Consider the following 71,894-nt stretch of genomic DNA (forward strand, 5'->3'; position numbering starts at 1 on the left):
GCCCCCAGGATGCACTGTTGACTTGCTTGCCACTCCCCCGTGGGCCCGGGGTGGGGGGAGGGTGCTGGCGACCGCTTGTTACTGCCTCGTGGGCCCGGGGCGGGGGGGGTGAGTCCCGGGGGGTGGAGGTCCACCCAAGTCGCGGGCTTGGGGGGGCCCTTTCCCTTGGGGCACGGTAGGCGGGGGGGGCCCGCGGGGGAGGGGTTATGCAGGTGACGGTTTGCTAGCCTTGGTTTTGGCTTGTCGGGGTATGCCCGGTGAAAAGCCCGGGTCAGGTCAGGCGCGTTAACGTTGTGCGCCGCCACCCATTCTGGGTGGGGGAAGTGTTTCCACCTGACCAAATAGTGTAAAGTCCCCCGTTGCCTGCGAGAGTCGAGTATGTCCCTTACGTCAAAGTGATGTTGCCCGTCGATCATCACCGGTGAGGGCAGTGGCGTGCTTGGGTGCCATCGAGAGGTGGTTGCCGGTTTCAGGAGGCTGGTGTGGAACACCGGGTGGAGTCTCCGTAGGTTGTGTGGCAGGTCCAAGCATATTGCCACCGGGTTCACCATCTGCGTGACTCGGAACGGCCCGATGTACTTAGGCCCCAGTTTTTTTGAGGGTTGGGGCGACTTTAGGAATTTGGTGGATAGGTAGACCATATCCCCCGCTTGGAACGTCGGTTGTTGGCGCCGGTGCTTGTCGGCCTGCTCTTTGTAGGCCGCCTGTGCATCCTTCAGCGCTGCCGTGATTATTGGCCACGATTCCGCAATCTTCCGTCCCCAGTCGCTAGCGTCCACTTGGGGTTCCGGGGGTTGTGGTAGCTCTGGTATGGGGACGAAGTCGTGCCCCGAGACTACCTCGAACGGAGTTTTCCCCGTGCTCATGTGGACGGCGTTGTTGTATGCGACTTCGGCGAACGGGAGCAGTTCGGCCCAGTCGTCTTGATGATAGTTGGTGTATGAGCGTATGAATTGCTCTAGGGTGGCATTAAGGACCTCTGTGGCTCTGTCCGTCTGGGGGTGCCAGGCAGTGGATAGGGCCTGTTGGGTCCCCGTCAGCTTTAGAAAGGCCCGCCAGAACTTAGAAGTGAACTGTGTGCCCCTGTCGGTCACCACACGTGCGGGACATCCGTGTAACCTGTACACGTGGATGAGGAAGAGTTTGGCTAGTTGTTGTGCGGACGGGACCGACGTGCAGGGGATGAAGTGGGCCTGTTTCGAGAAATAATCCTTCACCACCCAAATGGCCGTTTTCTTCTGGCTGGGTGGGAGGTCCACTATAAAATCCATGGAGATTTCCTCCCATGGGCGGGAGGGTTCTGCCACCTGTTGTAAAAGCCCCGCGGGTTTGCCTGGTGCCCGTTTGGCCCTAGCGCACGTTGGGCAGGATGCTACGTATGCTTTCATGTCTCGTCTTAGCGCGGGCCACCAGAATTGACGCCTTGTTAGGTGTAGGGTCTTAAGGAACCCAAAGTGTCCCGCTTGCTTGGCGTCGTGTGATCTATGCAAGATCGCTTGGCGTTGCGCGTCCGGGACATAGATTCTGCCTTCCCCCCATGCCAGGTCCTGTGCCATCGTTACCTTGTCGGGGTTTGCCAGGAACCAGGGGTCGGTTTTGAGGGCGGCGGCGAGGTCCGTGCATATCCCCCCTGGTAGTTGCGGTTGGCGTCGTCTGGTCACAGGTTGTCCCGCCGTCGGTTGCGCCGTAGAGTCGAGCTGCCTCCGAGCGCCGCTTCGGGTGGTCACGGCCATCCCCAGTTGCGAGGCGGATAGGACCGTCCCAATGGTGTCTGGGGCGGGTTCTTCGTCTTGGGGCAGTCGGGAAAGGGCGTCGGCCAGGAAGTTCTTTTTACCCGGCATGAACTTCAGCTGGAAGTTGAAGCGGCTGAAGAATTGGGCCCATCGGACCTGTTTTGGGCTGAGGCGTCTGGGCGTTCGGAGGGCCTCGAGGTTCCGGTGGTCGGTCCAGACCTCGAATGGTTGGGTGGCTCCCTCGAGTAGGTGTCGCCATGTTTCTAGCGCCGATTTTACCGCGAAGGCTTCTTTCTCCCAGACGTGCCATCGCCTTTCTGTCTCGGAAAATTTCCTCGACAGGTAGGCGCATGGTTTCAGGAGTCCTGTGGGGTCCTTTTGGAGTAGGATGGCCCCCAGGGAGAAGTCTGAGGCGTCGGCTTGGACCACGAACGGCCGTTCTGGGTCCGGGTGCGCGAGGATTGGCTCCGTGGTGAACAGCGCTTTCAGCTTGTTGAATGCGGTCTGGCACGCAGGAGTCCAATTCAGTACTGTGCCCGGGTTCTTGGTGCGACGGGTGTCCCCCACCCCTTTGGTTTTGAGGAGGTCCGTTAGGGGGAGGGCTATCTCTGCGAACCCCCGGGCGAATGACCTGTAAAAATTCGCGAAGCCGAGGAAGCTCTGGAATTGGCGTCTGTTGCGGGGGCGTTCCCAGTTCAGCACCGCCTCGACTTTTGCGGGGTCCATTTCTATGCCATCTCCGGAGATTCGGTACCCCAGGTAGTCTAGGCGCGCTTTATGGAACTCGCACTTTGTGGGTTTGGCATAGAGCTGCGCCCTTCTGAGTTTGTCGAGGACTTGCCTGACTAGGGTCACATGTTCCTTGTGCGTTTTAGTGTAGATAAGGACGTCGTCTATGTAGACAAGGACCCCTTTGAACAGGTGTTCATGCAGGACCTCATTGATGAGCTGCATAAACACCCCGGGGGCCCCCGCGAGTCCGAACGGCAGCACTTTGTACTGGAAGGCGCCTAGGGGGCAGTTGAACGCAGTCTTCCATTCGTCCCCCTCCCTAATTCGGATGCGGTAGTACGCCTCGCGAAGGTCCAGTTTGGAGAAGACTTTGCCCGTGGACAGATGGGCGAGCATGTCTTTCACCAGGGGTAAGGGGTATTTGTTGGACAGGGAAGCCGCGTTTAGGCCCCGGTAATCGGTGCAGAGCCGTAGGGTGCCGTCTTTCTTCTCCCGGAATAAGACGGGGGCTCCGACCGGTGAGCATGCTGGCTCTATGAATCCCCTCTCTAGGTTTTTATCGATGAACTCCCGGAGGGTTGCCATCTCCTTCAGGGTCATCGAGTAGATCTTCGGTCTAGGTAAGGGGACGTCGGGCAGCAGGTCGATCTGGCAGTCCATCTTGCGGTGGGGGGGTAGTTGGTCAGCTTCCGCCTCTCTGAAGACCTCGGAGAAGTCGGCGTATTGTTCCGGTAGGTCTGCTGTGGTAGCGGCGTTGTCCTGTGTAGTCGCCTCTGCTCGTCCCACAGTGGGGTTGGTTCTGCCCGCCGGAACTGGTGCCCGATACTCGCCGTCGCCAAATGTGAAGGTGCGGGTCTCCCAGTCGATGCGCGGGTTGTTTGTCGCGAGCCATGGCATTCCCAGGACTGCAATGGGTTGTCCGATGTGGGTGACGACGAACGATGTGCGTTCGGTGTGAGTGCCCATTTGCAGGGTGACCGGCTCGGTTTGCATCGTGGCTGGTTTCCCTTCCGCTGTAGAGCCGTCCAGCTGGTGGAATGCCAACGGCGTGGGGAGGGGGAAGCAGCGGAGGTCGAGTTTGGCGACTAAGTCGGGGTGGATGAGGTTTTTTGAGCACCCCGAGTCCACTAGTGCTGCGGCCATGGTGGCTCCGTTGCCGGCAGAGAGTTTGATTGCCGCCATTATCACGGAGCTTTCGCCGTTCCGTCGAGATGGTCCGCGCTGCTGTCCCACCGCCTGCCTCGCAACGCGTTTCAGGGCAGGCGGGGAGCGTTTCCCGCCGGCTGGTCTGGGTCTACGTCGTCCTCTTCCCCCCAGTAGGCGTCCCAGCCTTCCTCTGGTGTCGCTGTGGCTCCGGTCATTCGGCAGTGAGGGGGCGGCGGCGGGTTAGGTGGTTTGGGGCTAGTTTTCGGGGTGGGTTTAGGCACACTGGTCGGCGGTCGGTTGGCGAAGCAATCTGCCGTCTTGTGCCCTAGTTTCCCACACCTCCCGCAGGGCCCCCGATTAAATTTCTTCTTTGGGTATGTGGGGCCGGCTGTCCCCACGTGTGATGCGGGTACCTTTTTGCAGGTGTTGTTCGTGTCTTCCGTAGTTGTCATGAGGAAGGTGCGGTGCGCGTGTTCTGCTTTCCCCGCGAGGTGGATCCATCCGTGTAGAGTTTCTGGGTCGTCGCGGTAGAGGGCCCATTGAAGTACGTCGCGGTTGAGCCCCCTTTTGAACATTTCCAGCAGGGTGGTCTCGGACCAGTCGTTGACCTTCCCCGCGAGGGCTTTGAACTCGAGGGCGTAGTCTGGGACAGTGCATGTGCCCTGTTTAAGTCTTTGGAGTGCGCTTTTCGCCCTCACTTTGGCTAGTGGGTCCTCGAAGTAGCTTTTCATCTCATTGATGAAGGCGGGGAAGTTGGCGAGGGCGGGAGAGCTGGACTCGTACAGTTGGATGTACCAGTCCGCCGCCCGGTCTTGTAGTTTGATCGCCACGGCAGCGATCTTGTCCGCTTCGGAGTCGTAGGAGTGTCCGTGCCTCCCCATGAACTCCCTGGCGTTCGTGATAAAGAACGACAGTTTCGCGGGGTTCCCATCAAAGAAGATGGGGAAGTCCTTTGGGGCCCGGGCATTTTGTGCGCCCCTTCCTCTCGCTTCCCAGCCTGTGGTGTCGTCCGCCTGGGCTGTCTGTTGACCTTCATTTGGCCCGTGGGGGTTCGGCGCTTCGCTCAGGGTGTGGACCTGTGCGGGTACGTCGTTGGGCAGCGCGGGGGGCATGAGCGACTGCAGCATGGTCCGGAGTTCCTTCAGTTGGGTCTCCATGGCCGCGAGTCTAGCTTGTGCGTCCTCGTCCGCGATCCGCGCCGCCGCTGGGGCCGGTTCCGTCGGTGTGTCGGCGGGGGTGAGTTGCCGGTGGGGTTCAGTCTCTCTCGGCCGTTGGTCCGCTTCCTCCGCCGTCTGCTGGGTTGCTTCATCGTCCTCCCCCGTGCTTACCGCCGTTGGGCTGCCGCTCCACGCCCGTTGCTGGGGTGCGATGTGGGGCGCGGGGTTCTCCGCTGGTCTCGGGAGGTATGTTGCTCCCTCCCGTGGTCGGGTTGCCTCCGTCGCCATCTCCCCTTGGGGTTGGAGCTGAGGCTCAGGTTGGGTCGGGTGGGCGTCCATGGCTCCAGGAGTCCGCGGTGCCTCTGGCCTCGATCGGTCCTCCTCTGCTTCTTGCCGTGCTGCTCGCCCCCCTTGTCCGCGTCGCGCCGGCCTCATCTTCCTGGTCTTCTCGCCGTCTACTCCTCCCGCGGCTCGTTGTCGTCCGGTGGGGCTCGGCGAGGCTGAGTTTATGACTCTCAGCTTTATGTCATGCGCTGCCTACCTCCGAGTAATACTCAGACGCTGATTCTGTGAAACAGGCTCTGGTTTATTCGCAGTGTAGGTACAGTATAGGAAAAAAGCTGAGAGTGACAGGAGCGCGCCGGTGCGGGGTTTAAATACCCCGCGCCGGTCAGCGCCCCCTCACTCGCGGTTACGTCACCCCCCCTTTGTCCAACACGCTGTCCTGCCGGTAGGTGAGGGGTTGCGAGGCCCCGCTGGCGTTCCGGGATCGCCCATCATCGGTTTCCCTATTCCTCCAGTGATTGCTGTCAGCTGGGCGATCTCCGTTGCGTTAGCGCTAACAGCTTGGGTGTGCCTCGCGATCCGTTTAGCCATTGTCTCTTGTCCTTCAGTCTTTGTAAGTTGATGGCTACTTATCTTGAGCCCCTTCCCCTGTTTCCTTGTTATTGTCATGTGTGCCATTGCGCTGATGTCTTCAGCTCAACGGCACTCATGACAGAGGCATGATTCCACTGGTTAATAACTCTGACCATCAGGGAGTTCTTCCTAATATCTGCCCTGAATCTATTTCCCTGTCTGCTAATATTTAACCCGATGATTGATTTGACTTAATTATGTACCACCAACTCAGTGTCAACTCTTAGCAATCTCCTATATGGACCTACTCCAACTTGGACTATCCCCAGCTTGGCCTTTCAGGTACTCAAAGGTGCACCCATCACCACTGTAACCAAAAAACTGAATGCTCCTATCTACTAATATCTGATCTGAAGCTACTGCATTACAATCATCCACATTTTCATCTTGGTAACACAGAAATCTCTCACGGTATAGGTACTCCTCGACTTATGACCGTTCATTTTACAACAGTTCAAAGTTACGACAGCCTGAGAATGGGTGATTTACAGCCTGTAAAGCACTTCAGAACATCACAAAACATCGCACCACCTCCCTGTGGTCACATGATTGCATTTTGAGCACTTGGCAACCAGCTCGTATATAAGACTGGTCGCAGCATCCTGTGGTCACGTGATCACTTTTTGCGACTTTTTTGCTGTTTTCCGGCAAAAAACGCCCATTGGGGAAGCTGGATTCACTTAATGACTGTGGTAATTTGCATAACAACCCATGATTCACTTAACAACCACCATAAAAAAGGTTGTAAAATCAGGTCCGGTCACATGGTGACTGGAACAACTTATGACCACAACGACTTACAATGGAAGTTCCGGTCCCAACTGTGATCATAAGTCGAGGACTACCTGTAGCTGGTTAATATTACCAGTACCTCACTGAGAAGGGCTTTTACATCCCTTTGTTGGCAGACCACACCTTCAGCATATCTTGAAGGGAGATTTGTCAAGTGCTCTGTTGAACAACATCTCCGTCCTTGTGGTGTTGGTCAAGTGGAAGATGTTACTCATTATGTCCTCCATTGCCCCATGTAGAATGAGATTAGGGCCAATCTCATGGTAGGTGAACTCAGGGGCCTGGATCTCAAAACAACTGAACTATCTTCTTGCAGACGTGTTTCCAGCTGTTAGCAACCAGGTTGCTACTTTGCTCTTCTGTCATTTAAACCTAGAAAGAAATATTTAAGACTTTAGTTGTAGCTCTGGTTTAATCTTGTTTTAACCTTCTTACATCTAATACACTTTCTTCTTAATTATTTCATTTCACTATTCTACTTTTCTGCTGTTTATTTTATTGTATTTTATGGTACGTTACATGTTATACAACAATAAACTGAACATACTAATCTGAAGTTACTTTCCTTCCCTGGGTAGGTTAGGATCACATTACACGCTAGACTAAATTTATAGACCACCCAGAATCAGGATGGAGTTGGGCAGACTATAAATTTAATTTAAGTCTAGGCTAAAGTGGTTTGTAATTTGAGTTTCAGTCTATTGTGGAAATCCAATCCTTGCCTTAGCATGTTATGTGAAACCAGGCCATCACATGCACCCTTAATAGGCTTTATTTATTTGGCATAACCATAACTGCCAGTAAGTCAGGAGAAATGAAAAATTGGGACAGAGGTATTTAACATGCTCCACACAGTACATCTTGCAAAATTGTATTTATTTATGCTCCCTCAACGGCCTTTCTCAACTTTTTGACCCTGGAAGAACCCTTGAAATATTTACAAATATTTCAAATTACAAATACAAAATTATTATATTCATTTCATGTGTAGGCCTGTACATATGCGTTAACAGTGTTCTTAAACTGAAAATAAAGAATGAAACTTAACCTCTTTAACGTGAAGCTGCTCAAATTTGAAATAATTTTTTAAATAAATCATGATCTCCTAGGAAACCCCTAATGACCTCTTGAGGAACCTGAGGGTGCCAGGGAACCCTGGTTGAGATGCCCCACTGTACAAGCAGAGCACAAACAGAATGGGATTGAGGAGCCAGGCTGAAGCAGAGCTTGCCACTGTGGGAGCAGATTTCTGAGAAGGCAAACCAAATAATAGGTCCATATAACAAGAGAGAGCAAAGCGCCTCTCTATTTTATTGAAACAGTCACTTGGTGCAAATGGCAAATTCAGCTCTGTGGGAACAATCCCCAGGAGAAAATCTATGCGGTCACTCAGAGTCGATGCCAACTTGATGGCACATAATCCAACCACCTTGAGAAAGTGGTCTGGCATTGTTTTGCTGCGCTGCGGATCAAGATCTTGTCAGCACTGAAAAGGCTTTTCCATTGTGCAGGTTCCACAAAAGTACATGCGTTCCCATTTTTGGATGTCTTTCTAAGAATATGTGGGGATGCTTTTACTTGCATTTATGCTTAGGCATGGCGTAACAATAAGATTTTGAAAATAAGAAGTCTGATTTGTGCCAGAAAAGCCACTGACCAGAACAATAACCAGTTTGTGACCATTATAATCTTGATCTGTATCAGAAAATGCTGGTCTGGTGCAACACACAGCCAGGGCCACAACTAAGGGGGGCAAGCAGGGCATGTGCCCCGGGTGCCACGCTGGGGGGGGCACCAAAATGAGCACTGGGGGGGGCGCCAAAATGGGTGCGGAATCCATGTTTGCCCCAGGTGACACAGACCCTAGCTGTGGCCCTGCACACAGCTCCTGGAGATAAAATCCCATCTCTGCTCACCCAACAGGCTCATCCAGCTGAGATCCAGACCCAACAGAGGTATTTCTACAACATGCTAAACTTAGTCAGGTTTAACCTTGGTGGCTTGTTGTGGCATAGCGTGTTGAGCAAACCCAGCCCATTTATGGTCCAGTGTGTTGTGCAGACCCAGAAATGGCGTTAATTTGGCAACCAGGTTCAGGTGCAGCTGTGGTACAGAGCAGGGATGCTTTTGAACTTTAATGTTGAAGAAGACTCCCAAGATTTAAACCGAAGATTTAACAAACAAACCAATCGTCAAACAAATCAACCCAGAGTTCTCACTCAAGGCACAAATGACCAGGCTCAAATTATCCTACGGGTAGTCCTTACTTAACAACCACAATAGGGACCATAAAATTGGTTGCTAAGCGCTGTGGTTGTTAAGTGAGTCCCCAGGTGACTGGACCCAATTTTACAACCATTTTTATGATGGTCATTAAGTGAATCCAGCTTCCCCAATGGATGTTTTTTGCCGGAAACTGGCAAAAAGGGTCACCAATTGCAACCACATGATCGCAGAATGCTGCAACTGGTTGTAAATGCAAGCTGGCTGCCAAGTGCCCAAATTGCGATCACGTGACTGCAGGGGAGGTGCAATGGTTTGCGATGGTCATAAGGAGTACAGGTTGTAAAGCACTCTTCCCAAGGCTGTCGTAACTTCAGACCGTCGTTAAACAAATGGTTGTTAAGTGAGGACTACCTGTACTTCGGACACATTATGTGAAGACCCAGCTCCTTGGAGAAGTCTATAATGCTGGGAAAGGTGGAAGGAAAGAGAAGAGGACGACCAGCAGCAAGGACTCAGTTGCAGTGGCGATGGGGGCACAGTTGGAAGACCTGAAGGACCAGGTTAGGGACAGATCATCATGGAGAAAATCCATCTATGTGGTTGCTGAGAGTCGACACTGACTTGATGACGCATAATCAATCACTGTTTTGTTAGTAATCTGGGTAGGCTATTCTGAGCGCCTGTAACTGTGTGCACATATTTTCTTACCTACATAGCAAATTCTTCTCATAGCTTCTGTTGCAAACACAAAATGCCTCCCCCGCCTGCCACACAAACATACCCTCCCTGCTTTATTCATTACACTGCAAATACGGGATTGGTAGCTCTGCATTGGTGTCATAATGTGCTGGCGTCAAAGTGAGTGTAAAAACAAGGCAGTCACATGAATTCCCATCTGACAGCAAACAAATGCCAGAAAGGGGGGGGGCGAGGGAGATCTCCCTCGTCTGCTTTGTTTTGTTGTCCTTCATCCCTGATGGTGTTTGGATAACACAGTTGCTTTTGTGTGGGGGGGTGCTCCTTCCACTAGACTGAAGCTAATACACCCCACCTACTGGAGCAGGTTTTCTCTGTGGCTCGTTTTTGCAACAGAGAGCCAGCGTGGTGTAGTCGGGAAGGTGCTGGACTAGAAGGTGGGAGACCCGGGTTCTAGTCCCCCCTCAGCCACAGAAGCTCATTGGCTGACTTTGGGCAGTCCCTCCCTCTCAGCCCAAGAGCCAATCAGATCTAGAAGGGAAGGTGCTGGACTAGGAGGGGGGAGACCCGGGTTCTAGTCCCCCCTCAGCCACAGAAGCTCATTGGCTGACTTTGGGCAGTCCCTCCCTCTCAGCCCAAGAGCCAATCAGATCTAGAAGGGAAGGTGCTGGACTAGGAGGGGGGAGACCCGAGTTCTAGTCCCCACTCAGCCACAGAAGCTCATTGGCTGACTTTGGGCAGTCCCTCCCTCTCAGCCCAAGAGCCAATCAGATCTAGAAGGGAAAGTGCTGGACTAGGAGCGGGGAGACCCGGGTTCTAGTCCCCCCTCAGCCACAGAAGCTCATTGGCTGACTTTGGGCCAGTCCCTCCCTCTCAGCCCAAGAGCCAATCAGAACTAGAAGGGAAGGTGCTGGACTAGGAGGGGGGAGACCTGGGTTCTAGTCCCCCCTCAGCCACAGCTCATTGGCTGACTTTGGACCAATCAGGTGTAGTGAGGAAGGTGCTGGACTAGGAGGTTCTAGTCCCCAGTCAGCCAGGGATGCTCCCTGGAGGACTTTCTCAGCCCAACCTACTTCAAAGTTGTTGGGAAAGCCAAGAGGGGGGAGCACCTGGAGCTCCTGAACAAAAGGCAGGATATCCATCGAAAGAACAGCAGCAACACAACCTATGAAAATGTTTGTCTTCTGGAAGAATTTCCAATGCCAGATTTAAGCTGGGAAAAGTTGTGTGGTTGGGTAAATAATTTCCCCACTTGGAAACTGAGAGTTCATTTTTAACACAGCACCCAAACATCCTAATGTTACTTTTCTTTTGTTTAAATGGGGGCTCTATCTTGAGCTTTCAAGTCATTTGGGATGACAATTCCTGCTTATTCACCATAGACATGGGGGGGGGGGGTGTATTTGCATGAGGGTGGGTGTGGTGTCACAACTGAAGCCTCACCACCTTGCAGATTTTGATGCCCCCTATGGATGCCAGTGCTATTAGATATGATGATTGGGTCCAAAAGATCTAAAGTAAGATTTCTCAACCCGGGTCTGGTGGCACCCTCGGGTTCCACAAGAGGTCACTAGGGGTTCCCTGGGAGATCACGATTTATTTTAAAAAATATTTCAAATTTGGGCAACTTGTCATGAGTAATGATGGCGAGCAGGAGGGGCCTCCATCCAGGGTGGAAAACGCATGCGTAGTACTGAGGAATTAAGCAGCCATTCAAAGAGACACAGATCAGACCCGCCTTAACTTTTGGGGTTTATCTGTCTGGGTTTTTCCCACGCTTCTTCAGTTTGTTAGGATTCTGTTTAACGTAGCAGTAATAAACACTAGAGACCTACTCCTCGTCTCAGTGTGATTTCTGACTGTTAGGACACAACTTCACATTAAAGAGGGTTATGTTTCCTTCTTTATTTTTAGTTAATGCATATATACAGGCCTACCCATGAAACGAATAGAATAATTTTGTAACATCTGGCCTGTATTTGAGCCTGAATGTTCAGGGGTTCTCCGAAGCCTGGAAAATATTTCAAGGGTTCCTCCGGGGTCAAAAGGTAAAGAAAGGCTGATCTAAAGGGATGCCTGGACTAGGGCCTGGTTCAATTCTCCATTCAAGACATGGCTATGTCCGCGTGAGCCATTGAACCACAAATTATATAAATAGCCAGTTTGGCCTAGTGGTTAAGGTGCTGGGCTAGAAACCAGGAGACTATGAGTTCTAGTCCCGCCTTAGGGCTGAAAGCCAGCTGGGTGACCTTGGGCCAGTCCCTCCCTCTTGGCCCAACTCACCTCACAGGGTTGTTGTTGTGGGGAAAAGAGGAGGAGGAAGGAGTATGAGGTATGTTCGCCACCTTGAGTTATTTATTAGAATAATAAAGCCAACCTACCAGCCCTTTGAGGTAGACCAGGTCAGGAAACAGACCACAAGAAATACTAGAATACTTTATTGGCATAGGCTGTAATAACAAAATCTTGAAAGCCTGACAGCATTTCTTTTTCCTTCCTTCTTACGTTACAGAGAATCAAGGTGAGGCGATTTTTCTTCCTCACCCCCTCCTGTCTTTCCAGGTGAAGCTGATGATTTTGTAATGGCTGTTGCGTTCTTTCTTCAAGGCTATCTCCTTGCTGCTCTGCGCAGTAATATTTTAAGTATTTGTGCAAAGTGAGCCTATATTTGGATTAACAAAATATACTGAACTAAATTACCCAACCCCATTGCAGTCAGACCTAGCATGTTTTAAACCTAGTCAAATGTCATGTAAACCAAGAAAATTGAGTTTTACCACTGCTAGGTACATCACATAAATACAGCCAGAGTAAGGACTTGGCCAGACATTCTTGTTGGGCCTGACCCACCTGAGTGCAGAAAACAGTGCTGTCTGCTGACCCTGTCCTGATGGGAAACATGTTAATAAATTTTTAAAAAATGTGTTTTTCCAAAGTACAAGGATAAAAAAAAATTCTCTGCTCTACAGAATATTAGCATCTCTCCTCTGCAAGCCAGAGGCAAAGGATCTCTGTATGAAGGACACCGCATTTGTAATCTTCATTTTAAAAATCACCCATGGAACATTCTCTTTGTAGGCCTTCAGGTGAAAGGAATTTTCTTGACCTTTCAGCATTCAGCTAGGCCAGTGTTTCTGAACCTTGGCCACTTTAAAATGTGTGGACTTCAACTCCCAGAATTCCCCAGTCAGCCATGCTGGCTGGAGAATTCTGGGCGTTAAAGTCCACACATCTTACAGTTGCTGAGGTTGAGAAACACTGGTCTGGGCTGTCCATCTGATGTAATGTTTTTAGCTGTTTTTATGTTTTTTCTAGTTTTGTACACTACCCAGAGTCCATTGGAGTTGGGCAGCTGATAAATTTAAAATAGTAACAATAACAACAACTTTCCTTCTGTTTAATCTTTCCATTGTTATGAACTCAGTCCTGCATTGTTACCTTAGCTTTTTGTATTTTATAACCCACTGACCAAACCTCATTTGCCCTTTCTTCTATCCAAAAACTCCCTCCCTCCCTCCCTCCATTCCTCCCTCCCTCCATTTACATCTGCATCTGGAATACTGTGTACAGTTCTGGTTGGGAAAACAAAATGATATACCCCTTTCCTACAAGAAAAAGACTAGATAGGGATTCTTTAGCTTTCAACAAAGTGCCTGACGGAGGACATGACTGAGGACTATAAAATCATACAGCATGGAGAAAATGGATGGGGAAAAATATTTCTTCCTCTCTTCAAATACTAGGTTCACAGATCATCCAGTGGAGATGATTGGAAGGAGTTTTAGTAAAGCAAAAGAACACATCTTTATAATTAAACAATGGAAGCATTACCAGAAGACAGAGTGATGGCCATTGCATGATATGGCTTTAAATGGGGACTAAATAAATGTTGGAATTATCAGGGGTCAACTCAGCATTGTCTCATAAGCATAAGGGGGTCTTTCTAGTAAACACATCTCTATTGTGCTTGTGGGATGTCACATGGGTCACCTGATTTCCACTTCCTCCTTCTTCTTGGGTTTGGGGATTAACTATCTCCATTTTACCTCTTGGGTACACCTGCAAGCAGGAGGTGCTGCAGAATGCAGCTCTCATCCTTTTATCTCGCTTCCATGCAGACATTTCTATTCCACATAGAAATGTGTCTGCAAAGAACCAGGGATGAATAAGTGCTTTCTCCTATGAATCTACTTGTATCCAGATCTACTGAATAAATGTAAGCTACCTTTTTTTCTCTTCATCTAACTACAGTGTGAAGACTGAATTTATTTTCTGAACATAATTAAGCTTAATGTGCAAGTTTCTTTTTTGATTCATGCTTCTACTTTGCAAGATTGTTGTTAGCTGCTTGGAGTTCTTTTATTAACCTTTAAAAACGCTATCAATAAATTCACCCAGGACAGGTGTATCAGTTTTCAAGACTTGGGGTTATCACAGGAGGTAGCACGCCTCCTAATACCAGCTGCAGGGAAACAACAGTGTGTGGAGGGATAGGTACTCACAATTTCCCACTTGTGAGTATCCTAGAGGCATTTCAGAATCAGCTGGGCTATAGATGATGTGAATAAAATCAAGATACAAATCTGGTTGGCTACTATGGGAAAGATGCTGGACTAAGATGGTCCTTGACTTGATCTATTAGGGCTAGTCTTGTTTTCCAGAAAGCTTTTAGAATAAGCCTTTCCTCATGTCCAGGGGTCAATAATCCACTCCTCAAATTGCAACTTTTCCCCAGATGTCTTGGAGTGGCAAGACATAGTCGAATGTAGTTAAATAAAGTCAGCTAATAGAATGCCCAGGTATTAAATCATTTTCTTATCTGTCCCATTAAAAATATTTCATGGCAAGGTTTTAAAAATATTATTTCATGACAATGCAAGGTTTTGCATCCCATACATCCAGGAAGCTCAGAATGTGCACCTCTGATTAAGAAGAGGCATTATCATTTTTCTTTCACAGACAATGGAATGCCTCTTCTAACACTGTATGATGCATAAATCAATCCTCTATAGACATAGGAAATATGCCTTATTTTCCATTCTACTTTATTTGTATGCAAACATATGCAAAATTATGCAAATATATGCAGAGTGCATCAACTATAATGCTTCACACAATCTTGTAAATGAGATTTCTTTAATCAGGTGAGAGTCCAGAAACATTTCTGCAAAGATGTTATCTGTAATATATGTGAAGTTACTCAGGCCTGAATCTCCCAATCTTTTTCTTGCAATGAGCAAACAGCACTGGTTGTTGGTAGGAAGTCTTAAAAAGAAAAAAAATCACTTTCAAACTAAAAAAAAAAATAATTAAAATACCAGTTCCTTTTCACAGCTTTGATTTTATTGTATCTTTTTTTAAATTTAAATTAATAAACCAAATAAACAACTTCTCTGGATTTCTGGGACAGACAGAAAGGGTTATTAAAGATACAGATATAGTTAGACAGATACAGGTCTTCAACAAGTCTCACCTCAGTTCAACCGAGGTCTTACGCTTTTTAACTCTCCCCAGAAAAGGAAAAAAAAAAAGTGTGGGAAGAGGGGGAGAAAGGACAATTTTTAGGGAATTAAAACAAGCCAGGCAGAACAAAGGTGCCATGAAGATAGCTTATTTTTTCACATAAATAATCAGATGCAGAAACCTTGATGAAAGGTGAATGCTCAAAGATACATAAAATATATATAACCTCCCCAATGCTCTTCCCATAACAAGTATGTCAGAATATATTTAAGAGTTAAGGGTTTCAAAGATAAAAAAAGTTACTGAACACAAAGCAAGCTCCTTTTAGCCAAACTAAGGGCTATGGATTGGCTTTGCCCAGCCTCCCCAACCTGGTGCCCTCCAGCTATGTTGCTGACTTCCCATTCCTGCATTTACAGCCCTGATAAACCTAGAGCAGTGTGTATCAGGCTGGCTAGGGAATTCTGGGAGTTGAAGTCCACCCGTCTTAAAGTTGCCAAGGTTGAGAAATACTGACTTAGAGGGCACCAGGTTGGGGAAAGCTGTGCTACCTCTTCCTCCAAACATTTTAAACAGTATTTTCAACTATGAATATGCAGCAGGGGTGTCTGCCAAGGGGGTGCCAAAAAAGCCAAGATGGCGGCCACAACATGATCAAAGACCCACCCCATTTTTATGTGCAAGGTTTTGTTTGCATCTTCACAGATGCCACCTTTTTTCACACACACACGAACGCAGACACCCTGATACATGGGAAAGGGAGTCAGAGAGCCAAACGTGAGCGAGGAAATAAGTTAAATCTATGTACAGAGAAACAATTGTTAGGCCGAACGTACAAGCAAGCGAAAAAAATTACGCCAGTTTGAGAGGGAAGAAGCTTTTGCACTTTTGTACAGGATGAGATGCCAGAGGGGACAAAAGTTGAAGGATGGGCATTTCTCACAAACACACACTGGGATCGCGAGGTGCCCTGCATTCACCAAGGGCATAATAATAGTCATAATAATAATAGTAACAACAACAGCAACAACTACAGCAATGCATCCCTGTTAGGCTCAGAGGTGTTTCTGAGTCAAATCAGGGCAGTCGATAGGTTGATAATTATTTTAGAGCAAACTTTTCTTTGCTTAATTGACCCTGAGGAAGAAAGCCCTGCATCCCTTCGCTCCTAAATTGATGCTTTCCTCAACGTTTCCCAACCACATTGGACTTGTGAGATATGAAAGATAGTGCTGCTTGGTGGGAGAACCTCAGACTCTGACTCTCAGTGTTTACACCAGTGATTCACAACCTCATGCCGGGTGGGGAATCCTGGGAGTTGAAGTCCATATATCTTAAAATTGCTGAGGTTGAGAAACACTAATTTAGACACGCTGCACACAGGCTGCCTCCCACAAGACACTTAACACGATTACTGAGTTAAGCCATCGTTCTGGATTTGCAGAATGAAACCGAATAACTAAACCAGAGAACTGAACCAAGGCTAATCCTCACCAAGCTGAGCATGTTGTGTGAATGCAGCTGATGGGTCTTTATCTGACCTGGGGGGCAGGAACCCTGGCACTGCAGTGCCCAAGAAAGAAATGCCCAGCCCCGGAGACCAGGCCCTTGCTGCGGGCCTACAGGGGTCCGGCATACTCTCAGACCAGGAGACGCACATCCTACTAGGAAGCTGGGGCCCATTCGTGCTTGTGACCCGATTCTGCCCCAGGCCTGAAAATCACAGAACCAGAGGAAGAGGCTTTCTGTCACAGGAGAAAAAGAGAACAGGGAGCGCCGGAAAAGAACAGCTTCTGGGATTCTTTCCAAGCAGTAGCCATAGGGGCCTAGTTTCTTTGATGTATTGAAGTAAAGTGTTGTGTGTTGCTTCTCTTTGTTCAGGTTGCACCTATTTGTGTCTGAGCGCATTGGGAAACATAGGAGAAGCTGCATAAGATCCATTCTGGGTCACGTGATGAGGGGCAGGGCCTAGAATGGAGGACGCAGCAGCATCCTGAGCCGATGCTCACTGTCTCTCCATTGGGTGAAATGGGGGGGGGGGTTCTTCCCCCCCCAGCCCCCATCCAGATCCAGCCCCTTTTCAAACTCAATCCTCCTTCAGCTGGCTTCTCCCCCTATACCAAATTTGGTCCCATTCTGTTCAGTTTTTGCTGGCGGTCAGGCAAAGTCCCGACTCTTTTAATATAATCTTTTTCCGTGTTCTGTGGGGTTGGAAACAACAGAAAGAGGCCCTCCTCTCAAGCAAGCATAAAATGCATTAAAAAAAAAAAAAGCCCCAAAGCATCAGATTCCCCTTCTCTGTCTTGGGAGGAAGAAAGATTCCTCTGCTGCACCATTTTCATGACCTTATGCGTTTGTGGATGCCTGTGTCCCCCACCCACCCACCCATATGTGGGGTTCTGTAAATTTTGGGGTGGCAGGCAGTGGAAGCAATTGAAAAAAAAAAAGACATTTCAAATTGCTTCTCCTGCTCCGGTTTGGCCTCAAAAATGTGCCCAAATGTGCCTTTCTTGAAGAAATTAGCAAATACCCATCCAGAGGTTTCCCTGAACTTTAGGTGGCAAGACCCAAGTCCTTGATCGGTCCTTTAGCTGCTCTTCCTCCCTCTGAAGCCATAAAACAGCCCAGTCCTGGGCCTGACCATTGGGCCTTCTGCATCAATGTGCAGAAGCACTGCACAGATCTTCCCAGTCTGGCCACCCAGGATCTTTTTACCTGCAGATACCAATAATGGAAACTGGCACCTCCTTCCTCCAAAGGACGAGATCAGTTGCTGGCGGCCCACCCACCACGGACAAGTATGAAGCTGCCAGGTGCTGGTCTACCTCCCCCAGTGGCTATTCCAATTTCTCTAGGGTCAGGCAGGGCCAAGTCTGGATTCACACATCACACTTAAGCCATCATGTGGTTGCCTTGGTTTTTGTTTAACTACTGGGGTTTGTAAACCACTCTTTAAAGCTGAGCAACTTCTGTAAGCCCAGCCAAGTGTACTTGTTCAACAAACCATGGTTAAGCATCTTTCCAAGGTCCAAATCCTGAAGGTAGATGAGGTGCTCTATGGGGGACAGGAAGTTCTCACTTGACAGAGGAAGCACACTGCTATTGAGCTGGCTAGATTGTGGCCAGAAGCCAAACCAGGGGATTGACATGCTAGATGTTATTCAGTCATCCAGAGGACACTCCCCTTTGTACACACTTTTTCTGTAAGCGGCAGAACAGAAAGAAGGGAATATAGGCTGGATCACACTGCAAGCTAAGCCATAAGGTGGTTTGTCTGTCTGTGGCTTAGCATACTGCATGAACAGAAAAGGTGTGCCTTTTTTGCTGCGGCTCCTGCCCTCTGGAACATCATCCCCACCCAGGTGAGGTTAGCTCCATCCCTGTTAGGCTTTCAGAAGGCCCTGAAAATGCAGCTTTTTCAGCAGCCTTGGGGATCCCCTGGGGAGCCTGCACGATGATTATATTGTGTTTAGATGGATGTTCTCTCCTGCAATCATGCTTTTATTTATATTTTTAAGGTTTTTTTTAACAGCTATGATATTATTTTAAATGTTGGTTGTATGCTGCCCAGAGTCACATTCACTGAGATGGGCGGCCATTTAAATTTATAAATATTAAATTAATAACTCAGCCATTCAAATGTGCAAATCATGGCTTCATGCAGTGTGTCAACCTAGGCAACTGTGGCTTACTCAGTAAATCATGGTTAAGTGAACCATGTCCTAGTCTGTCAGGCAAACAAGGCCACAGAGTAACAACAGAATTATTCTGATTGGGAACCCTTGGCTTTCCTGCCTGGAAGCACCTTGCAGTCGTCCTGCCAAGGCTCAGATAAAAAGCAGGCATTGCACTGCTTGCTCCCCAATTCTTTAAGACAAAAGAAGACCAGGATAAGCAGTAGCTCCCTCAAATGGCCATGAGGCAGAGGGGCAGAGAATCCCCCCAGCCTTGTTCAGCAAAGTGAACAAATTCCCCGAAATCCCCTTGGCCATCTTCAGGATCTTACGCTGGGGACAGCCAGGGCGCACTCGTTTCTAAGTTCACAAAAGCAATGGCAGCATTTGAAAGCATCTGAAAGCAAGGGTCTCGCTACCCCACTCTTCCTCAACAACCAAAGGGTCACTGCTGGTGAAAAGTAGAAACCTGGGTGTTCCAGCATAGCCTTGCAGAAAAGTGCTGGGCTCCTCCATGCCTTCCTGGATGAAAGAGCGGTGACAAAACGTGCTATGGGAAGGGCTGGGAAGAACCATGGAAAGATTGTGGTGGTGGTTCAAAGGAACTCAGGAGGAGGGGAGAGGCCGATGGGCATTAAAAGGGCTGGGGGCAGGGGCGGGGTCAGGCTCTTAGAGGGCAGTCTTGTCTAAATCCACCTTGACTGGCAGGAGGCCTGCTTCTTTGTTCTCATCAGCTGGGCAGATGGCAACCGCAATGACGGGGCGTAAGGAATATGGCATAGGTCCATCTAGGTCATCGAGGTACTCCTTGTCTCCATTAATGCTCAGCGGCTAGAAGGAAGGATACAGAATATTACAAACATGCTGTGCTATCATGGAAGTCAGCACAGAGTTCTCCATCTTTGACGGTTTTAGTAGAGGCTGGACAGCCACCTCTCAAGAGTGGTTTAATTGGTTTTCCTCCATGTGGCAGAGGGTTGGACTACATGATCCTGGCAGTCCCTTCCAACTCCATAATTGTGTGAGAGAGGAGCTAGAGCATCCTTCCCCAATATGGTACCTCCCAGCGGCATTCTGTCTACAGCAGTGTTTCTCAACCTTGGCGGCTTGAAGATGGGTGGACTTCAACTCCCAGAATCCCCCAGCCAGCCATGGCTGGCTAGGGGATTCTGGGAGTTGAAGTCCACCCATCTTCAAGCCGCCAAAGTTGAGAAACACGGTGTTAGCCTGTTGCCAAAGGAAACAACAGAGAAACTTTGGGTTCTTGAAGATTGACAAATGTATTTTGGAAAAATCAGGGGCTGAAACAATCTTCCTGCTGTCCAGAACCCCCAGTTACACATGAAGTTCATGCAATCCAAGTTCCTCAACAGTCCTGAAAAAAAAGCCCCCACATACGGTAACGGACGGACCCCACCTCTTATCCGTTTCTCCCTACCTGAGTCTTGACGTGTTGATCCGGTGCAGTCACCAAACTGGCGCAGCTGAGCCAGAGCATCACCATGATGGAAAGGAAGAGACAAGCCGCCAGAATCCAGCGAGGCAGCCCCGAACGCCTGTAACACCCAGAAGCAGCCCCCCCACCCGCCAAGGAGAGGCCACAAGATTACCATGGACGTGAGGGGAGGGGGCTTCAAAGCATCCACATCTACACGAAGATTTTTGCTCTGCTTCTGATTGCAGGTTAACTGTTGATTTCTAATTTATTCTTCCTGTCGATGTTTTGTTCTTTATTGTCTAACGTTCCATAGAGGTTTTTATTGTTTAATTGGGGATCTGACCGGGGGTATCTGAAGGGGATGGTCAAAAAAGTGAATATGGTGGCTGCAACAGTGCAGCCAAAGCTCCGCCTGTTTTTTTAATCTGCGCTGATGCACATTAGAAAAAAAAAGAGTTGGAGCTTTGGTCACACTGTCGCAGCTATCAACTTTTAATTTTCTTTAAACAGTATTTTATAACAAGACTACAAAAGATGAACAGAATCGCAAAGGATAAACAAACAATGGAAATACAGAGAACTAATAAATAAAAAATCTAAACAGAAAAAAAGAAAAAAAAAACCCACAAATTTATTTATTTATTTATTTATTTAATTTTATTTTTATCCCGCCTTTTCTCAGGTTACCGTTCTGCCGTGCACTCAGGTTTCTCTTATCTGAACACTGTCTTGGAAGTGGCTCTTCCTCCTGTCCCTCAAGGCCATTCCCTTGTCCCACTGGGAACAAGGGAATTACGACCCTTACGTTTCATATATTACACATCATATATAAATCACTAGTTTACAAAAATACCTTATACTACTCTGTTATCATTAAATAGGAAAAAAATAACACGATGACACTATTCCATTATTGTAAAATCTCATGGAATCTATGCCAAACATATTGCTGCTTTTTCATGACAATGAAAATGACTTTTTTGACCGTACCCTGTGGACACCCCTGGATGTGACACAGTTAACTGCCAGATTTCCATGGAACTCACCAGTATACAACCTGAATGAATGAATGAATGAACGAACAAACAAACAAACAAACAAACAAACAAACAAACAAACTAAGTGGCTATGGGGAGATCAAGAGGAAGTGAAGGCCAGGGCAGATGAAGGGGCTAGAGATGGAAGCCAGGACACAGGAGGAAGTAGGCTGGCCCGATGTGTGTGTTCTGCAACATGGGTCTTTAGAGAACTAATTTTTCTTCCTCTTTGAAGGCCCCACCTCTAACCTGGTTAGTCCCTCCTATTATTCCAGGCAGCTCCCCCAACCCCCTGCCCCACAAAAGGCCTCTCCCAATCTTCAAATTAGCTCAGTTTCTCATTTTTTGGAAAGCCTCTTAGAGGCTTCATCCAGATTGCTTCCCCAGGACATCACCTTGTTTGTTCTGTGCCCCTGTCTAGCCTTCTAGACCATCTCTTATTTTCATGCTATGTACAGTTAAAAGAAACCAGAAATCACATCCTGCTTGTTTCCCACTGCCTTTTCTAGCCAGAAGAGTGTGTAGGCCACTCTAAGAAATTTTTTCCCCCTCAAATTTTGCACTTAAGCAATCTAAATGCTCTATGAAGAAAAGCTGGATTCTGGAGCTTCAGCAAATTATGCTAACTAAACAAAAACAAACAAACAAATTGTGCACTCATTCCTGCTACTTCTAATGTGCAGATATGAGCCACAAGACTTACATAGTCAAAATACCACATGGATCAGAGCAGTATCAGCAGTAGCCCCAAGGCTGGTAGAATCTTTTTCCCTTAAGGGGAAAAAAACCAAGCAGAACAATTACTTCTGCTATGTTTTCAGCATTGTTGGAAATTTTATTCTGTATACCCCATCTGATTTCTGAGCTGCCTATAACTATTGCTCATCTATGTTCAGGATCCCCCCCACCTCGCCCGTCAGCCTGATACAGTGGCTCCATCAGAGCTAAAAACGTGTAGTTAAAAATCAACATTAAAAATTTAAATGGGAGCTAGGATGCTCAGGAAACCAAATTCCAAGTAAAAGCAAAACAAATTAGCTTGTACATAGCTCAGTTTCATTAATAGCTGCTTACCTAACTACCTGCCGATATTATTCAACCACACTCCTGGCTTCAGAGATTTAAAGGGGCAGTTGCACAGTTTTGAGCACACTGGTGCACTCCTGAGGGCTATGAACTTAACTTAGAAAAAAAAAGGGAAGGGAAGAAGGGAAGGGAAGCCAGCATTTTCCTCAAGCCAAATGCAGATGTTTAGATTATCCTGCCACCAAGAGCTGCTTCACCCCCAGTTTGTCTTGCATCTGATCCAATCCAAATATAGTCTCATTCCCACTTTCTCCAACATCCTCAATTTCCCTCTCTTCCTAATCTCTAAACCGCAAGATAAAAACCCAGAGCTGTATTACTTGGACATGCAGCCCAGGAAATCATGTTCCAGAGGCATCTGAGACTCCACCACAGGCTCGGCTGGGGCTGGACTCTTTGGCTCTTCGATGGGTGGTTTCTCCAACTTCTCCTGAAGGCCTGAAAAGACAAAGAAGAGGCTGTGTGAGACAGAAACACTGAACATATGAGTCAAGAAAGAAGCAGGTTTAAGGAGCTCAGGCTGAGCGCCGGCAAGTTCCTCCGAACACCCAAGATCGTTTAAGAATGGGAAGTGCTGTGCTGAATTGTCCCAGCACGCTGCATCATACCATGGCCAACTGGAGAAATTTAGGAAGCAAACAGCCTTGGACTGGACAGTGATCATCGCTCCTGCTGTTGCTCCCCAGCAGCAAGTATCTAATGGATGCTGGCCTGGATTCTAGAGAGAGCCAATAACCACCAAGACTAATAGGAAGTACTGAGAACCCAGACCTCCATAACTCTGCCCAGTCTGCTTTTAGAAGAGTTTAAATTGGTGCCCATCATCATATTTGATGGCAGCACACGCCAGGGTTTAAATCTGCCTTTGCCAAGAACTCTCTCCTATCAGTCCTCAGTTCCCCCCCCCTCTTTTTCTTTCTTTCTTTCTTTCCTTTTCTTTTCTTTAATTTATCCACCGCCCAATCTCGTTCAACGACGACTCTGGGCAGTTTACAATAAACAAAAGAATAAAAATTCATTATACAATATAAATATGAATAAATAGAAAATACAAAATGTAAAGTACAAAATATAAAATGTGAAGTCCAAGGTGGTCTTAATAGAATTAAGTTAGTTTAGTTTTAACGCAAGGCCTTGAGTCCTACCTAACGCTGTGTGCAAGAAGACTCTCTAGCCATGTCTCCATTACTCTGTATACCTCCTAAGGCCCTAAAACTAGCCTGCCTGGATCAGACTAAGGTCCAGCATTTGGCTTCTTCCAGTGGCCAACCAGATGCAAGCAGGAGATGGAAACATACCCCTCTCTCATCACTGTTGTCCTGCAACTGGTATTTGGAGGCCTGCTGTCCGCCCTTTGAGGTGCGCCAAGTAGGAAGCCGGCATCACAAGGAATGCTGGAACTCTACAGATAGTCTTTGCTGAGCGACTACAGTGGGGACTGGCAACCTGGTTGTTAAGCAAAGAGGTTGCTAAGTGAAAAGTAAAAAGTAAAAATCATGTGACTGCGACTGTGCTAAGGAAGAGTGAAATCACTCTTGCCAGAGAGCTGAAGAGGCTAGGTTCACACAACACGCTTAACCAGATCAAGTAATGTTGTGTGAATGCCTGCATTTGTGCAACAAACTCAGCTTGGTTGGTGTTGATCTTGAGTCAGTTTTTTTCTTCCTGGCTTAACATGTTGCAGAAATCAAGACCATTCAGTTAGTTAGCTTATCGTTCAATGTTCTGTGCTAGCTCATAACGTGGGTTAAATCAGTAACTAAATATAAATTTTACACAGGATGACACATACTACTGACTGTAATATATATGACCGCCATAAAAAATGGTCGTAAAATCAGATCCCATCATGTGATGACTCAACTTATGACCGCAACAACTTATGATGGAAATTCCGGTCCCAACTTTGGTTGTTAAGTCGAGGACTACCTGTAGCTTCTCTTGCCTATACTGTGCTAACTAAATAAAAATTCCTCCTCCTCCTATTCTGTTTTTTATAAAAGGAAAGCCCATCGCCTGCAGAGCTGCCTGAGAAAGCTTCTCCAGATTTTTAGTCGAAATCAGCAACTTTCATCTGATGCTTCAGGTAGCCTCAGCCTCAGCCCCATCCTGAATCCTCACGTTACCTGTGTGTGGCTTCAAGGTGTTGGAGGCGGAGACCGCCCAGGCTTTCTCCGAAACCTCTGACTTGGGTGCCTGGGCCTCTGGGACTGAATACTCAACCTCCGGTTGTGACTGTCAAAAAAAGATAAAAGAAGCTGTTGAGCATTCAGGAAGGTTCTGAAGATCTTCCGGATCTGCTGCATCCTGTTTAAGGAGAGCTGGCTTTCTGACAAGCATGGCTGGCTGGGGAATTCTGGGATTTTAAGAGTCCACATGTCATGAGTACTGATGGTGAATGGGAGGAGGCCACTATCCAGGGGCAAAAACACATGCATAGTTTAGTGACTTTGAGCAGTCATTCAAAGAGACACAGAACAGGCCCGCCTTGACTTTTGGGGTTTATCTGTCTGGGTTTTCCCACGCTTCTTCAGTTTGGTAGGATTGTCTGTCTACTATAGCAATAATAAAGCACTAGAGACTTCTTCCTCATCTCTGCGTGGTTCTTGCTTAGTCAGGACACCACATATTTTAAAGTTGCCAAGGTTGAGAAACACTGGATTAAGGTGTTGTACTAAGACTAAGTTCACCCACAGCCATAGAAGCTCTCTGGGGGACTTGGGGCCACTAACCTTCAGTCCAACCTACTTCACAGGGGTGTTGTGGGAGAAACTGGAAGGACAGGTACTACATATCCCACCTTGAGCTTGTGGAGGAAGTATGTGAAGGACGGGAAGGCAGGCAGGCAGGCAAGCTTTCAAAATATGCCTCCATATGGTTTTATGGCTTGCATTTTTACATAAATATGCTTCACTACGTTGAGTTGTAACTACTGTGAGTTAAAGTTTTAATTATCATTTATTTATTCAAATAGTGGGTTGGAGGGTGGGTGGAGTTCAGTTTCCTTATCCAAAATAGATTCTGCTCAGTGTGAAAATACAGATAGACTAACGCAACTTGTGCTGAGGAAGGGTGAAATCTCTATTGCCAGAGATCTGAAGAGGCTAGGTTCACACAACACGCTTAACCAGATCAAGTAATGTTGTGTGAATGCCTGCATTTGTGCAACAAACTCAGCTTGGTTGGTGTTGATCTTGAGTCAGTTTTTTTCTTCCTGGCTTAACATGTTGCAGAAATCAAGACCATTCAGTTAGTTAGCTTATCGTTCAATGTTCTGTGCTAGCTCATAATGTGGGTTAAATCAAATGCAAATGCAGAATAGAATTCCAATCATTTAGAAATAGCCCCCTTAATTTATTTCAGACTTAAGTTTCTCATTTACTGCAGGTACTCCTCGACTTATGACCATTTGTTTAACGATGGTCCAATGATGGCCTTAGAATGGGTGCTTTACAGTCTGTAAAGCAGTTCCAAGCGTCGCAAAACATCACACCACCACCCCTGCAGTCACATGATCGGATTTCAAGCACTTGGCAACTGGCTTGCATTTATGTGATCGCGTTTTGCGACTTTTTTGCTGTTTTCTGGCAAAAAACGCCCATTGAGGAAGCTGGATGCACTTAACCACCACCCTAAAAATGGTAGTAAAATCAGGTCTGGTTACCGAGTGGTGACTTGCCTTACAGCTGCAATGACTTAAGATGGAAATTCTGGTCCCAACTGTGGTCGTAAGTCGAGGACTGCCTGTATTCTTTTCCTAAATCTCCCCCACCCTACTTTTGCCCTTACTTACTTGAAACACTACTACTTTTCCATCATCTGCCTGCAGATAGAAGGTCCACGTGGAAGAAATAAAACTCTGAGCAGAGCTGACAATATCGTTGCAAAAACTGGAGACTAGGTCAAAGACGGAGAACGAGGCCGGTTTTTGATCTTGAATCTATTGAATTACAAAATGAAATTAGCGCTCTTGAACTCATTCCTTCCTTCCCACTTGGGCCAATTAAATTGAAAACAGCCACTTAAATGGTTGCCTTTGGTGAGCCTAAAGAGGATCCAGATGACCAGATTTGGAAAATGCAGCCCCGGCAGGTAGGAAAAGTTAATTCAGCTTCTATCTGTGCCATGATGTTCTCGGACAAATTTGCAAGTGAGGCGCAGGAGTGAGACTATCCTTAGTTGGCACAACACATTTAACTGGCTCAATAGGAAGAACATCGAAAAGGAGGGGTCAACAGACCGGGTCAACTGTCCCTAGGGGGTTAGATCTAATTTGCTCCATCCATGTAGCTACGTTACAAGAATAGGTACCCCTCATCAACAGATCCATGTTTCTTACCAGATTTAGAAGGAAAAGAACTGGAGAGAAAGTAGCTAACAAACAATGCCATTTGAAAGCTCTCTGGCACACTCTGGCACACGAGGCATACCTCTGAACAGCTGATAGGCTTCAGCAGCCAAGCCATGACCTCACAAAGCCATGCCAGTTCTCTTCTGGTGCATGGCTCAGAGGGTAACAGGCATTTCCCGGAGAAAGTGGGCAGGGAATCTGTATTCCCAAAATAGTGTCTTCTAATGTTAATGTTATTAACATAACATTAGCTCTTTTGGGGGAGATGGGCAGTAACAAAATTTGAACAACAAACAAACAAACAGTTTGTTGTCAGAACCATTGGTAAAAGACTTGACCGGGATAGTAGCTCACTGGGTTAAGAGAGTTGTGGGAACAGGTTTAAAGCTTGCTGTGTCTAATCTAAAGAGGTAGGGACAAGTGCAGAACTCGGGGCCAAACCAAGCCCCATCATCCTTGCTCCGCTGATTCTGAACCACAATCCTGATGAAATTACATGCCCTCTAAGAACACCTGGTTGAGTTACAAAAAGATGGGGGAACAGCAGATTTCAAGGAAGGGTCTGCACCCAGAGAAGAACGCTCTCTCCGGGTGCTGCCCAAACGGTCTTGCACTGTGCTTCGAGATAATTAGCATGAGGGTTTGGTTGGGACTAGGAAGCTGGAATGAGAGCAGCATCAACCTGGCCTCTTAACCTAGGGGCTTGAACCCCAACATCTGAGTTCCTTTATAGGTGCATCCATGGGGAGGGGGGTCAAAAAAGTCAGGATGCCAACCACAACAGCACAATCTAAATCCCCTAACATTTTACATGTGATGGACCTAAAAAAGAGGCTGGGTTTCGACTCCATGGCTGCAGCCGTCATCTTGACTTTTGACCCTCCCTGCAGATGCCTCTGAATGCTTGGCCAAATCTTGCCTCCCAACTCCCTGAATGTGCTCTGTGCCCACTGCCTCTGTATCTTGAGTTCTGGGCTGCTTTGTGACCAGATTGCTTCCTGCTCTTCCTATTGGGAATGAAGTTCAGAAATTCCTGTCCCCTGGCATGCATGAAGGGGGGAAAGCGGTCAAAAAAGGCAAGATGTGGCAGTGCAGCTGAAGCCATGCCCCTTTATATGTGTGAATATGTACAAAGGGACAGGGTTTCAATCATGCTGCTGTGACCATCATCTTTCTTGTTATTCCCGCCCGGTAGCTGCTGGAGCTATTTCATCATGTTTCAGTTTGCAAGTTTGTTCTCAATGCTTAGAACAGGACTCTTCTCTGGGAAAAGTTGACCCCGCAGTCCTGCAGGCTGGGAGAAAGAGGTCCAAACGGCATTCAAAGACCCCGCTTTAATTACTTCACTAGCAAATGGGTGCTAGAATGTTGGCTTTTTCCTGTATGCCCAAAAGGCAGACCACATGAAGAGATCACCCACCAAGCTGCCTACTGCTCCTGCTGAAAGCTAGTCTGCGGGATCCCAATCCTCCATTTCACTGCCTCTGTGTTTGGATTTGCTCCTGAGTAACCACAAGCTAGCACATAAAGCTCCCTCCCTCCCTCCGTTTTCCTCTCCTCTCCTCTCCCTTCCTTCCCTTCCCACCCTAGATCTCCTGCCATATATTTTGATAGATGCAGGACTGAAACACTTTCTGAATATTTTTGTTCTGAACACAATTTTCCACCACTTCACCCTCTCCCTGCTCCATCCACCCCTGGAGAATCTGGCTTCTCTGCTTAAAAGAAATCCTTGGGCTCCTCTGCCCCCTGAAACACTGGCCCGCCTGTGACTTTGTCCAGATACCACACAGCTAGAAAGAAGGCTGAGCCAAAAAGCAGGGAGCTTACAGCCTCTGAACTGACAAGCCCGACATTTCACGCACGGGGGTGCCATGCTGCGAGGGCGGCCTGCTTTGGAGCAGACCACCTGGGTCTTTGGGTAATTCTTCCCTCTCCTGGTTTTCTTGTCCCCGAGGAAAAGGCCAATTATAAATGACAATCATATTTTAAAAGAGAGAAAGCAGCAGCTTTAGAGAGCTTTTTCCCCCCTATTCAGACATTTACCCTTCAACGGAATTCTGCACCTGGGAAGCAAATTCTCTGTCTCTCTGCACAACTCTTCTTCCAAGCCTGGGCCGTGAAAAAACAGTTCCATGTGTCAGGACTTCCCCATCCTTCCTATTGGGAGGCTCAGCTATTCCAGCTGCTTCTCTTCCGGAGCTTGAAATCACAGACTTGCAAGATTCTGTTACTGCAACCTCACAACAAAGGTAGAGTTAACATTGGTGCTTCTTGTCTGGACTACCTTGAAGGGTTGACATCAGTCTTTCAAGTCTGGAAGTACATCCCCCCTTCCTTCCCTTTACAGTCCAATAGACCAGGGAGGGCCCCTTCTGAGATGTTTGCCACGTCCCCTTTCCTTCTGTGGGCCCAGCCGCCTCTTATCTGACCCTTGCCCAGTCTGTGGCTGGGCTGCTGCTGCTGCTCCTGTCTCTTAAGAATCTTCTCACAGACCGTTACAACAAATGATCAGAGGGGTATCTTTGCACCACAACGATATGGACGAGTCCTGTATCAGCTGAAAAAGGAAAAAGTGAACCCCTAATGGGAGAAGATGGTAGGATGGTCCTACTTTGCTCTGGTCTTCTTCCCAAAGGGGAACGATGTCTAAGCAAAACAACTGGCATGTCAACCCAAGGTAAATAAAGAGATGGTCAGGCAGCACTTAGCTACTGTGAATGAGTTTAAACCTCCAGAGCCAGACCAATTCCATCTGAGAAGCTTGAAGCTCCTCTCTGGAGGACACAGTTCCCAAGAATAGCAAAAGGGTAAATGTTGTTCTTTGCTTCGAAAGGAAAAGAAAAATAGACCTAAATAATTAACCAACTGAATGGTGATACCAGGCAAAAGTCTGGAACAGCTTATTCAGCAGTTGGTTTATGAACAATTAGAAACTAATGCCTTCCTAGGCGGAAGCCATCATGGGTCTATTAAAACAAGCCATGCCAAACCATCCTGATCTTCTTTTCTGTCAGATAGTTTTGTTGACTGTGAGAATGTGGTGAACACAGAGTACCTTGACTTCATCAAAGCATTCCACAAAATATTTCATGAAATCCTAATACAGAGTACAGCATGGCCAAACATTAGCTGAATTATGCTACAGGTAGTCCTCGCTTAACAACTACAATTGGGACCAGAATTTCAGTTGTTAAGCGAAACAGCCGTTAAGTGAATCCGACCCAATTTTATGACCTTTTTAGCAGTGGTCATTAAGCAAATCACCATGGTCATTAAGCAAATCATGTGGTTCTCTATTTTGATTGCTGGAAGCTGGCTGGGAAGGTAGAAAATAGTGATCACATGACCATGGGACGCTGTGACAGTTGTAAATGAGAACTGGATGCCAAGCACCCTAATTGTGATCGTGTGACTGTGGGGGCACTGCAACGGTTGTAAGTGTGAGAACCAGTCGTAAGTCAGTTTTTTCGGCACTGTTGTAAGTCCGAACCGTAGCTAAACGAACAGCTGTTAAGCGAGGACTACCTGTACTTTTAGACAGTCACAAAACTGGTTGGATATTCATGCCTAGCAAGTATACGTCAATAACTCTGCATCAAGGTGGAAGGAAGTGTTGAATGGCATATGCAGGGCTCCATTCTAGGCCTTCTGCTAAATGACTTGAATAAGGGGATAGAAAATGCATTTATCCAGTTTGCAGACCAGACAAAGACAGGGAGGATAAGAAGCCCCTCATAGGGCAGTATCGAGGTTCAGGAGGATCTTGATAAACTGAAGCAATGGGCAGAAGCTCACAAGATGCATTTCAGCAGGGAAAACGGCAAAGGCCTCCATCTGAGTACTGCAGTCAGTCAGTTGATTTAAACAGATTACACAGCCAAACAAAATAACAATATTATTTTAAAATATCCCAAACTATAGAACTTTCTTAATCATATCCCTCAGTGTCCTTATAAACATCAAATCGCTTCCTTATTCTGATAGCACCAGTTAGAAACATTGCCACTGCTAAAGTCACCTTGGGAATTTGATCACAGAGAAGCTATTTAATTTAACATTGATTTGAATGTCCAGGAAAAGAAGTTAGAATAGGATTAACCAGATCATTACATGAACTAAGATAAAAGCCAAAACAGAGTACATGCTCCACTGCCTCTATATCATGGTTATTACAGGGACACACTCTTTTGGAGGGCCTAAGCTCCTCTGTATTCTCCACATAACATCTGCACATTTTACTAGGAAAAATCAAAGGCGTGAGCATGAGATGGTGGGTTGGGGGAACCATACTAGACATCAGTACATACAAAAAGGATCTGGGTGTCTTGGTGTATTAAAACCTGAACAGGAACCAACAGTGGGATGTACAGGTAGTCCTTGTTTAGCAACCACAGCTGGAACCGGCAACTCAGTCATTAAACGAAGCAGTCACTAAGTGAAAGTGCAGCTCTGCTTATGAACTTACTTCAGCTTTCCTTTGCTGTACTGACCTGCAAAGGTCATAAACGCAAGGAATGGTGGCAAAGTTACTTTTTCATCACCATCCTAACTGCAAACAGTCGCTAATTGAGGCAGTCACTAAACGAGGACTAACTATCCACAAAAGAAGAGAGGAAATGCAATTGTAGGTGATATCTGCAGAAGTATAGTATCTAAATCAAAGGAAATCCTTGTTCGTCTCTATTCTGTGTTGATCAGACCACATCCAGTTCTGGGGATTGTATTTGAGGAGGGACACTGATAAACCAGAAGAGGAAGCAAGATGATAAGGGGCTTGTTAGCAAAAACTTATGAGGCACTGATAGAGGCTTTAAATACAGGTAGTCCTTGCTTAACAACCACAACTGAGACCAGAATTCTGGTTGCTAAGCGAAGCAGTCATTAAGTGAAATCTGACCCAATTTTACCTTTTTTGCAGTGGTCATTAAGCAAATCACCGTGATAGTTAAGTGAATCATGTGGTCATTAAGCAAATCATGTGGTTTCACATCGATTTTGCTTTCCAGAAGCTGGCCAGGAAGGTCGAAAATGGTGATCATGTAAGCACAGGATGTTGCAACAGTCATAAATGTCAACCGGTTGCCAAGTGCCCAAATCGTGATCATGTGACCATGGGGACGCTATGATGGTCTAAGTGTGAGCACTGGTTGTAAGTTGGCTTCTCCAGCACTGTCATAAGTCTGAACCATCACTAAACAAATGCTCATTAAGTGAGGACTACCTATATGTTTAGTTTGGAAAAGAGAAGATTGTGAAGACTTGATCACCTGTCTTCAAGAGTCTGAAGGGCTGCAGAAAGTAGACCAGAATTGCTCAGAGTTGTCCCAAAAGACAAGACAAGAAATAACAGGTTTACATTACTGGGAACTGGACTTTGGTTTTATTTATTTATTGTATTTAAAAGATTTGTATGGCCACCCACCTTAAAGCACAACTCTGGGCAGCTCACAACAACAATAAAACCCCCAAACTATAAAAACCATAAAACTGCAAAACACAACCCACACCCAGCGCTTCAGTCATCCCGCTGGGATGCCCCAACAACCAACCCAAAGCATCCTCACTCCACCTCAGTGCCTGGGTGAAAAGCCCGGTCTTGATGGCCTTCTGGAAGGCTCAAAGATCGCCAGTGGCTGATGCCGGGTGGGGGAGGGAGCGAGGGGGGTTGCGAGTGGCAGGGAGGCCCAACGCAAGTGGGGTGGGGCTTGGGGCGGCTGCTGCCAGGCATGGGAGGTGCGCGAGTGGCCAGGGAGGGTACGCAGGCACGGGACGCTTACCCGAGCAACTTGCGACCTTCCCTGCTGGCTTCCCCATTGACTTTGCTTGTGGAAAGCTGGCAGGGAAGGTTGCAAATTGTGATCACGTGACTGTGAGACGCTGCTACTGTCTAAGTGTGAGTTGGTTTCCAAGCGCCCAGATCATGATCACGTGACCGTGGGGGTGCTGGGATGGCCAGAACTCTGAGGACCGGTCATAACCACCACTCATTCAGTGCCGTCGTAACTTCAAACGGTCACTGAACGAGGGGTCGGTAACTGAGGACTACATGTATTTACCGTATTAAAAATTAAAATGGACTAATTTGCTGCTGCTACCGCTTCTCATGATTGTTTGATGGGATGTTGTATTATTTTTCAACATAGGCTGGCCAATGATTTTGTTGGACCACACTTTAAGAAACCCTGGACTAGATAATCTCCAAGTTCCCCTCCCAGTAGTAGTAAATTTCTGGATAATAGTTACTTAGGATAAAGGTCAGGGGTAGTTGATAAAATCTTTGTCGCTTTTCTGCAAATCACAGACAGACTGATTTAGATTCTACCCTACCTCATATCTTCTTTTTCTTTTAACCTCTTTTTAAAAAATTGTGAAGGAACTTTCTATCATATATGGTATCCTACCCCATATCTTGAATGGAATGGATCACAGATTGCCCAGCTTCTCAGACAAAACACAACAAGCCCATGACTAGCCTGGCAGCAGTGATGCTGTGAGTATTTATGTGCTTTAGCCTCCCCCCGCCTTTGTCCTCCCCCGGCTGCCTCTGGATAGCAGTTATAATCCGAGAGATTCTAGCAGCCCGTTTCCACCCACTTTGTCCGCAGCAACAGGTGCAAAATGAGTCACAGGCAGGCCAAATTCTCCTAATCCCAGCCAGTTATTTGCTCCCTTCCTGCCTGCAAGGCATTTAACTTCTGCTTGTGGGATTCCTGGAGGCCACTGTAGAAAAAAAAAATGCTGGGCTAAAGGCCTGTGGCTGTCCAGCAAAGCTTTCTAGATCTTCTTCAGCACCAGAGGTCAAAGCCAGACCCCTGAGGCAGGCAGGCAGGCAGACCTTAGCATGTCTTTTGTCCTAACAGCCAGGAACCACGCTGAGACAAGGAATAGGTCTCTAGTGTTTATTTACTGCTACATAACAGAGAATCCTAACAAACTGAAGAAGCGTGGGAAAAACCCAGACATATAAACCCCAAAGACTAAGGCGGGCCCGATCTGTGTCTCTTTGAATGGCCACCTAATTCCTCAGTACTACGCTTACAGCCTGGATGGGAGCCCCTTCCTGCTCGCCATCCTCACTCATGACATCTTTGGGGATCAGCTTAATACAACGGCTGTTTCCTCCCCAGCCCAGCAAACAGCAATACCAAATTTTGAAACCAGGCCTGACAGCTGCCGGCTTAGTAATGTGTATCCACCAGGCTGAATAATCACAGTGTAAACAGAAAGGTCTGCAGGGCCTGCATCCAGATAACAAAAAAGCCTTATTATTTTACTTGGTCTGAGTTAGATTGTAATGATGCTTTTCATCCACCCAATAACCGCTTTGGCAGATTACAATAGCAACAGTAAAAAAAAATGTTTTTAAAAACCCAATAAATTAATAAGCCAAACAGGAAAGATCACACCCAGAAGCCACTTCTCCAGCCTAAGGTCACCATTTAAATAAGTCAGTAAACGAAGGAACAGGAATGTTGTTGCTGAAAAGATATCAAGGGAGTCACCCAGTGGCCTATCTTAGGGAAGGCATTGCTATGAATGAGGCCCCACAGGGAAGGCCTTCTCCAGGGCATCTGTGTGGGGCCAAAACCTGCACAATAGCAAGGATGGCATTGTGACTAAAGCCCCACCTTTGTGGTATACACGTGCAACACTCGTTCGTGTTCAGAAGGGTTCAGGGCTTCTGCTCTGCGTGTGGAAGGCACCAGGTTCACTACCTATGTGCTCTGTTTATGGATGGATTTAGGGTGGTTTTTTTTTAATTTGAAGTATCACTTAAAATGTACCTGGCAAAAACATCTAAGAGGCATTCCTCCTTTTCCCAAAACAGAAATGCCAATTCTTAAATGGTGTCTACCGTAAAATAGGGGGAAAAAGCATATTCTCGGTGTTTGGAATGATCCTAAGCCTACAGCATATAAATTTAATGTATTCAGTACCCCTGTTTCTTCAACATACAGTATTTAACTCAGTCATAAATCCAGATTTCTTTGTTGGTAATTCACACTCACTGGGACAAAAATACAGGTAGTCCTTGACTTACGACCACAATTGGGATTGGAACTTCCGTTGCTAAGCAATGTGGTTAAGTGAGTCGCGTCCAATTTTACGACCCCTTTTGCCACGGCCATTAGGTGGATCACCATGGTCATTAAGTGAATCATGCCGTTCCCTATTGATTTTGCCTGTCGTAAGCAAAATCATGTGACCCTTGGGATGCTGCAATGGTCGTAAACACATGCTGGTTGCCAAGCAGCCGAATTTTGATCACGTGATTGTGGGGACGCTGCAACGGTCATAAGTGCTAGGACTGGTTGCAAGTCACTTTTCCCAGCTCTGTCATAACTTCAAACGGTTGTTAAATGAATGGTCATAAGTCAAGGACTACCTGTAACCATTTGGGGAATAGACCCCAATCACGTCTCCAGGACATGCCTGCTGTCCCATAAGCCCTTGCACCAGAAGAGTATTAGCAAAGCTTTGTTAGGCCACTAGCCCTTCCCACTGGCCAGCCAACCAGCCAGTGGTAGACTCGGCTTGCCCACTGTAGCCTATCAGTGCTTGGGAGGTGTGTTCTGTGCTGCCAAGCCTTGGCAGCAAGTTCTGTACTAGAGAGCCTTTCTTGTGGCCACTCGTTCTCTCCAGCTTGTTTTCTCAGAGGACTATAGCTTTGAAAGGGGTGGATTGATAATCTTATGGCACCAGCGACTGTATGAAGCTAGTTTCAACCCTAAATGATGGAGTCTATTTTGAATTAAATTTAATCCTCCAGCATTTGCTTGACTGGGTCAATTGGTATTGCTGCAACATATGAACTCCTTACTGATGCAGTTAAGATGTTGCAGGAACAAGACTAATGTATACATCAAAACCATAAAATTAATTGACTGAGGCATCAGTGTTAGCCCTGCGAGGTAGTCCAGACAAGAATCACACCCAGGAGTTCTAGCTCTATCTTTATTGTAAGGTTACATTAACAGAATCTTTCAAGTCTGAAAGTACATCTCTCCCCCCTCACCTTTACATCCCAAGAAACCAGGTAGGGTCCCTTCTGAGATGTTTGCCATGCTCCCATTACTTCTGTGGGCTCAGCTGCCTCTTATCTGACCCTTGCCTAGTCTGGGGCTCTCCCTCCTGTCTCCCAAGGTCATTTCCACATAACATTACAATCAGCAATCTAAACCACATATGCTGATGTCCCTGACACTGTTTTTTTCAACCCATACATGTCCCTCACCCTCTTTGCATAAATCTATCTACCTTCATGCCTGAATTTAGATTGTTCTTCTACTGAAGTTTTCTCCTAATTTAATTCCTGGTTTTAGGGCAGCTTTACCATTACAACCTTGCTAATTTTTTTTCAGGCCTTGTTCCTACCACAAACCTATCCCAGTTTACACTCATCTAGTCATAGAACCTTACTGGTGATTTTGGCTGCACAGAATGACACTTACTGGGACATAAATCACTATTTGGGGAATACGGAGTCACCCCCATATTTCTAGGAAATATCTAGTTTCCATGAGCCTTGTTTGGGAAAGATGTTCTGTGGGGTCACACTTTGGCAGTGAGGACACTGACTGAGAAATCTGCTTTTCCGTAAGTTCATCCTCTCCAACTCTTTTTACTGGAACAGGAGGGAGATAAGTGGCTTTGCACAGCTAGCCCCTATTTCTCTTCTGATCCACTAAAGTGTGTTATAGTGAGACGGCCACCAAGAGAGGAAGCTGTGACAAGAACAGCATCCCTGCTCATGTGCAGAGTACATTTCCTTCATCAGCATCAGAACCCTATTCAACCCCCCCCCAACTCTCAGTTAGAAAGAGGAGCTTTTTAAGCTGATTAAAACCCTGTCATTAGATGATGGCATAATATTTAATAATAATCTCTCTCTCTCTCTCTCTGGTCATCCTCTGCATTCTGGGTTTAAAAGCCAGCGTTACCATTTTTTCTTCTCTCCTTTCCATTTCTGGCAGCTGTGTCTTGCATCCGGTCGTACAGCCAAACTGCTCCTCCCCGCCGATGTAGGCTTCCATACAGGCTATGGAATCCGAGAGAGAGGGAAAAAGGAACAATTCAGCACAGGTGGGACAAAATTCAGGCTTTGGAAATCAATTGTGTTCCTACCTGAAACCTCAAATCTGGTCCAGAAATGCCAACCAAATGCAAAATTGTGGCTCCAGCATCAGCCATAATTGCTTTCTTCAGCCTAATGCACTGGATTTCAACTCCTATAAGCCGTATCTAGCATGCAGCACATTCCTTCATCCTGTAATCTATTTTACTTATTTAAGTAATTATTTGTTAGATTTAAATCCTGCTTTTCCTCCAGGAGCTTAAGGTGGTTCACATGGGGTCCTCTCTTCATTTTAGTCCACAACAGCCCTGTGAAGTAGGTTAGGTTGAGAGAGGGACTGGCCCAGAGTCTTCCAGGGACTTTATGCGGCTGAGCGGGGACTTGAACCTGGGCCTCCCTACTCCTACCTTCACCCTACTGCCTCTCTAGTTACATTTACGGAACTCACTGTCACAAGAGGAGGCAATGCTCACTTAGCTTTGATGACATTAAAAGGGAATTCAGCAAGTTCATGGAATCTATGTTTATATCAAGCAATGGGCTGGAATGGTTAATGGAGCCTCCATGTTTAGAGGCAGCAGCCTACATCTGGAAAGAAGATGGTAGAGACAAGTAATAATTATTTCCTTTACGCTCTGCTTCCCAGAGACACAGTATTGGAGGCAGACAAGTTGACAGGCCTTCAGTCCGATAGCGGAAGATGATTTCCTGGGTTCTCTAATAAATATATCAGCACCTCGTGACAGCTAGATGGTGCTCAGTTTTCAAAGGCCGTCTACATCCGAATAACCAGCTGCTGGAACTCCAGAAGAATGCGGCTGGCCTCTGTTGGAAACAGGTTGCAGGGCAGATGGGCAGACAGTCCTGTCCAGCAGCTCCTATTAATCTAGCCCCCCTTGGGAACATAGGAACTGGAGGTCCCACAGGCCTCACTTTCCAGATCGGATGGAATTTGTCCCATTTTAAAGAAAGGGCATCCCACTTTTCAACCAGGCCCCCGGAAGAGTTATCAAAACCATTCGTGTATGCAAAGCAAGCCTTTTGAAATAACCTCTCTTCTTTCAGCTTTGACAGGTTTAGGCTGCGGGAAGAAACTGCTTCATTCCTCCTGCATTTTCCATTATCCTAGGCTGTTGGTGGGAATTTGTGGCAGCAGCTCAAAAAGAAGAGAGAGAGATGACCCTTCTAAGTGGGGGAAAGGGTCTGGATAATGTAAAAGAGGGGAGGGGGAGGAGAGGGGTGTGGATAAAGGAGGGGAGGGGGAGGAAGGAAAGCAGGAGGAGGGACACACAATCACCGCCTTACCCGATTCGCACTCGGCTCTGGTTGCATTCAGCTCAGCAGTGGCATCCACAAAATGACAGATGGAAAACAGCCGGCAGCCCCGGTAACAGGCGTTGAGAATAGCATCCTGGGGGAGGCAAAGGAAATTGAAGGGAGGAAGGGAGAATTGAGATGACACAACTGCAATCGTATTTCTCCAAAATACAGTTTACTTAACACAAAACAAGGGTTCACAAAACACGCTCTCCAGAGGCTCTATTTTTTGACACCAGTGCACAGAATCATAGAACCAGGAGGTTATTTGGACTGACCCCTCTGCTTAGGGCAGGATCTACAGGGCAGGTTGCAACTGCAGCATTCCTAATAGGGGGTTGTGCACTCATTTCTTTAACAGTAAAGGAGACCCTGTCCCTTTCAGAGGCAGCTCTTCCATTGCCAAAGAGTGCTTATTTTATCTATCTATCTATCTATCTATCTATCTATCTATCTATCTATCTATCTATCTATCTAATTTCTATCCCGCCTTTATTTTTTTTATAAATCACTCAAGGCGGCAAACATACCTAATGCTCCTTCCTTCTCCTATTTTCCCCACAACAACAACCCTGTGAGGTGGGTTGGGCTGAGAGGGAGGGACTGGCCCAAGGCCGCCCAGCTGGCTTTCATGCCTAAGGCGGGACTAGAACTCTCCTACCACGCCTGATTGGCTCTTGGGCTGAGAGAGAGGGACTGGCCCAAGGCCGCCCAGCTGGCTTTCATGCCTAAGGCGGGACTAGAACTCTCCTACCACGCCAGATTGGCTCTTGGGCTGAGAGAGAGGGACTGGCCCAAGGTCACTCAGCCTGCTTTCATGCCTGAGGCGGGACTAGAACTCTCCTACCATGCCTGATTGGCTCTTGGGCTGAGAGGGAGTGACTGGCCCAAGGTCACCCAGCCGGCTTTCATGTCTAAGGTGGGACCGGAACTCACAGCCTCCTGGTTGCTAGCCCACAGCCTTAACCACTAGACCAAACTGGCTCTCTTATGGCAAAGACATTTCTCCTAATGTTTCCCCTGAAATTTCCACCTTCAGTTCTGGTCCTTCCTTCTGCAGCCCCCAAATACAGATCTGTTCCATCTTCTGCTTAACAGTCCCTTAAGCCTGTGTTTCTCAGCCATGGCATCTTTAAGATGTGTGGACTTCCACTCCCAGAATTCCCCAGCCAGCATACTGGCTGGGGAATTCTGGGAGTGGAAGTCCACACATCTTAAAGTCACTAAGGTTGAGAAACACAGATTTAAATATTTGAAGAAAGCTATGATACAGAATAAGAAGTGAGGAACCTGTGGCTCCCTGACCAAATTTGCCCCCCCAAATTTTGGCACACACTTGCTGGAAATTGATGGTATGGTCCCCTGCTATTAAAATACACACACACACACAATTTATTTCTCAGATTTATATCCTAACTTTCCTCCAGGCAACAGAGATAGGATTCCCTCCTCTCATTTTTCCACTCAACAATCTTGTTAGGTTGGGTCAAAGAAAACTAGCCCAAAGTCACCCAGGATGCTTTCATGGCTTAGAGTGGACTTGAACCTGGGTCCTGATCTAATATCTTATTTTGAAGCAGGAAGCACATCAAAACAGTAATGTAAGTATTAAAGTAGGCTGAACTTTAAAGACATAGTAATGCAAGCTTTAAAATAGCAAAATAATAAAATAATGTAGCTTTAAGATAGTAATGTAAGCTTTCACATAGCCTTAACAAGCTTTGAAGAAATAGAAGAAAATTCACACCAACCCCTCCAAAAACACCATATTAAAAAAAAAGGAAATTCCTAGCTGCAAATGGCGATATGTTGAAACAGCATACTCACTTGGGCCAGCCAAAAACCTGCAGTTGCATTCACACATTATGTTGAATCAGGTTAGTGCTATCCCACCCATTTTGCATCATAGCTTCACCCATCCTAACTCTTGCTACCATGAAAATATTGAAATATGCCTGTACCTCCAAAAGGTCAGCCCGATTCATACCCACACAGCCAGATTCTTGGTTTTCTACCATAACAAAAATAACAGGACCTAGTACCGTTCTGCATAGTTTGACAGGTGATAGGTCAGCAAAACAACAATAAAAACTTGCAAGATAACCTGAAACCTGAGAACAAGTTACTCCATTGATTTAACCATGGTTTGTGGAACAAGCTATGGTGGCTTAATTTATATGTATCACTGACATAAACCACCGTTCACAAACTAGAGCGACAAAGTCCATCCCTCAAACTCAGTCTTAGCCGAGGTTAAATCAGCTTCTGCTATAGAAAGGAAATCGAGCCAGTCTACCTTACAGGCTTGTGGTAAAGCTACCGCTTGGCCATGCAAGATGGGTTCCAACCACATGCTGAAGCCCAAATGCAGATGAAGAATGAAGAATTGCTCTATTCATGCAATAAGTGATGCCTCCCCCACCCCCAAATAAACCATTTACTATATAATAACATGCTAAGTCAATGGCCAGATGCTCACAAAATGCTGACCCACTAACTAGCCAATTCCACTTTGTGTCAGCCCTTCAAGATAGTCCAGGCCAGGAAACCAAAGTTGGGAATGCTAATATTACTTTAGTAACGGAATCTTGCAAGTCTAAATGCGACTCTCCCCTCCCTGCCCTTACATTCAATAGAATTAGGGAGGGTCAAGCCCAAGATGACTTCTCAAATTACACGCTTGCTTTGGACTCAGGTTTCTCTTATCTGACCATTGTCTTGGTTCTTCGGAATTATTCTCACATCCCATTACATCTTGGTGCATTGTGCGAACCCAGTCAAAATACTGTATTTCCAATGAACTGAAAACACTGGCAAAGCATTAAGTATCCTTATATAAGAAGTTAAAGCTTATCATAACCTCAGGACTGGATTAGGACAGCCTCAAGAGCTCATGGAAAAAATGCACATCTTTCAAACCAACGTACAACTATTTTTGTTATTATTCTTAGCTATGCCCCCAAACAATTCACAGTTGAGCAAGCCTTGGAGCAACATTTGCAGGCATAAAAATGTACCAACGGAGCTATGGAAGTTGCCCTGGGAAGAGAGTGACCAAGTATGGTCAAGACAGCAGATCATCTCCTTGTTTTCCACCCCAGGATTCCACAATATTAAGCGGTGGATTAAAAAGACATTTATAACACAAGCCTATGCATTACGCAGAAGTACCCACCCCAAATTTAAAGGCACTTCCTCCGAGCTAAGTACCCTCATAGCAGCTTCCTCAACCTACTCACTCAAATAGGTGTTAGATTACAACTCCCATGCTGATTAGAACTATGTAGTTGTAGTCCTACAGAGATGGGGAATGCTAGGCTAGGGAGGGCTGACATATTAAACAAATAGGTCAGATTAGTATCCTATCCTTCATTCAAAAGCTCAAGATTCCCATGGTTGGGCTGGGAGAAAGGAATTGATCCAAAGTACCTTACTGAGTTTCAACGGCTGAAGGTGGTCTAGATCAGTGTTTCTCAACTTCAGCAACTTTAAGCCTGGGCTGGGGAATTCTGGGAGCTGAAGTCCACACATCTTAAAGTTGCTGAGGTTGAGAAACACTGATCTACGGTGTTAGGACTGTGGGCTTCATTCCCCCCCTTCCTTTCCTCTCTAGAGCTGCACTTCCCAATTCAGGGCTCTCCAGAAATGTTGGACTACAACTTCCATCATCCTCATAACCATCACTGCTATTGGGGTAATGAGACAGCCAGTTTGGTGTACAGGTACAGCTATTTTGCCCTTCCCCAAATACTAGAACCAGAAGTCACCCACTGAAACTGAAGCCTGGAAGAACCAGGAAGGACAAAAGGGCACCTTTTCCACACAAGATATAATTCAATTTTGGAACTGGCTACCACGAGACGTGGTGCTGGCTTCCAGCCTGGCTGGCGTCAGAAAAGGGCTGGACCACTTGGTGGAAGCCCTGGGGATCAGTGGGTGCCAATGCTGCTGGCAGGGGGACTGCCTCTGAAGGCCATCTCCTGGGAGGCTAGTGGGCTTCCTTGGGCAGTTGGGAGGCCACTGCGAGAACAGACTGCAGGACTAGATGGGCCAGGGGTCCAATCCAGCAGGGTGTGGCTTATGTTCTTAACCAGTTATTCTTCCACCTGAAATACATTTAAGGTGATGCACATCAACATCAGAAACCCAACTTCACATCTACACCAATGTGGCCTGAGCTGTCTGAAAGGAACGCAGGGAAAAGATCTTGGGGTCTGTGACAGACCCTTAGGTGGCATATAGCAAACATTTGCCATATAGCAAACATACAGTAAATTTGCCCCCATGCTGAGAAGCCTCAAGAGATGGAGTTCACTTTGGTCTCCCAAGACAGCCCTTGCCATAAAACCCCATTTATGCAGAAGGAACATTGGTGAAAAGCAGACTGTACCTTACTTCCATCAAGGGTTGTGAGAAAGATGAGTTGAGTTCACAGACATCTCCTTTGTTTCTAGATCAGAAACTGTCCTTGAGGAGGCAAAGCAAGCTGCTTTTCACTTTCTATAGTCTGAGGACAAGTGCTCAGAAAGAACAAGGCAGGGAGGAGGAGGAAGGGGGCCTTCTTAAGAATAACACAGCAAATACTGTTAGCAATCATTAGGAATTAGATTGAAAATAAACCTGCCAACACTGCAATGTTCTTACAAAGCAGTCTGCTAGTACCTCTTCTGACTAACAAATTTTATTAAGAGGCAGAAGCTTTCATGAGCTATACACACACCCATCCACCCATCCATCCATCCATGCCCAGCCTAGCTCCTTACACCAGCTGTCCCTGAATCCTCCAGATGTGTTGGACTACAACTCCTGTACCTCCAGCTAACCACAGTGCATAAGCTCTGGCAACAAGTTTACTTGCAAGCCAGAATTAGTAATCTAAAGAAACAGAAAATAAATCCTTCAGCTCTAACAAAGAAGAGGTAAAGCTTATGAACCCAGTGGTTGGTGTTTGCCCTACCCAGTATGATATTAACTGCATAGCACTATATTAATTGCTTTGCAACAGCCTGTGTGGGCCCTGGTTTCATAACAGCAGCTTACTAGGTGTCTCCCAAGAGTCCATCAACAGAACATGGGGAACCATGGGTTTGCTTGTCCTGAAGAGCTAGGAGTCAGATGTGGACTCCCGTTTGTGGAGACCCCACTTTGTGATTACAGCTAATCATGGGGTTGAAAAGAACCATCTGAGCATCAAGTCCAATGTCTGCTCAGTGTAGGCATCTAAATTAAAGCATCCTTCACTGACTGTTGCCCATCCTCTGCTTGAATGCAGTCAGTAAGACGGTTAATCCCTCTTCTTGGTGATCTTACTGACCAAGCCTTATATCCAGACTGACTATTAGTCTACCTGGCTCAGGACTGCCTAGACCAGTGCTTCTTAAACTGTTTTCTCTCCGGACCGCTTCCCACTTTTAAGTTATGGAGGACCCCAAAAGAGCTTTTGTTTGTATGGTTATATTATCGATATTTACCATATTAAAAATTAAAATTGACACATTCACTGCCACTACCGCTTCTCATGGTTGTGTGATGGGATTTTAATATTGTATTATTTTTCAACATAGGCTGACAAATAATTCTGATTTCATGGACCTCTGAGGGGGTCTTGGGGGACCCCTGGGGATCCTCAGACCACACTTTGAGAAACACTGGCCTAGACTATAGATGGGAAGTGAACATGTCCCAAGGACCATATCATCCTCCCAGCACCGTCATGGGCTAAAAGTTAACATAGCTCAGAGTCCAAGCCCAAAGCTCTTCCCTTCCTTCAGATATTGGTTGACATCCAAGGAGGAGAGGCTTCAACACATTGGAATGTCTGGAGATGGCTTTGCCTGTCCCACAATTTTCCCATATCATATCTGGACTGCAAGTATCCAGAATACCACAAGGTGGCAGCAAATAGATACAGAAGCCTCTGTTTACTGCCATCTAGTGGTTGACCACATATTTGCAGCCTAGATGTGGTGCAGGCATGGATGGGGAAGCCCAGGGAAAAACTATTTCAAGGCTTGTTTCACTAAGAAGTGGTAGGATTTGGATGAGAAGATAAGTCTCAGCTGAAACCCTGCAGCTCATATGTGACCACTGGTAAGCAGATTAGGCCCACAGGTCTGGAGGATGCTAAGTTTCCAAAACTTTCTAGTTTTGCCTGGTAATATCAAACACAGACCTCCTGCATGAAAAACATAGGCCTTGTCAGTGAGGTACAAATCTTCCCTTTTTGGTACATAGAAGCAGACTACTTCTGATTGTGGAAAATCTAACCATCATGGCTCTTCTTTGTGGATTGGCTTCTCTTCCAACCATCTTACCTTCACCTTATAGTTGAATCTAAGTTAAGTGCACTTGCAGCATCTCTCAGCACAACCATTTCCTTTCCCTGCCCCCCCCCGATCCTGGCCAATATTAGAACAACTTGGGTCTTGGTTCTAGTAACAATGAGTGATGTTGTTTCTGAAACATCAATGGTGTACAGTACATGGAACATTGTGGACAGATCCAAGTTAGAGACCATACAGTCCCTGCTCCAAGGAGCCTATGGTTCAAGTACTGAAAACAGGAGACATGAAACAGATGCTAGATTCTCTTGGTGAGCATCTGAAGAATGTCATTCTGCCCACTGATGGACAACTGAATGCTAGATCACAGCGCCACAGTGTCAGAAGGGTCTCCAAAGTCATCGAGTCCAACCCCTGGTTGATGAAGGAAAAATATTGTTATATCATGAAAGCCGGCTGGGTGCCTTTGGGCCAGTCCCTCTCTCTCAGCCCAACTCACCTCACAGGGTTGTTGCTGTGGGGAAAATAGGAGGAGGAAGGAGTATTAGGTATGTTCGCCGCCTTGAGTGATTTATAAAAATAATAAAGGCGGGATAGAAAAGAAATAAAATAAAATAAATATCACCCTTGATAAGTGACCCTCCAGTCATTATTTAAGAAACTGTGAAGGAGAATCCATTTCCTTTTGGATTCCACAAATGTGTACCATCAGATATTTCTTCCAAATCAAAATTCCCTTTCTCATCATTTCAAACAAAAAGTTTAAGTCCTATCATCCACAACAGCAGAAAACTAATCTGCTCCATTTTCTATAGGGCCGAACACATGATCTGTCCAATCTGACAAGACAGAATCTCATGGTATTCATTTCTCATGATCTTAAGCTGCCCCATGTTTTGGTTGGATTTGGCCTAACATATTGGGAATCCAGCCACTGTGGTTTATTTCCATGGTTAAACAAATTGTGGCTTAGCTGGCTGTGTAAATCCAATTCAGCTAATATATCTGGTCTCCTTTTTTATCCCAATCTAAGAAGCAGTTTTAAAATTCTTCCAACCCCTAGCAACTGTTCAGAAACAAAACATTATAGATTTTATTTATATGGTTTATTTACACATATTACTAACATTTACAGCCCTCTTTCACATGGTTCATGTCCTCAAGCTGCTTAACGACAGCCCAGTTAAGACCAAAATTCAAAACAACATCATTAAAATTAATAGGAGGACATGATAATCCAAAGTGGGAGGGAAATACACACACTGCCAGCAGTCAGATCTCATTTATGGTTTCCAGAAGCAATCCTGAAGGCAGCCAGTTGAGATGGAAAAGTCTTAGTTGCCTCACCTTTGTCACCAGTCTGAAATCTGCAAGAGCATTAAGATGATCCATGTTGGAAACAACATGCTGGGCTAAAAGGACACTTGGTCTGTTCCAAGGGAGTGAGTTCATATTTCGCATGCTTTTAAAGTGGTCTCTCAGGGCTCTACGGGCCAAGACACTTAAAGCCCTGGTTCACATAATGTATTTAATTCAGTGAGCTGCTAACCTAGTTTAGCTCCTTACAAACCATCACACGCATCCAGCAAAGCAAAGTATCCATGGAGAGAATGTAAAAAAAAAAGTCGAGATAATGAGTGTGATCGAAGCCCCATCGCTTTTTAATGTGCATTGCATTTTAAAAATGGTAGGGATTCAGTTCCGCCTTTATTGACCGCATCCCCCCTCCCCAACATGGAAGGCCCTGCAGCAAAGCGCTGCCATTAAGGGCATAGAAGAATTTGTATTACAATTACAGACCAGAGTTACATTAAAATCATAGTGGCCTCTTTGCATAATGCAACTCCTTATGTTCTGATGGCACATAATCCAACTGGGTCTGTATATATAAAACATAGTGGTAATTTTAGATACTCATATTTTACATTATATACCTAATATATTCTTAAATTCTTAATGTCTATATTCTTATTTAGTATAAGCTGTATCTTAGATTGCACTTACAGAGTTTAGTTAGATAGTCTATAAATGTATCTCCATGTTCGGGGGCCGGGGGAAGTGGTGAACAGTATATGGAAAGGCCTGGTGACTTCTAGGGGTTTTGAATAGCATAGGGGACCCAGGGGTTGTGGCTGGAGCAGGCCCCGGCGGTAGGGGGAAGGGAGTAGGGAGTTTGGAGGGGTCACACCCATTTCGTTAGAGGCGGCAGAGTAGTTTTGTGGACCCTGATGGTGAGCAGGAGGGGGCCCTTATCCAGGGGGGAAAACACATGCGTAGTAGAGAGAATTTGAGCAGCCATTCAAAGAGACACAGATCAGACCCGCCTTGAATTTTGGGGTTTATCTGTATGGGTTTTCTCACGCTTCTTCAGTTTGGTAGGATTTTCTGTCTACTGTAGCAGTAATAAAACACTAGAGACTTATTCCCCGTCTTGGCTTACCTCGGGGGGTGAGAGACGCGGAGGGAGCCCAAGATTGGATGGGGGTGTGTACGAGTACCCACCCCTGAGTGAGAGACAGGATGTGGGTAGGAATGGGCGGGGCACCCGTGACCAGTGAGAGAGGTGACGGGGTGGACGCAGTGAGGGTGTGGGTGGGAGGGGGGGTAGGCCCTAGCAGCCCGAGAGCAGGAGATGGTGCGCTGGAGGGCCTGCCTCCACCTGAGGTTGATTGAGGGTGGAAGGGTGTGTGCATGGGGGAGAGGAACCTTGGGTGGCCGGTGGTTCGGAGTGGAGGCAACTGGGCCTGGCAACTCTGCGGGTTATAGGGCAGGTTTCACTGTTGAGGTGGTGACGGGCTGGGGATGTTATGATGGGAACCGGAGGGCAGTCCATCTTTGGGGAAGACGCTCCCGGTGTTTGTTACCGGTGGCGTGTTCCAGCCCTCCAGGTTCATACCCAGGTCCTGGTCAGCAGATCCCTGAGGGCCCTGATCTCCAGCTGCTGCTTTCGAACGCCAAGTCAGTCATAATCCAACTCCCCCCTTATAAGTGACTTGATCACAGAGGAGGGGGCAGACCTGGCATGTATCACCGAGACCTGGCTGGGTCAGGAAGGTGGGGTAGCCCTTTCAGGAATGTGCCTGGCCAGGTTTCAGGTGTGGCACCAGCGGCGACACCGGGGCAGGGGAGGAGGGGTGGCAGTTGTCATCAGAGAGTCTCTAGTAGCCTTCAGGGGCGCTGCTCCACAGTGGCTGTGAGACCCTGTTCTTCAAGTTGGGTGCCCGAGAGCAGTTGGAAGTGTTGCTGCTGTACCAGCTGCCCTGCTGCATGGCAACCTCCCTGCCTCAGCTGCTGGAGGCTGTCTCGGGGCTGGCGGTGGAGTTCCCCAGGCTTATGGTTCTGGGGGACTTCAACCTGCCTTCCCTGGCGTGTGCCTTGGATGTGGCTCGGGAGTTCATGGCTACCATGGCAGCCATGGGTCTGTCCCAGATTATTCGGGTCCCGACTTGAGACAGTGGCCTCACTCCGGACTTGGTTTTCTTGTCGGAGCAGTGGCAATGTGATCTGAGGGGAGAGTTAGATCTGTCCCCACTGTCATGGTCAGACCACACCCTGTGGCCCTGAGATTCTTGTGCTGCCCCCCTCCGCAGGGAGGCAGGACCCATTCGATTGGTCCGCCCCTGGCGACTGATGGACCCGGTAGGGTTTCAGAAGGAGCTGGGGGTTATACCCGGGGAGCTGCTGCATGGTCCAGCAGAGGTCCTGGTCACAACCTGGAATAGGGAAGTAGCCAGGGCCTTGGACAGGATCGCGCCTGTGTGGCCTCTCTTGCCCACTCAAACCCAGCACTCCCTGTGGTTTACGGAGGAGCTGCGGGTTTTGAAGAGGCTTAAGAGACCCCTAGAGCGCCACTGGAGGAAGACAAGGACCGAATCTGACCAAACACAAGCTAGAGCCACTATTAAGGCCTACCTTGTGGCGGTAAGAGCGGTGAAATGCCAATATTTCTCCGCTCTTATTGCGTCCGCAGAATGCCGCCCAAAGGCCCTGTTTAAAATTACGCAATCGTTATTAGGTAAGGGGGGCTCTCCCACCTACAGGCCCATGTGGAGGAGTTTGCTCAGCATCTCCAGGGTAAAATCACTCAGATTCGTTCCAAGTTGGACTCTAAGCGTAGAGCAGAGTCTGGGGAGATGCTGAGGGAACGTACTTACCCTGTTATCTGGGAACAATTTGATCCTGTTGGGCCTGAGAAAATGGACAGGATCCTCCAGACTGTAAATGCCACCACGTGTCATCTAGACCCATGCTCCTCCTGGCTTGTGAAAGCAGCCCGGGAGGTGACATGTGGTTGGGTCCAGGAGATGGTTAATGCATCTTTGAGGGAGGGAGTGGTTCCGGTTGCCTTTAAAGAGGCACTGGTACACCCCCTCCTCAAAAAGCCATCTCTGGACCCTACTGTTCTGGACAATTTTCGTCCGGTCTCCCGCCTCCCCTTTTTGGGGAAGGTGGTTGAGAAAGTGGTGGCATTACAACTTCAAAGGATTCTGGATGAAACGGATTATCTGGATTACCCCTTCCAGTCACGTTTCAGGCCGGGATATGGGACAGAGACTGCATTGGTTGCCCTTATGGATGATCTCTGGCAGGAGCGGGATGGTGGCAGTGCATCCATCCTGGCTCGTTTGGACCTCTCAGCGGCTTTCGATACCATTGACCATGGTATCCTTCTGGGACGGCTCAGGGAATTGGGGGTGGGCGGTGTGGTTTTCCGCTGGTTCACCTCCTTCCTCCAGGGTCGGTCCCAGTCAGTGGAAATAGGAGATGAGAGATCCGACCCTCGACCCCTGCTGTGTGGGGTGCCGCAGGGTTGGGTTCTCTCTCCTCTCCTATTTAACATCTACATGAAACCGCTGGGTGAGATCATCCGTCACCATGGGATGAGGTACCATCAGTATCCTGATGATACTTAGATATATATCTCCATCCCGGGTGAAGTAAGTGATGCGGTGGCTGCCCCCTCTCAGTGCCTGGGGGCTGTGGGGGTCTGGATGGGGAACAACAGGCTTCAACTGAACCCTGGTAAGATGGAGTGGCTGTGGATTGACGGCTCCTCGGTATCTGGGAAGTTGACATCTTTAGTTCTGGATGGGGTGGCACTGCCCCATTCAGACCCGGTGTGTAACTTGGGGGTCCTCCTGGACTCACGACTCCTGCTCGATGAGCAGGTGGCAGTTGTGGCCAGAAGGGTCCTTGCGCAACTTTGTGTTGTGCACCAGTTACGCCCTTTCCTGGATTGAGAGGCCCTCCGCACAGTCACTCATGCCCTGGTCATCTCCCATATAGACTATTGCAATGCGCTCTACATGGGGCTACCTTTGAAGAGTATCCGGAAGCTTCAGTTGGTCCAAAATGCGGCTGCGCAAACAATGACGAGTGCCCCAAGATCAGCACGTGTAACACCTTTACTGTACGAGCTGCAATGGGTTCCAGTTTGCTTCTGGGTCCAATTCAAGGTGTTGGCTGTCACCTTTAAAGCCCTACATGGCATGGGGCCAGGCTACCTGAGGGACCGTCTCATCCCCATAACATCGACCTACCCCACCCAATCATACAGAGAAGGCATGTTATGGACCCCGTCTGTAAGAGAACTCCATTTGGCAGGGTCCAGGAGGTGGGCCTTCTCTGCAGCGGCGTCCGCCCTTTGGAACATTCTACCCCCCGAGGTGAGGCAGACCCCTTTACTCCCGAAGGGTTTGAAGACCTGGTTCTGCCGCCTCACCTGGGATGGGAAGGACAACAGCTCTTCCTGGGGGTGGCTTTTGACGTAGAGTTCTCCCTACCAAATGGAAATTTCCCACTTGGATTCCATATTTATATTTATTTATTATTTTAGTATTGTAGGTGTTGATTTGGTGATTTTATGATGTTGAAGTTTTAAGGAGAATTTTTTTGTAAACCACCCAGAGTCCCCGTTTTGGGGGGAGATGGGCGGTAATGGAAATGTGAAAAATAAATAAATAAATCTTTATTTTATTTTAGTTTTTATCCTCCTATTTTATCCTATGTTGTTATCATTTCAAGAAAGACTATGTATATTTTACAGACCACTATCTTTGTACTGGCCTAAGACCGTAATAAATTAAAGTATCAACTGGGTCAGTAGTTGCCATTCCCTGCTTGTTTCCTCCAATAAACTGGCATTTAGCTTAAATAGGCACCAAGTTAAGTTCTCAGCCCAGCCCACCCTGCCAGCTACTCTGTGTGAACAGCTGACTGTGAGATGAAAATGCTAGAGAGGCCCTGCAAAAGAAACCAGGACCTCTCTAACAGTCTATCTCTATGGATGCTTCTGGTTTCATCACCAAGCCCTGAATTCAGGGGCGGGGGGGGGGGGCAGGAGTAAAAAGTGGCAGAAATGTGTAGGAGGTACAATCCCTCCACCCTTCCTCGATTCAGAACTTATATGAATCTTGGAGTTGGTAGGTGTCCTAGCAGTCAGGAATCACGCTGAGATGAGGAGTAGGTCTCTAGTGTTTATTACTGCTACATAAGACAGAATCCTAACAAACTGAAGAAGCGTGGGAAAACCCAGACAGATAAACCCCAAAGGCTAAGGCGGGTCTGATCTGTGTCTCTTTGAATGGCTGCTTAATTCCTCAGTACTATGCATGCGTTTTCCACCCTGGATCGAGGCCCCCTCCTGCTCGCCATCAGTACTCATGACAGCAGGGGGTTTTTTTTTGCTTTTGCTTGGGAAAAACAAGAGAAGCAGAGCAGGAAGTGAGGGCTGCCCAATTATGGAGCAAATGGGAAGACTAAAAAGATGCATCATAGATCCAGCCTTCCCTAGTTGCATGTTGACCAGATTCCTTGGATCATGGGAACAGGACTCTCTCTTGAAGCTGCCAGACTTGACTATGATTTCTGAAATGCTTTGCTTTTTCAGCCGCTCTGCACCTGTATCTCTATTCCTTGGAGGACTGACTGGGCGGGGCTTGGGCCCAGAGTCAGTCAGATAGTTTGGCTCAAAATTCTCCCAGCACCATTTCAACTGTGTTAAAACTGTTCCTCTCCTTGCCACAGTACTGACTGGGTTAGCTTACTCATACAGCACCCTTCCCCCCCACTGACCCAGATAAACATGCAGGAGGACTACTGGGGGGGGGGGGGGTCAAAAAAGAAAGTGGCCAGGACATCAAAGCCCTGTTGCTGTGCAACATGTGTAAAAAAGGTGTGAGGCTTTAATCACACGATTGGGGATAATCCTCTGCTGGAGAGTTCCCAGAAGTATCTGGTTAGCAGCTATTAGAAATGCAATGCTAAATTTTTGTTATTTTTCACTTTCACCTAGATCCCAAATTGGTGTACTGTACACAACACTCCTCTCTCAGTTCTACAATGACATCAACAACAACCCTGTAAGGTAGGTTGGGCTGAGAGAGGCTGGTCCAATCTGACTCAGAGAGCTCCCACAGCTGAGTGAGGATTTGAAGCTGATTTGGTAGTGGTTGAACATCCCAACCGCTTCACCAGCCATTCCTAAGTAACGGAGGTACCTTCCAGACGGATGAACTTCAATTCCCAGAATTCCCAGCAAGTGATAAGAATTCTGGGAGTAGGCGCCTTTACATCTTGAGGGCAGTCAGGCTGGGAAAGCACCACGCTGACTCTGGTCTGATCCGGCAAGTTTCCCAGGACAGAATTCAAGTTTGCATTCCCATTAGCCCTCTTAAATATTTTATTGAATTAATCCAGTTTCTGATTTGTACAACACACTGATCACAAACTGATCAAATGCACTGGGTGCGCACCACACTCTTAGCCCGCAAAAAACTAACCAAGCTTGAAAACTAAGCAAGTCTTGCATGTTGTATGAATGCAATTGCTAGGTTTTAACCAATATATTATGTGGACCTCCATGAAGTTGGAAGAGTATTTGAAGGTAGGACCAGCCTGACCACAAGGTAGAATGAAATCAGCAACAGATGTTGGAGGTCTGCAACATACCCCACAATATTTATTAATCAAATTTATCACCGCCCATCTCCTAAATATGTACATCTCTTGTACGATGGAGCTATAGGTGCCCCACAGGTGAGCCTACTGCACAAACTCATAACCAGAGTCCCCTTTTTGGGAGAGATGGGCGGCGATAGAAATCTGAAAAATAAATAAATAAAATAACCAGCCTGAAGATTTCAATCTGGTGGAAGATTCCATTCTGCCACATGCCCTTAAATCAGATTGAATTGATATCTGATGCTATTGCAAGAATAACTGGTCCCTCCTGCATGTCAACCCCCTTGCTCTGGGTTGGACCTGCAAGGCAGGAGATGTTTTATGACATGCCTATTCCCAGCAGTATCTAACAAAAGAGATGCTATCTTTAAGGGCAGTATATCTCTGACTGTCAGATATTTGGGGCAAAAGGCTTGATCCTCTCCCCTCTCTTATTTAATATCTACATGAAGCTACTGGGACAGGTTATCTGATGGTGTGGGGTTTGGATCATCAGGACACTGATGATACCCAGATGCCCATCTCAGCCCCAAACCATCCAGGAGCTGTGGTAGAAGTCATGACCTGGTGTCTGGAGGCTGTAAGGAACTGGATGGGGAGAAAGAGGGGATAACTTGATGATAAAAATATGATGTGATAAAAATACGATAAATAAATAAACTTAATCTCAGCAAGATGGAGTTGCTGTGGGATCAGAAGCCAACTAATTCCAGGACTCTTCAGCTTTAGCTTCAGATGGCGGGTGCTAGTGCATAAGTTGAGGGTGCTCTGGGACTCTCTGCTCCTCCTGGAATAGCAAATGGAAGCTGTGGCCAAGGAAGCCTTTCTGGTGTACCAATTGCTATTTTTCCTGGAAAAGGAGGCACTGGCAACATTCACTCATGACCTTGTCACCTCATGTATGGACTACTGCAATATGTTCTCCATGGGACTGCCCTTGAATCTGGAAGCTGCAACTGGTGCAAAATGTGTACTAATACAGAGAAACCAATATTTTCCTACAACACCAGCACTCATGAGCTGCATTCGTTTCTGGTGTGTTTCAGGTGCAATTCAAGGTGCTGGTTACAATAACCTTTAAAGTCCTACATAGTTGGGGGGCTGGTTGTTTATGAGACCACTTACTCCAAACAGAATCTTTCCACCCAAGTCATGCCTGCAGAGAGTTTTTCTTAAGAGTCCTCAGCTCTCACAAGGTGCAATGGGACAGGATTCAGCAGCGAGTTGCTCCCTCCTGTGCAACGCCCTCCTGACAAATATAGGATCTGTGCCCTCACTTCTAATATTCAGAAAACACCTGAAAATATTGCTTCTTCAAGATGCATTCAGGGCCTGAGGTGTGAGTAGTCAGAGATCCCTGGATGTGTACAAGTAGTCCTTGCTTAATGATCACAATTGGGACCAGAATTTTGGTTGCCAAGCGAAGTGGTCATTAAGCAAATCTGGCCCAATTTTACAAAAGTTTTTGCAGTGGCCATTAAGCGAATCACTGTGGGAGTTAAGTGGACCACATGGTCATTAAGTGAATCACATGGTTCACTGATTTTGCTTGCCAGAAGCCAGCCAGGAAAGTCGAAAATGGCTATCATGTGACCACATGACATTGCGATGATCATAAATGTGAGCCAGTTGCCGTGCTCAAATTGTGATCATGTGACCACAGGGACATCACGACGGTCCTAAGTGTGAGGACTGGTTGTAAGTCAGTTTTTTCAGCACCATCGTAAGTCCAAACCATCACTTACTTATTTATTTATCGTATGGCAGCACATCATACATATTACAAATATATTATATTTTTAAAAATGGGAATATAAAAAGGTATATAGGAAATGTACATTGGTCATAGGGCAATTATAACTAAAAACAAACATGAAGATTACAATTATAGTCTTTTGCAGCATCAGTTGCCATCAGGTAATCAGCAAAGTTGATTGCAAAGTTGATTGGGGGACAATTGATAGACCGCCTCCACGTGGTGTCCCCTGGGCCTCCTAAGACTTTTGGGAATACCAATCGAAGTGAATATTTGTAGCTCAGGGTTGAACTGTGGAGTCCTTGGTGCTCTCTGAGCCTCGTTGTTTTCTTGCAGACGTTTCATTGCCAGACTAGGCAACATCTTCAGTGCGAAGAGGGAGTGGGCCTTGCTCTCAGTTTATATACCGTGGCTTGCCCTGCTTGTGTTGGTGGGGGTGTTGTTCAACGCCCCTTCAACACCCCTACCAACACAAGCAGGGCAAGCCACGGTATATAAACTGAGAGCAAGGCCCCCTCCCTCTTCGCACTGAAGAAGTTGCCTAGTCTGGCAATGAAATGTCTGCAGGAAAACAACCAGGCTCAGAGAGCACCAAGGGCTCCACTTTTGAGAGTGGCTAAATGGTCTATCATATACTAGGCAGCCAGATAATCTTATTGATCTCCTGACTAGAGTACATTCAGTTTTGTCATCTTCACTATGTTACAAGGAAACCGTCACTAAACAAATAGTTGTTAAGCAAGGACTACCTGTACCTCTTACTACTCATGATTTCTGATATGTGGTAGCATTTTTTTCCAGATTTTTTTAAAAAAAAATTGCTGGGATAAGTTTGACAATGATGATTGGTTTCCGTTATTGAATTTTTGACACAGTATTCAAGTTATTGTACTGTTACTCTGGCTTGGGAGCTGCTTAGAGTCATGATGATTTCAGTGGCATAAAAGCAGGGGCAGTAAATGAAATAAATAAATCTGGGGCAGGTCAGGAAAAAAATAATTTTCTCCATGCTGCCTGACCTAGAAGCTTCCAAACAGGTACCAGAATTTGGACACCACCACTTTGGAATTTGAACCGTATCAGATGGGCTTTTTGATCTCTCCAACAAGGTACGCCGACCATTAAAAAAAAGGAATATAGTATTATGCTGGGGCAATAGGAGAACATGTGGAACAAAGATTTGAAATTTAATTTGAATTATAACCCAGAAGAGAATTTTTATAAAATGATGTATTGTTGGTATTTAACTCCTGATAAGTTGTCAAAAATGTATAATGGAGTAACGAATGTTCGTTGGAAATGTTCTCTTGGTGAAGGAACTTTTTATCATCTTTGGTGGACTTGTGAGAAGGCCAAAAAATTCTGGGATCAAATATGTGTTAATATTCAAAAGATCCTTAAAGTAGACTTATAAAAAAATCAGAACTGTTTCTCTTGGGAGTGATGGAGAAGCAGCTCGAGAAACAACACGGGACTTTGCTTTTATACCTGATTACAGCAGCAAGACTTTTACATGGAAAGATCCACAAATTCCTACAGTGGAGGACTGGGTGATTAAATTGATGGAGCTGGCCCAAATGGCCAAGTTAACAGCGCTGATAAGAGAAAATACCGTGTCTGGATTTGTCTCTATTTGGCAACCACTTTTAGACTATGCTTGTGTCAGAAAGAAATGAAGTTTTGATTTTGGGTTTTGATGATTAAATGGTTTGATTTGATAGAAACAATGTTACTAAGGTTTAACTAACGGTAAGAGATTATATTTGTAAATGCATTCATATCTGTATTGGAGAAGGTTGGAAGTCACTTTCTGTTTCTGTTCTCTCTCTGTTCCGCACTTTTATAGTTTTTTCTTTTTTCTTCTGTACTCCATCTTTTCTATATTCTCCATCTTGTATTTTAACTACACTCTGAAAATTAATAAAGTTCTTTTTTGAAAAAAGGAAAAACAAATGTAGCATGCTCCAGGACCTTAGCATCTCAGATTATGAATTCCTTCAGGATAACCCAGTGTTTCTCAACCTTGGCCACTTTAAGATGTCTGGACTTCAACTCCCAGAACTCCCTAGCCAGCCAAGGCTGCCTGGGGAATTCTGGGAGTTGAAGTCCAGACATCTTAAAGTGGCCAAGGTTGAGAAACACTGGGATAAGGTAGCATTATTTGAGCCATGATGGATGCGTTTTGGCAAGAGACAGAGAGAGGGGAAATCCCTTCATATCTACTGCAGTGGATAAACTGTGATTTAAGACCCTCTACCCTGTAACAAACTTCATTTGAATGTTGGCACTGAGGACTGCTTTTGCAATTTTTATTTCACTGCAGAAATAAGTACTGAAAAGCACAAAAGCTCAGCCCTGCTTTACGTGAGAGTAAACTGTGCTGAATGCAGTTTATAATTGCTTCCAAGTAAGATGCACGGCACCGTTTTGAAGTGCAATACAGCAGGTTCAATAGGATTTACTCCCAGGTAAGTGGGCACGGAATTGCAAAGTCAAGCACCCGCAGAGTAGAGTTCTGATGCTGAGCGGCATTCACAAAAGACTGAATTCAACTGTAGCAATGCAGAATTTCTTTTTACTGTATAACATAGGTGTCCACCAAGGGGGGGGAGGTGCCAAGAGGCAGAGGATAAGCTAAATTAGGTTTATGCAAAAAAAGCAGGCTAGAATAAAAACAGGCAGCAGAATTATACTCTCGGTAAAATAACTATTCAAAACAACTCGGTGAAATAACTATTCAAAATTATAAAGGAAAATGTGGTTTTGTTTTTTTTTCAAAATCCCAATTTTTGCAAATCTACACACGGGCTGGCTCTCTTTTCTAAGCTTGGGGAAAATGGTCGCACTCATCCGTCCCACTTTCTACGGCTGAAAGGAAAAGATAGCCCGGAGCTGCGCTCCCCGCACCCCCGCCTCGCACAGAGCTTCCTCGTTAGAATGCAGCTGAGGTTTTTCCCTTGCATTCTCTTGTGCATCGCCCAGCCACAGAGACAGGTAGCTGCAGATAGGCAGATCCCAGAAATATGGATGCTGGAACTAGAAATACCGATCTAGAAATGTGGATGCCGAAAAAAAAAATCATTTTTCACTTGGAAGCGAAGGAAAACAGCTGGGGCGGGGGCAGATTTCCCCCGGGGTGGGGGGCCGATGGGATGGTGATCTCTCCCATTATTCGGCTGTTTGGCTTTTTTAATTTAATTTACAAAAGCCCCCCTCCCGAGTCTCTCTCCACCCCGTCCCCGCTGCAATGGCTACCTTGGCGGCGGCGGGGGCTGCGGCGGGGCTCTGCCGGAGGCTCTGGGCGCACCGGGCTCGGCAAGCGGAGATGTCGCCCAGCTGGGCGGCGAAGGGATCGGCGTCCTCGGAAGGCGGCGGCGGCGGCGGCGACGTTGAGGAAGGAGCGGCCGCGGCCCCGCACGCGAGGGCCACCGCCGCGGCCAGCAGCTGCAAGAGCGCGGCGCTCGCTGCCATCGCCCCAGCCGGAGGGTGTCCTGGAGAGGGGACGGGGCTCGGGCCTCCTGCGCTGGGAGGCGGCGGCGGCAGAGAGGAGGAGGAGGAGGAGGAGGAGGAGCGGGGCGAGCCGGCGACGGCAGCCTGAAGCGGGCGCAGGAGGAGCGGAGAGGCGTCGGGGGCGCGCCGGGCGAGCAGCGGAGCAGCCTGGGAGCGGCGGGGGGGGGGGCAGCGGCCGTGCCCGGCGGCGGGGCTGGCGAGGCGGAGCGCGGCGGGGGCTGGGGCGGGCGAGCGAGGGGGGACAAGGCGGCGAGGCGAGGCAAAGGAGCTGCAGGGAAGGGATGCCCCGCGGATGCCCCGGGGGAAAGCGGCCGGGGGCGCAGGAGGGAGAGGAGAGCCGGGCAAGAGGGCTGGCCGTCGAGGAGAGCGGGGCGGGCGCAAAGAAGGAAAGCTGCCGGGCCCCGGGAAAGAAAAGGCGAAGACGGCTGGCCCGAACCGAAGGGGAGCGCCAAGGAAGGGCAGGCAAGGGCTGGCAGGGAAGGTCGGGCCGGGAGCCGCGGAAGAGGCAGGTCGCGCGCGGACGACCGAGGTGGGCTGGGCAGGGCGAGGCGAGGCGCTGGAAAGAAAGGTGCGGGGGACAGGCGGGCGGGCGCCTTTGGGGTCTGCGGAGGGGAGAGGGGCGGAGATGGGCGCGGACACACGGAGGCAGGGCTGGCCGTGGACAAGGGCACTTTGGCCACCCATCTGGAGCAGCCTGCAGACCCCAGTCGGACAGCTGGCCCTGACAATGACCGGGCTGCTTTCTTCCCATTTTTGAGATCGGACGCACACTGGGGGCACTCCCACCTAGTCCCTGCTTTCACTTTTGCAGCCCCCACAACTGATTCACATTGGCCCACCCTTGTCTCCGCATTGCTGATCTTGATATGCCGAGCCCTCTGGAGGCACAGGCCAGTTCTTTCTCCAGCTGATTAATTTAAGTTTTTTTTAATCCGTTCAATCGTGTTCGATTCTCAGAGACTGCCTGGACAAGTCCCTGCAGTTTTCTTGGCAAGGTTTTTCAGAAGCTGTTTGCCATTGCCTCCTTCCTAGGGCTGAGAGAGAGGGACTGGCCCAAGGTCACCCAGCTGGCTTTAGCCTTTATCAACAGAGAGCTCCGAGGATCCAGGAGGGTGGAGGAGGTGAAAGTTCCTGCCAGTGGGAATCTCCTGCCTTCATTGCTCCAGCTTTCTTTTGGAAAATGGTCTTTGTAGCAGTTTTGGAGTTTCAGCCTTGCAAACACAGCCCTAATTCTGGAGCCATGCACAACAGCAAAAGCGGAGAAGTTCATCACACTCAACACATTCAAGTTCAACACGCTCAACCTGGCAACAGAATTAACTCGTTTTGCAGACTTCACACAATGCATTGAACGAAAAATTCAACAAATGGGCAAGTGCTCACACACACCAGTAAAGCGAAACAAAACCAAATCAAAAAAACTGGGATGAATGCTAATTAAGTTTGCTGTGTTGTATAGGACTTTGACTCAGTTAAATGTGCTGTATAAATACAGCCAAAAACAGCAGCATACCCCTAAAACAGACTTCAGAGCTTAAAGAATAGGGGAACCCACCAAAATCTCTGTCAAAAAACCAGAAAAAAAAATAGACATACCTCCCCCACTGGGGTCTTTGGTTCCTATAAAAATATTAAGTGCGCCTTTCAAATTTACTATTATTAATATTATTCATTAGAACTAAGACCCTCCTTTCAAGAGGTAGAGAGACAGAAAGTAACTAACTCAAAGCCTTCCAGGGAGCTTCTGTGACTGAGCGGGGATTAGAACCCGGGTCTCCCCACTTCTAGTCCAATTCCTTAGACACAATGTCACACTGAGTGCAGAATAAATATATTAATGACATATCTTGAGATAATGTTCTTCCGCTGCCAGCCTCCCAACATCTCTCCAACTTGCTCTTTTCCTTGATGGTCTTCTTGCTGGGTATTGGGAAGGGAGGCTGGGTCCCCATTTGCAGCCCCCCCAGATGAAAAGTGTTGGCAGTCCAGGAAGCAAATAATTTCTGGAAGTGTCATTTTATCTTGGAGGCAATTTTTCAGGCACATCTGGAGAACATATTTTGGGTTATCGAGGGTGTGTTAAAAAGGCACTATGAGAAAGATCAAAGCTATCTGGACCTTCTGTTACAATCAAGGCTGTGTCACCCTGTTTCTGTTGATTAATCATATAGATCTGGGTTGATTAACTGGCTGAGTAATCCAGCCTTCTCCAATTTGGCCACAGTACCTGGGAATTTTGGTTGTTCCAACACATCTGGAAAGCAGAGGACCAGGTTAAAAAAGTGGGTGTATTCTACAAACTTCATTGCAACCACCAATTTGCTGCTGTTTTAATTATTGTGATTTCATAATGGTTGTTAGCTGCTTTGAGAGTCTCTTTTTAGAATGAAGGCGTATCAACCATTATTGTTAAATAGCTATATAGCCCACTTAGTATTTAATTCAGCAATTAATCAGCCATTCCTGCAATTAACTGACAATTTGTTGGACGGCAGGACAGTTCTAATCTTAATCTGTGGGTTAGGCGGGCACCCATGGTCAACCTTTTCCCCTTTCATCTTCACAACAACCCTGTGAAGTAGAGTAGGCTGAGAACTGAGAGCAGGTTGGGGTTTGGGATTTGGGCTGTCTACTCCTTTGGTCCATAATCTAACTGCTAAGCAATATTGCCCCTAAATAAATCTATGGATCAGTCTTTTGACTGAATAAAAAAGCACCAGTGTTGTTATATTTTTGGCATGGAATAATGCGCTTCTGCTTCTTTTCCTCTATTTTTTTAAGGGCAATGGATGGGTTTGATTTGATTGCTGGGCCTCTTGTTTGTTTTTAGTTAATTTGGGAGGTTTTCATTTCTTTGTCTGTTTCAGTTTTCTCTCGATTTGCTCTGGGCTTTATGGTTTCTGAGCCACCTTGAATGGTTTATAACAGAAAAATGGAATGTAAATAAAAGGAGGTGCCAAAAAGGCTTGGGGGCTTGACAGCAGACAAATCTAAATAAATAGCTGCATTTGAAGGAAACAAAAGCAGTTGTTCTAACCAAAAATGTATCTGCTGGTAGAATTTTTTTTTTACAGGGGCGCCGGTCAAAAAGCAAGATTGCACAACTGCACAATTGAAAGGTTGTGCTTCAGTCATACGATTGTGGTTGCCATTTTGACTTTTTCATACACACATGCAGATGCCTCTGCTAGTGCAGACAGGAGGTATCATCTTAGCAAAGACATTCCCCTTTGTCTCACACATACAAACCCTGTTACTTACTACAAAATGGTTAACTATGTGGATGGGGAGGAGAAGGGGATAGCGTGGTGTAAGAACACAGAAAAATGATTAATAGGTCCACTAATCCCCTGGGATAAAATTTAACCCCCAGTAGATCTAGCCACATGCAAGGTTAAACTAAATCCACCCAGTCATCTGTGTCATAGAACACCTAAATCCGGTCAGTTGGCTCATTTGGCATATCTAGTCCTCCAAGAAATGGAGTTGAAGAGAAAGAGGGGTTGAAAAAGCAAGCCTCTCCAGCACAGAATTCACTGCCAAGGCAGGTCAACATGGAACACAATGCTGATTGGCTACAGTGGTCCAATCACAGCTGTTTCTGCCTACCTAGCCAATAGGAAAGGGTCTAGTAAAGTGTTATCAGTATTCTGCTGGGGCAAAAGATGATAGGATACTACTGGTAGTCCTTATTTAGAGCAATTGGGACCAGCAACTTGGTGGTTAAGCGAAGTGGTCACTAAGTGAAACTGCGACTGTGCTTATGATCTTACTTCAGCTTTCCTTTGCTTTAACAGACCTGTGAAGGTTGTAAATGCAAAGATTGGTCACAAAGTTACTTTTTCATCACTGTTGTAACCACAGACAGTCACTAAACAAGGCCATTGTTAAATGAGGACTTCCTGTAGTTACTTTCTGGATAAGGTAGACGGGAATGCTATACTCCCAAAATGATTTTTTTTAGCCAGATTAGGATGTGTATGCATAAACCTACTGTTCCAGAGAATTCAAGAATCTTCATTCAACCTTTAAACCAGTTGTTTTCAACCACAGCAACTTTAAGATGTGTGGACTTCAACTCCCAGAATTCCTCAAAGCTAAACATTAATCAAGCTTAAAGTTAACAAGAGAGAGCCAGTTTGGTGTAGTGGTGAAGGTACCAGGCTAGAAACCTGGAGACTGTGAGTCCTAGTCCTGACTTAGGCCCAAAGCCAGCTGGGTGACCTTGGGCCAGTCACTCTCTCTCAGCCCTAGGAGGGAAGCAATGGCAAACCACTTCTGAAAAACCTTGCCAAGAAAACTGCAGGGAGTTTGTCCAGGCAAGTCTCTGAGAATCAGACACGATTGAACAGATTAAAATTTTTTTTAACTAAGCTTAGATTTGCTAAAGTGGCTTGTTTTGTTTTGGTGCTGCATGTTTTGTAAACCCAGCCATTATAGCTTGAAAACCAGGAATTGCCCTTGAAATTCAGATGACCCAAACCCTGCCAGACTTTAGAAAGGCCTTGAAGACCTGGTTCTTCCCCCAGGCACTGGAACAGAATCCAGTCCCCAAATCTTAAAAAATTATTTTTAAAAGAAAGGAGAATTAGTTCAAATACAGAGCATTCACACCTTCATATTTGGAATACTTCAATGCCTCCCTTTCCAGAGTTCCATGCATATACACATCTCATGTTCCTCTGCTGTTGCACAAACCCTTTTCTCAGCTTGGTTGATCAAAATGCCTCTAGTGCTGCAGGGCTCTGGACATGGCTTCCAATTCACTATCAGTGATGTCACAAGTATCACTCTGGGTGCCAGGCGTGTCAGCTTCTGGACCATGAAGTCATCACAACTTCTTCATTTTTCATTTGGCCCCGGACAAGAATGACAACTTGGCATTCTCTGCAAGCCTCATCTGTCTTTGGGGGTGGCCCGAGGATCTTGTGTGGCATAATCACCCAGGAATGCTTGGGACTCGGCACCCGATCATCAACATCTGTTCAATATGCCAAAAATCTCCACACCACAAAGCAGAAGCCAGCGGGGTGCCTCAGCATTCCCATTTGGGCCCCCAGCAGGCCACCAGTCCGCTTAAGCACCAATCTGCGGGGGGTTGTGTCTGCCTCCCACGTTCTGCGCCACCCTGGTGCCATCTCATCCTCTTCCACGCTTGACCTGTGCGGACATCAAGCAGATGTCAACCCTTCCCCCACAGAGCCTGTGGCTTAAACCTGATTTTATGGCAGATGCCACATTTTTCAGCATAATAAGGGAATTTGCAGCAGGAAGACAAGGGATGGTGCACTAATGATTAACAAAATTGAGGTGAGATTTCCTTAATGGAGGTTGAATATTCCATATGTAACACTGATGCTACACTGATGTTCTTCAGCTGTTTGTTTTGAAAATTTCTGTCCCTCATAGCAACATGCTGGAGGAGGGGTGGGCAGAGAAGGGAGAAAAGGATTGAAAAGAAAAGGGGGTGTCTGAAAGAGAGAAAAAGGGATAGCCACACACACTGTTGCCTCTGGCTGTTGCTAGAATACTCCATCCGCACTCCTTTAAGGCAGAGATGAACAATCTGAGCCCCTAAAATTGTATGTTACCTCTGGAAATTTTGGGATGGCCCCCTGGATTCCCTGCAAAAGGTGCTGCCAAATTGCTTTTTTAAATATGACCAAACAGAAAGAGTTAAATTTATGGGGAGAGACTGTAATAATTGTAAATAAGTAGTTTAATATTCTTTGTTGGATGGATGGATGGATGGATGGACAGATTATATCCTGCCTTTCATGCAGAAGCTGAAGGCACTGAGCATAGTGCTCCCCAGAATTAATTGTCCCGAGAAACACAACCTTGTGAGGTAGACTGGGTTGAAGGAGAGTAGCTGGCCCAAACAAACAAACAAACAAACAATATTTATAACGTGCCTCCACTGGGGTGCAGCCCAACCACACTCAAATTTCATTTATTTCTTTAATTAAATTTATACAATTGCCCACTTGCAGTTAAAAATCACCCAAAGTGATAAAATTAATATACGTTGGGATATGTATACCATCACAGTAAAAATAATACTTAAGTATAAAATCATTAACCTATAAACCTGATACATTTGCCATCTAACTTTGATAAGATTTACAACAAAATTATTTATTTTCAATTACATTTATATCCCACTTTATTTCCTACAACTGTTTTCTCTGCCATCTATGTTTCTTCAGAAGTGTTTAAAAGTCCCCAGAGAGGACAACTATTACCCACCAAATTAAGTTTCTACAGAGGCAGTTGTCTATGTTAACAGTGAGAGAGATGGAAATAAAGATGAAACGTGCAAAACAAAGAAATTTTGAATCTGCAAATAGACAGGGGAAATGGTTGGCATATAAATTGTGAAAAGAAAAAGAAAAGTTATATGAAAGTTATGGTAAGGAAATACTGTAATAACAGATAATGCAAATATGTGAAAAGTGTTTAACCAGCATTATTCTTACTTTATATGAAGGTTAAGACATTTTCTTGGAAAAAGTGGATGAATATTTACATAAACAGAATTTACCAAAGATTACAGAGAATCAGAGACAAATTTTGAATGGACCTATAAAAATAAGGGAAGCTTGTGAAACTATTAAAAAGACTGAAACAGGAAAGTCATCTGGTCCAGATGGTCTGCTGGCCTCTTATTTTAAATGTTTTGAGGATGAACTTTTACAACCTTTGTAACAAACAATGAATATTATTTTACAGAATGGAAAGATTCCCGACAGCTGGAAAGGGGCCAATATAGCATTAATAGCTAAAGAGGCCCCGGACCTGACTTTAACAAGAAATTACCGATCAATATCTTTATTGAATAACGATTATAAGTTGTTTACAATCATTTTGGCTGAAAGGTTGAAAATAATTTTACAAGACTTTATTCACGAAGATCCATGTGGGTTTTTACCTAAAAGACAATTATGAGATAATGTTAGAAATATGTTGGTTATTTTGAGTATTTGGAACAGCACAATGAATAGCAAGCTGCCCTGATCTTAGATGCAGAGAAGGCCTTTGATAATTTGAACTGGATTTTCTTGTTTAGAGTTCTGGAAGATACAAGCTTTGGAGATGATTTTATTAAATGGGGAAAATTGATTTATACCTCACAGAAAGCACAAATAATTGTTAATGGAGAATTAACAGAACCTTGTGAGATTCAAACAGGGACAAGACAGAGATGCCATTGCCTCCATTCTTGTTCAGTTTAGTTCTTGAGGTACTGAATGGAGCCATAAGACAAGCTGAGAGAATTGTGGGAGTAAAGATTAAAAAAGAAACTTACAAGTTAAGGGCATTTGCTGGTGGTAGTTTTGGAGAATCCGTTAGAGGGAGTACAAACATTAAGGGGAAAATTAAAGGACTTTGTATGCTAGCAGGTTTTATGATTAATAATCAGAAGACGAAGATGTTAACAAAAAATATAAAAACAGAAGGTCAAACAGAACTGATGGAGAAAACTAGTTTTAAGATTGAGAAATAAGTAAAATACGTGGGTATTATTATGACAAATATGAACTGTATGTTATTTCAAAAAAATTATGTAAAGACATGGAACAAAATTAAGAAGGACATGTTAAGATGGGAAAAATTAGAATTGTCACTGTTGGGGAGAACTTGTGTGATAAAAAGGAATGTTTTGCCTAGAATGATGTTTTTGTTTCAGATAATACCTGTTTTGACAACTCAAGCAGTGGCAAAAAGATGTATCTAAATTTGTATGCAAAGGAAAAAACCACAAGTTAAATACAAAGTGTTACAAGATGCAAAGGAAAGAGGAGGATTGGGTTTACTGGATTTGAAATTGTATTTTGCAGCTTGTTGTCTGGTTTGGATGAAAGAATGGGTGTTGCTGAGAAATAAAAGACATTTATAGTTAGAAGAGCATGACCTGAGGTTTGGATGGCATGAATATTTATGGTATGATAAAGTTAGGGTTAATGTGGATTTTAAAAATAACTTTATTAGACATGCCATATTGAGAATATGAAATAGATATAAACCCAGGCTGTGCCCAAAAACATCTCTATGGATCTCAGCACAAGAAGCATTTTACAGAAGAGAAACAGCAGGCACAGACAAATGGCACCAGGAAGTCTTGGAGAATCACCAAGGAATATAAAATTAAATCAAGAGAGCAACTAAGGGCAGAAGGATATAGTTGTCAATGGTTTTCCCATTTACAGTTATCAGAAAGATTTAAAATGGATAAAAAGACTTATGGTATAGAGCAAAGAAATACAGAATTCGAAGTGCAATTTTATATCGATGATGAGCATGTAATTGCTAAAATGTATAAACTTTTGTTGAAGTTTGAAATGGAAGGATTTTTGAAATGGAAGAAGAACAGGGTAAAGAATGTATGATAAAGTGGGCTAAGAATTTGGTTATAATATACAGATGGATCAATAGGAAAATATGTGGTCATGGATACATGACACCAGAGACATTATCTAGACTGTATAAAGGCATCCCAAATGTATGTTGGAAATGTGAACTGCATGAAGGGACATTCCATCATGCTTGGTGGACATGTAAAAAAGCTAAAAAAAAAATTGGATTCAAATACATACATTGATACCGAGGATTTTAAAGATCAATATTCAATTGAAGCCAGAACTTCTCCTTTTAGGACTGATGGATACACAGTTAGAAAAGAATCATGGAATATTTCAGTATATGATTACTCTGGTGAGATTATTATCTGCACAAAGATGGAAAGATTCGGCACTACCCACCACGGAGGAATGGTTGGTGACATTGACAGAACTCGCTGAGATGGCCAAACTGACTTCTTCTCTGACTAGAGAAAGGTCATTACTGACATTTAACAATGATTGGAAACCTCTTATGGACTTTTTGCGTAAAAAAGGAAGTGATTTTGTGACTTACCGTTTGATGATTAGAAAGAATAGATTATAGAAAGAAGGGGATTGTGATGTAAACTTAGAGAGAGGGGTTTGATTAGAATTGTATGTATAACTGCTGAGAAGATCAGTAGCCATTTCTTTATATTTCTTTAAATGTTTTCTGATCTTTTCTTTTCCTATCTCCTTTTTTTGTCTCTTTTTTCCTTTCCTTTCTTTTCTTTTTCTCTTTCACATTTACCAAAACTTTTTCTTTGAACGTACATTACTTCTTATTATACAGTATATGTAAAACCTTTTAATAAAAACTATTTTAAAAGAAAAAGAAATGGAACCACCGTGACTCCTGTGGTTTCGGCTTGCCTCTTTCTCGCTGAGCAGCAAACAAGCAGAGAACTGTAATTCCTGCAGAAGTAAAACTGCTCTCCTTCAGAAATGCAACAAAAAATAGGCAGACCCGGCAGGGGAAATAGCTGGGTTGGGAGATCCAGGAAGGGTCTTCCTGTGAGGTCAGGTCATTTGTTGCATCTCTGCATCCTCCAGAATTGAATATTCCTATTAGAGAAATGGGGGGATGAAGTAGAGACATTGAAAGGAAGAAGTCACAATGGACACCCACAGAGACGTTGCAAGTGGGAAGTGGGACGTTGACAAAAAAGCAATCATACACCCTCTTTCCAAGGCCAAGCCAGTGGGTGGGTTATGCAGTCAAGACAGCAGTAGCCAAGATGTTAGCCCTGCGAGGTGGTCCAGACAAGAAGCACCACCAGGAGCACTAGCTCTGTCTTTATTGTAAGGCCACAGTAACAGACTCTTGCAAGACTGAAAGTACATCTCTCTCCATCACCTTTACAATCCAAGAAACTAGGGAGGGTCCCTTCTGAGATGCTTCCCACGCCTTCCTTCCTTCTCTGGGCTGAGATACATTTTACATGCCGGTTGTCCAGTCTGCAGCTCTTCCTCCTGTCTTTCAAGGTCATTCCCACAGACCGCTACACAAGAAGGTGGCATCACATCTAGGGTTACCAGATCTGGACTGCAAAATGCCAGTCAGCCACTAGATAGCAGCAAAGAGATGCACAGAACTTTACTTCTTTATTGACATCTCAGGGTCATCTGGGTTTTTGCGGGCCAGACTGAGGAACCCTAATCAAATCAGCAGATTTAAGAGAAAGCCATATTTGGCAAAGTGTAAGGCATCTTAAGGTAGGGGAAATATTTGGGACTGGAGATGTATCACTGACCATTTGGGACTGAGACCCCTTGGTATCTGTTGAATGAGAATGTATTGTGGGAGGGGTGAACCTGAAATTCAGATGGAAGACGAAGTGACAAGGAATAGCTAAGATCTTCTCAAGGAGTAATCCATACCATTTTTGTTTGTAGTTTCCATATATCTGACTTCCTTTTGTATTTATGGAACTTGTCAGTCCAATCTTGTTATCCCCTTATCACAGGAGGTGGGGATGGCCATGCCCTTGATATCAAGAGATGGGTTACAATTTCCCTCATTTGCCCAATGGCTGAGTTCACGCCAGTTTAACTGTAGTTGGGTCAAGATTAACATATCGTACAAACACAATACAGGTAGTCCTTGGTTAATGACGGCTTCGTTCAGTGACTGTTCAAACTTACAACAAGGCTGAAAAGTGACCGGTCCTCAAACTTGTGGCTGTCACAGTGTCCCCATGGTCATCACAACTCAGGCGCTTGGCAGCCGGTGCACATTTACAGGTTACAGCGTCTCACGGTCACATGGTTGCCATTTGCAACCTTCACAGCCAGCTTCCGACAAGCAAAGTCAATGGGGAAGCTGGCAGGAAGTCGCAAGTTGCAGTCAAGTGACATCGCGGTCAATGACCGTGGGCGATTTGCTTAATGACTGCAGCAGAACTGATGTCAGTTGGGTGCGGTCATGTGATATTTCACTTAATGACCACATCGCTTTGTGATGGAGTTGCTGGTCCCAATTGCTGTTGTTAAGTGAGGACTACCTGTATCAGCAGTGGGAAAGGAGTAGTTGTAATCTACCATGGCCTCAGGTATTCTTTATGTTGAATTACCTTCATTCCATCAGTGGTGTTGCACAAGCACTGTAACAGTCCAAATTTGTAAGTTGCAAAGCTCTGCCTAATCAGTCCTCCAGAAAATAGAGTTGTAGACAGAGCATGGCTGAAAAAGATGCCTCTCTGTTTCAGAACTCACTGGTAGAATCCTAGTAGCCTCACAATTTCTCTCTCAAGCCCTAATTGATGCAACATCTAAGTGCAGGATGCCCATGCTGCCTGTCTGATCAGTGGGGAAGGGCTTTAAGTGAAGTGGTAAAACTTTGCAAGTAAATTTCCTGGCTCAAGAGATACCAGGTCCTTCTGGAACAAGGAACAGGGAAAGTGGCAGCTTTTGACTCTGCTAGCGTGATTATGTGTGGCTGGAAAACTGACAAAGCGCTGTAATTGGGTTGGTGGCTTGCTGAGTTAAGTGTGAACAGGACTAATGAGTGGGTGCTGGGGTGACACACTCGCTCCATTCATTCTGGCACAACCACCTCTACAAGTGTTATTATCTCTTCTCTTGATGGATTCTAGGCATCCGAGCCAATCTTTAGTTCAGCTGTATGGAGGCAATAATTTGCTTTATCCCTTTTTGGAAACCACAGTGAGAAAGTGTTACAAGACGGGCTATAAATATTGTGAATGATTCTGGGAATAAATACATCAAAGGCTTTGCCACTTAGCTCCATCTCTATCCAAGGAGCTCTACCTTTCATCTACCAAGCCTTTGCTCCAGCTCTCCAGCCCCATTCCATGGGATGCCCATCACTCAAGGAAATTGCAGTTTTCAGGAGTTAAAAACAGAAGAGGCCCCGAAGAGCTGAGACTCAATCCAGACAACTCCCTTGACTTTTTCCAAGATTTTCCACCACCACCACTGTTCTCAGAAATGTAAGATTTATAGCGCTGGTTTTACCGCACCGCAGACCCATCTCTCTTCCCACCTGCTCTGCACCCCCCTTCCCTGCATCCTTTCCATCAGCCCCCCCTTTCCTTTTCATCTCCCCCGCACCTCCTGCCTGCCCCCCTGGTGGATTCCAATCTTTCTGCACCAATACTCATTAAGGTAATTTATGGCCAAGCGTGCACACTCACCCCCAAAGCGTGCCAATGGCGTAATGGGGAACATATGAAGGTTCAGCAAATTGGAGCTGGCGCAAGAGACTGACAAAACGGGGAGGTGTTAGTGTTTGTGCAGTTCTCATGGAATCCAGTCCTGAGGTTTGGAGAGAGAGAGAGGTGTGTGTGTGTGTGTGTGTGTGTGTGTGTGTGTGTGTCTTTTTACACACAGGAGAAAGTGAGGCAGGGGGGTTAATGCATTTCTGCAACCAATTTGTCTCTAGTTTAAAGCATTAAATGCTAAGCGGCGATTAACTCATGCATCTGGGCGCATTCGAAGCCCTTCATTGTTTCAGTAAATGAAACCTTCTTAGCTCTTCTCCCATACGCTCAGCCATAGTGGTTTAAATATAGTTTGCATGTTCCTCAGGGAAGATCCATGTCTAATCTGGGCTTGTTTAAGAAACTTATTAACATGTCATGGACCAAGGAATGGACATGTGGTCCTCCCAGCGTTGAGTTCCTTTTCACAGCCTCTTTTTTCATCCACTGCCTGGTTTCCTGCCATTCCAGATGCAAACTGTGGTGTGAAGTCCAAAGTAAGCTCAGTGTGTTTGAAAACAAAACAAAACAGAATCCGCTCCCAGCACCAGGGTATCTGTGAAGTGGGGCTTGGGTCAAAAAAGGCAAGATGGAGGTAGGGGCTGGGCAATTGATGCCACACCCCTTTTTATGTGTGCCATGCAACATATGTTGAAAAAGAGGCATGTCTTCTATGTGTAATTTCAACCCCCAACTTGACTTTTTAAATCCCCCATCTCCTGGTGGACTTCCATGCTTCTAGATATAGAATCTGCTCAATTTACCTAAACTCATATGCAGATTATGCTCCGGTCTTCACCCTCAAAGAAATCAGGGGGGCTGGAACTTGGAGATTGATTTAGTTCGTAGTGGCCCCTCCCTTCCGAGCAGTTTGCTCCCTGAGATAAGCTGTGCCCCATCTTGATGATGTTTTGAAAGATGATAAGACCAGTCCTCTTTAAGAGAGCATTCAGGCTTGTATGATGGCAGCTATTTATATATTTTTTAATAATTCTATTTATAGGTAGTCCTCACTTAACGACCACAATCGAGACTGGAATTTTGGTTGCTAAGCAAAGCAGTCATTTAAAAAATCCAACCCAATTCTACAATCTTTTTTGCAGCAGTCATTAAGTGAATCACTGCAGTCATTAAGCGAGCCATATGGTCATTAAGTGAATCACATGGTTCCCCATTGATTTTGCTTGCCAGAAGCTGGCCAGGTGTCAGAACCAAGCCTGCCTCTGACTCAGAAAGTGAAACTCTTTCACAGTCAGAGGAGGAATTGTAAACTTACCAGGCCAAAACCAGGAAAACGAAACTCCAGGCTGAGTCAGCAGCGCAAGAAGAATCCATGGCGCTGATTGGGAAAGATTCAGAGGAGGACTTGAACAGAGCAATCAGCGTGCACCAATGACAAGCAGAAAAGTGCACGCAGGAGAAAGCAGCCCGATTTGCTATAGGAGACTCCAAGCATGCCGAGGAACGGAATAAAAGGCAGCCACGCGAAGAGTGGGCTGCTGGAGACAACCGATCCTCCAAGCCTGCAACTTTGGAAAAAGAGTCCTTACCGGTGTCAGAGACAGCATCTGTTTCCGGAGAGGAACCAGCGCCTTTGCTCCACTCCAAGGAGGAACTGAATCCTGCTTCTGCTGCCCACGAGGAATCAGGGTCAGCCGTGCCCAGCAGCCTTCGCCTGGCTTCCAGCCTTGAAACTCCGCAATCTCCTCAGCAGCATGGTCAAGCTTTGATGTTCCAGCACCACCAGTTGCCTTCAGTCCTGTGCACCCGCGCTTCATATGTTCTGTTGTGTTTGGGAATTTCACACCTATCATGTTCAGGATTTGGGGGCCAGCCTAGTCCGGGGCTTCCAGCCGAGTCCAGCCTAGTTCCAAGTTCCCAGCCTTGCTCCAAGCCTCCAGTCCAGAGAATCCAGCCTATTCCGGAGCTTCCAGCCGAGTCCAGCCTTGTTCCGAGATCCCAGCCTTGTTTCCATGCCTTCAGTTCAGAGTACCCAGCCTAGTCTAGAACCCCAAGCTGAGTCCAGCCTTGCTTCGAGTTCGGGTCCTGCGCCAAGTCTCCAGTTCATCCCTGTCTGCTGCTCGTAGTCCTGCTTCCAGGCCCAGTGAGTCCGTGATCCAGTGCCAGTACCGTTCCAGTACCGTTCCATTTTGAGAACTGCTGCCTCCAGCCTCTGTGTTCCAGTTGAATCCAGTCTACCCTTCCAGTGGGAAGTCCCACTGCCTTGTTGTGGCCCAGTTGGGCTTGTTTAACCAAGTCTTCACATATCAAGAACTTAAATATTGTAAATAGTTATTTAATAAAGAGTAGTTATTGGGAACCTGTCTGGTGCATAGTCTGAACAGGACACCAGGAAGGTTGAAAATGGCGATCACATGACCACGGGATGCTGCAATGGTCATAAATGCGAACTGGTTGCCAAGCACCCAAATTGTGAT

At 46.1% G+C, this 71,894-nt stretch overlaps 1 protein-coding gene across 1 annotated transcript; it reads right to left on the reverse strand.

Moving 5' to 3' along the window:
- Positions 1-18,041: 18,041 nt before the first annotated feature.
- TMEM59L (transmembrane protein 59 like) lies at positions 18,042-57,378 on the reverse strand. The gene is made up of 8 exons (XM_063290833.1): positions 57,099-57,378; positions 37,833-37,938; positions 36,394-36,491; positions 25,892-26,038; positions 24,225-24,333; positions 22,419-22,536; positions 19,976-20,093; positions 18,042-19,368 (listed from the first exon to the last, which is right to left on the reverse strand). The coding sequence occupies exons 1-8, from the start codon at positions 57,312-57,314 to the stop codon at positions 19,207-19,209; spliced, it is 1,074 nt and encodes a 357-aa protein (XP_063146903.1). The 5' UTR covers positions 57,315-57,378; the 3' UTR covers positions 18,042-19,206.
- Positions 57,379-71,894: the final 14,516 nt, after the last annotated feature.

This window comes from Candoia aspera, chromosome 1, assembly GCF_035149785.1.
Source record: "Candoia aspera isolate rCanAsp1 chromosome 1, rCanAsp1.hap2, whole genome shotgun sequence".
In the NCBI taxonomy this organism is placed as follows: Eukaryota; Metazoa; Chordata; class Lepidosauria; order Squamata; family Boidae; genus Candoia; species Candoia aspera.

Excerpts from the sequence above, each read along its gene's own strand:
- TMEM59L (XM_063290833.1), bottom strand. The coding sequence starts at position 57,314 with ATGGCAGCGAGCGCCGCGCTCTTGCAGCTGCTGGCCGCGGCGGTGGCC. Across the intron at positions 20,094-22,418 it reads TTCCTGGGCTGCATGTCCAA|GCGTTCGGGGCTGCCTCGCT; the intron begins GTAATACAGCTC and ends TGGGTGTTACAG. Across the intron at positions 19,369-19,975 it reads ATCAACACGTCAAGACTCAG|CCGCTGAGCATTAATGGAGA; the intron begins GTAGGGAGAAAC and ends CCTTCCTTCTAG.